Below are 72,089 nucleotides of genomic sequence, written 5' to 3' on the forward strand. Positions count from 1 at the left end.
TGGAAAGCAGCTAACTTAAACTTAATGTCAAGGAGAAAACTTCCTAAAAATTTTTTGTTGCACGTTCAGTCATTTCAGTAGTGTCCAATTCTTTCTGATTCCATATGGAGTTTTCTTGGCAAAGACACTGGAACGGTTTGCCATTTCCTTCTGCGGCTCATTTTATAGATGAGGAAACTGAGGCAAGTAGGGTGAAGTGACTTGCCCGGAATTACACAGTTAGTAAGCATCTTGAGGTCAGATTTTAACTCAAGATGAGTTTTCCTGACCACAGGTCCAGCACTCTATGCATCGTGGCGCCACCTAGCTGCCCTCCCAATAATTAGAGCAGTCCAAAAATGGAATGAGGTGCCCCTAGAGGTGGTACAGTTCCTCCTCTTTGGAGGCCTTCAGGGAGAGCTGGTGATCATTGAGGGACCTTCCAATTCAAATTCTGTTAAATGTGGGCGCTGGACTAATGATCTGCAAGATCTCTCAGGGATCGCCTGACTTGGGAAACGGGGATGTGCTTGATTTCTAAAGTTCTATTTGCCTCTTCAGAAACAGAGTTTGCAGATCCTCGGGTCAGTGGGTCACCCAGGGTGAGATTCTGTTCCTCTGCCAAGGAAGACATGCATACAATCCCGTTTGGGCCCCTCCTACTTGAAGCATCGCTTCTGGGAGGAGGCGGGGGAGGCGGGGGTGGGGGGGGTGGGGGGGCTGGGGGGGCTGGGGATCCTTCCTCTTCTCCAATTTCTGAAGGCAGAAGCAGGACTGCAAAGTGTGCACCCCAGCAAGGATGGGCTCACTTCCTGAGCATCTGAGCCTGTAGTCAGGGCTGTTGTTGGGCTTGGTGGGTGGAAACCTCCCAGCTTCATTTCTGTGTGGCAGACTGAAGGGCAGAGGTGCCCGGAGCCCTGCAGGATGGAGGGAGAAGGAGACAACTTGGTGAAGGTGTTTAACTTACTGACTGTGTTTGAAGACAGCAGGTATGACTTTGGGGAGGTTACATGTGAAGAGACTGGGCTGGATGTAGATGGTGGGGGTAAGACCACTGGTGTAGGGGATAATTGGACACCTTTTTGGTACCTTTAGAGTTAAGAGGATAATCCTATCATAGATTTAGATCTAGAAAGGACCTCAGAGGCCACCTAGTCTAACCCTAGATGGATGAAGAAACTGAAGCCCAGAGAAAGGAAATGACTTTGCCTAAGATCCCAACAGGTTAGTGTCAGAGACAGAATTTGAACCCAGGTCCCCTGACTCCAGAACCAGAGCTTTTTCCACTGTATCATGTTGCCCCTGTCCTGGGCCCTTTCACCCTGTTCCTCTCATCCCTTAGGAACCTTAGGCTACAACTAGATATCAAATCTATCCAAATGCCAAATGCCAAAAAAAAAGGTGTTCATTAACTTCTGACTTTATGCTCACTTCTCCCCCTACTTGGTGCCTCACTCTGTCTCATAGTCCCCAGCAAACATGTCCCATCCTGGCCCAGTGTAGCATAGAATCCTAGAGGTTCAGGAAAATGGACTTAGGGAATAATAGTACTTATGCAAGAAAGAGACTGTGTGTGTATATGTTTAACCTGAATATGTAATTGTATAAAAGTGATACAAAGAGGCAGCTATGTGGTACAGTGGATAGAGCACTGGACTTGGAATCAGGAAGAATCATCTTCCTGAGTTCAAATCCAGCCTCAGACACTTATGAGCTGTATGACCCTGGGCAAGTCATTTAACTCTCTTGTCATTTGTCTCTTGTCTGGGCAAGTCACTTGACTCAGTTTCTTCATCTGTCAAATAAGCTGGAGAAGGAAATGGCAAATGATCCTACTACCTTTGCCAAGAAAACCCCAAAATGGGGTCATGGAAAGTTGGATATGACTGAAACGACTTAACAATAACAATAACAACGATGTATGATACATGTGCACGTGTGCCTCATGGTGTATAAATATATGGGAGGATTATATGTATAAATGTATATTATACATGAGTGTTTGTGTGCTATGTATATGCTCACTCAAATGGAAACTGCTTAAGTCAGAGTCTGGTCAGTGAAACGTGTGCATGGGGTTGTATAACTCTCCCTAACTGAGCTATAAGCTCATCTCTTAGCCCCTTGATTCCTTCTTCCTGTTCCCTTGCCTCTCCGATCTTGTTCCCTTCTGTCCCCCAAATCACTGCCTGGCTCCTAACTCATCTCCCTTTTCCTCTGCCCACATTCCCGCTTATTCAGTTGGCATCATGATTAGTCATAACCTCTTCCTCCCATGTGTTCTAATCTTGTCATTCTTTTTTTTTTTTGGTGAGGCAATTGGGGTTAAGTGACTTGCCTAGGGTCACACAGCTAGTAAGTGTTAAGTGTCTGAGGTCAGATTTGAACTCAGGTCCTCCTGACTCCAGGGCCAGTGCTCTATCCACTATGCCACCTAGCTGCCCCTCATCTTATTCTTGATCCTTCATCTTTTTTGTTTTTGTTTTTGCTTGTTTTGTTTTGGTTTTTTTAGTAAGGCAATTGGGGTTAAGTGACTTGCCCAGGGTCACACAGCTAGTAAGTGTTAAGTGTCTGAGGCCAGATTTGAACTCAGGTACTCTTGAATCCAGGGCCGGTGCTCTATCCACTGCGCCATTTAGCTGCCCCAATCCTTCATCTTTGAGTGGGTGGGGTGGGGTGAGATAGTGCACAGGGATTGGCCCAGCAGACAGATAAGATGGGGCACCACGTGACAACTCCTAGAGATATGCCATTGTATACTTCATATATTTTGGGATGATAGTGGGATTTTTTTTTTAGTGAGGCAATTGGGGTTAAGTGACGTGCCCAGGGTCACACAGCTAGTAAGTGTTAAGTGTCTGAGGCCAGATTTGAACTCAGGTCCTCCTGACTCCAGGGCTGGTGCTCTATCCACTGTGCCACCTAGCTTGAACTTCTGGCTTCTGACAGTATGAATGAATGAGTAAACAAAAAGACATTTATCAGGAACCAGCTATGTACCAAGCACTCTGATCTAGACAGGGCATAGAGACAGAAGAGCAAGACATCCTCTTCTCTGAAGGAGCTCACATTCTAATGGGGGGGGGGACCTATACAGGAAGGTTCAGCTATAGGATAGATGGAAAGGCCCGTTAGTCCCTAAGGTTCAGCAGCAAGGTGGATGGCAAGACCAGTGGTTCCTCAGGGTACTTCAGCAGGGCAGATGGTAAGGGCTTGAAGTCCAGAGGGTGCAGTAGCAAGACAGATGGTAAGGGCTGGCAGTATGGAGGACGTAGCAAGAGTGTAGATGGATCCACATTCCCCAGCTTGGGAATTTTATCCTGTCTCAGCAGCTGCAGTGTCCATCACCCATCCTGGGAACTTAGGAAGGTTTACCTTAAGACAAAGTGGCTTTCACGTTCTAATTGTATATCCTATGTGAATGACATTCATTCTTTTCAGTTATTCAAAAAAATTTTTTTGCTGGGTACCTACTATATGTCCAGCATTATTTTAGATGCTATGAAGAATACAGAAATGAATAATACACCATCCCTGTCCACAAGGAGCCTGTAACCTAGTGAAAAAGATAATAGAACATGTACCCAAATAGCTATAACATAAGGCAGTATAAGTGTGAAATGAATGAGGATTGAAAAAGATCTTGACAGGCCAAAATTAATCAGATGAATTTTGACAAAGATGCAAGTCTTGCACTTGATTTCTTTTTTTCACAAAAAAAGAGATAATTTTATCACATAAAATTAAAAAGTTTTACATGAATAAAATCAATACAGATAAAAGAAAAAAGGGAGAAATGCCATCAAATGAAAATACTCAAATGAATTTGTAATCTCATCAACTTTGAATATTCCTCCAATTAGCATATCACAGTCATCCACAATTTCCCATCAGGTGCAGCTCTTGTCAATGTGAATTTTTGCACTTGATTTCAAAAAATCATTGCCACAATGACATGACAGGGGAGTTGTGTTAGACAACTCTGTGTGTGTGTGTGTGTGTGTGTGTGTGTGTGTGTGTGTGTGTGTAAAAAGATCTGGAAATTTTAGTGACATACAAACTTAATTTAGGTCAATGATGTAACAGCCATCGAGAAAGCTAAAGCTATATTAGGATGCATAAGGAGAAAATGAGATATTCAGAATAAATGACTGCTTTCTGCTCTTGTCAGGCCATATCTGGAGCATTACATTTGGCTTTGACTATCATATTTTAGGAAGGACATTGACAAATTGGAGAGTGTGCAGAAGAGGGTCCCCAGGATGGTCAGAGTCCAAGGAGTAATGAGAGGAATTGGGTATCTTTGGCAAGGGGAACACAATGGCTATTTTTTTTTCTTGTTTTTTTTTTGGGGGGGGTTTGTGGGGCAATGAGGGTTAAGTAACTTGTCTAGGGTCACACAGATGGTAAGTGTCAAGTGTCTGAGGACAGATTTGAACTCAGGTCCTCCTGAATCCAGGGCTAGTGCTTTATCCACTTCACCACCAAGCTGCCCCCCACAATGGCTGTTTTCAAGTGTTTCAAGGGCTGTCTCATGAAAGGGGGCTTCAGTTTGTCTTTCTTGGCTCCAGAAGGCAGAACTAGCAGCCGTGGTGTGGAAACCGCTGACGGCAGATTTAGGTTAGATAAAAGGGAAAACTTCCTAAAATTAATGCTGCACAGAAGGAAAGTAGACTTCCTCAGTGGCTTCCCCTTAACTATGGGTTTGGGGTTTTCCCCCCCCTTAACTAGAGGTCTTTGAGCACGAGAATTGAATAAGCAGTTTGTCAGATATATTTTAGAGGGTATTCCTGTTTGAGGTACACATTTCAGGAGGAAATTGATATATTCATTCATTAATTTATCGATTAATTAATAAAGAAGAATGTATTAAGAGCCAAGCACTGTGCTCTTGGCACTTTATAAACGCCTCATTTGATCTTCACAACAACCTTGGGAGGTAGGTTCTAAAATCCCCATTTTATATTAAGGAAGCTGAGGCAGACAAAGTGTGTGTGACCAGAGTCACACAAGTGGCGAATGACTGAGGCTGGATTTGAACCTGTCTTCCTGACTCTAGGCCTAGCACTCTATCCACTGAGGTGCCTAGCTGTTCTTCCTTCATAGAATCATGTCCTCATAAATTTCAAGGTGGAGGGGGCAGCTAGGTGGTGCAGTAGATAAACCACTGGCCCTGGATCCAGGAGGACCTGAATTCAAATCCGGCCTCAGACACTTGACACTAGCTGTGTGACCCTGGGCAAGTCACTTAACCCTCATTGCCCCACCAAAATAAATAAATAGATAAAAAATAATAAATTAAACCCTCAAGGTATAAATGGACTTTAAAGGAAACAGCAAGCCACTTCAGTATCTTTGCCAAGAAAACCCCCAAAAGGGGTCACAAAGAGTAGGACACGACTGAAAATGACTGAATGATGATGGCCACAATTGAGATTCCAACCCATTCATTTTATAGACGAGGTCCTAGAGAGCCAAAGTGGATTGCCAAGGCCACAGACACAGTGAGTGGCAGGGTCAGGATTTGCACCTGGGTCCTCTGACTCCAAATCCATTTATCTTTCTGCTGTCTCAACTCTAAGGGATTTCCAACTCTACAGAATGTCTGCTCGGGGACAGGGACCCTGCTTCCAGCTGAGGTCGTAGATTTAGAACTGAACAGAACCTTCGAGGTCATGGGGTCCAATCCTTTTGCTTTACAAATGAGGAAACTGAGGTGCTCTATCCACTGGTGAATCAAATTCTAATGGGTGTACTTCTTCTTCAGGGGTTGGACTAGATGACGTCTAAGGTCCCTCTTAGTTCCAAATCTAAGCTCTCATAACAGTTCTCATAATCCCTGACCCTCTCCAGTTCTCTTTGGGAATTTAGGCTCTGTGGTTATTCAGTCCTTACTGCATCATCATCCTACTCTTTTATTTTTTCTTTTTTTGTGGGGCAATGAGGGTTAAGTGACTTGCCCAGGGTCACACAGCTAGTAAGTGTCAAGTGTCTGAGGCCAGATTTGAACTCGGGACCTCCTGAATCCAGGGCTGGTGCTTTATCCACTGCACCACCTAGCTGCCCCCATTATCCTACTCTTAATAAGCCCCCATCTCTGGGTGCCCAGGAACCAAATCTGTGTCTTTTCTCACAAAAGTGTTAGAATTGGAATCTTCCATCAGGATAACCCCTGCAGGCAGAACTAACCCCTTGAAATGTGGGGGTGGGGAGGGGGTTGGAGAAGCTTCCTGACTCTATTTGGTGGGAAGGGTAGTACTTCCTTAGAAGATCTGCATGCCTTTGTGCTCCATAGCTCTTAGTTTCTTGGGGGAAGGGATGGAGACAGGAGGAAACAGAAGCTCGATTGGGGTTTTTTGGGGGGAGAAATGCAGAAGCAGAAACTGAGACAAAATATAGAACAGAAAACGGTCACAGTGTGTATAGACACAGCCAACAGAGAGCCCGTATCTTGCTGGAAGAGCTGTGATTCTGATAGCCAAGAAAGCTGGATCACAACTCTAGAGTTAAAAAGTACACAAGAGGTCATCCAGTCCAACTCCTTTATCTTACATACGAGGAAACCACCAAAGCCCAGAGAGGCCTTGCCCTAAATCACATAAGTGGTAAATGGCAGAGGTGGGATTTGAACTCAAGTCCTCAGGCTCTAAATCCAGGGCTTAGGTCATCAAGGAGTTTGGGGTAGTGGAAAGATCATATGACTAAGAGACAAGAGAACCAAGAGACAGTAGAGAGAACATTGGACTGGGGTCAGAGGACTTTGGCTCTAATCTCAGCTCTGTCACTAACTTGCTAATATCTATATTTTACAGCTGAGGAAACTGAGGCAGACAAAAGTTAAGTGACCTGTCCAGGGTCACACATCTAAGCGAGTGTCTGAAACCAGATTTGTACTCAGCTCTTCCTGACTCCAGGACCAGTGCTCTTTCCACTGAGCCATCTAGCTAATTCTTCCAAACCCATAGTCTATTATACAGAAGGGAAAGGGATACTTTTTTTTTTTTAGTGAGGCAATTGGGGTTAAGTGACTTGCCCAGGGTCACACAGCTAGTAAGTGTTAAGTGTCTGAGGCCGGATTTGAACTCAGGTACTCCTGACTCCAGGGCTGGTGCTTTATCCACTGCGCCACCTAGCCGCCCCAAGGGATACATTTTAAAAAATTTTTTATAATAAATGTAGCAAACATCAACCAACATGAACTTTTCAATGCACAAAGAAAAACAGAAAATAAGAATTGTATGTGGAACTCTGAACTTCTATTATGTAATCTGGGTTGCTTTTTAAAAATGTGTCATGTTTAACTCCACAGTAACAAAATTGCCTGACTTGCCTGGTCCCTTTCTGGACTTGCTTTCATTCTCTTTCATGTATTTGAAAACAAACCATTTCATTGACACTGTTTTCTTTCTTTTGGTCTTTTGGTCTTTTTGTATCACAATTACCCCCACCCACAACCACACTCCCCCCTTCATACTTCCTCTTCTCCCCGCTCCCTGACAAAGTAAAAGCCTTCTTTTGTAACAAACAAACACAGTCAATACAACCAACAGACACATTGGCCATATTGAAAAATGTGTATCTCTGGTCCTTCACAAGGTACATTTTGTCATTTCTGCTGCCAACCATGATCATTCGAATTACAGTGCAGTGCCCCAGTGCATTTTTGTAGTTGTTATTGTTATTTCCATTTACATGATGTTATAGTCATTGTGTGTGATGTGCCTATGGTCCTATTTATTTCATTTTTCATCAGTTCACCTAAGTCTTCATGGGATGCCTTGAGAGGGGTTGGGATACCCCTTCTTGGAGATAATCAGAGACAGGATAACCACTTATTATAGCATGAATTTCTTTTCCCATATGTGTTTGTAAGGTACAGGGGTATGTTGATAACTGTTTAACAACTGGTTCTTTGAAAAATACAAATATGAGTCATTGAAAATTTAACAATTCGCTACAGCACACTCCCTGGGCACACACACACACATATATGTATACCCCAACGACATATATGTACATGCTGGCTGGTATAAATATATACATACATACACACATACATATGCATATCATCTCAACATTTACATATTTAGATTATAGCATCCTATCTATCCATGATCCTTCCAGGTTATATCTATCCATGCCACCTGTGAACTGCTTCCATATATAAATCTATCTATGTATGTATATATATATAATTATATACAAATTATAAATACATTTATACTATAATATATAAAATATTTAAATGTTTATTATACATGCTATGTACTATATCATTCTTTATTATCTATAATATACAAAATATAGAAGTATATTTATATGGATAGACTTGGCCTATCTTTGTAGGAAGTGGGAGGACATTGTTCACACTGACAGTCAGTTAGCTGGGAGGAAGGTATAGGCAAAGTTCAGGACTACTAAGACTGGGAAATCTCTCCTCTAGTCTCCAAGAAAGGTATACAGTTAGAATTATATCTATGCACCAGCTATCAAATATTTCTGATCCAGAGGGAGGATGGATTCAGGACAAAAGCAAAACAAAAAACAATTTTTTTTAGGTTATCTCCTCCATTCACATAGGAACTTCTTGAGGACAAGGACTATTTATTTGCCTAGCTTAACACAGTGCCTGGTGCATAGTAAATCTTTAATAAATGCTTGTAGATTGATGGACCAATTAATTGCAAGTCATATGCAGTCATCCATCCAACTATGTCATAAGTTGTACCATAGGCATTCTTCATCCACTTGGTTTTTCCTGGTTGGATAGTTAGGTCAAATTTTTGAATGATTCCAGATCTTATTTAGGAAGCTCTGCAATATTCCAGTTCTCTTGGTCACCTTCTTAAAAATAACAATAGAGTCCAATAACTTTTTCTAGGACTTGATACCCTCTCATCTTTCAGCTACCTTGACAATCAGTCCCTGAACTTTCTTGTGTGAGAAAATTATTACCAGGGGCCACCCCTGCTGAGAGAGCCTGGCTGACCTTTCTAAGGTCAGCCCAGCATCAGGAAGTTACCTCACAAAGCCTTATTCTGAACTCTGACCTCAGCACGGTCTATTCATGAACCACCTTCAAGTCATGTCAATCAATGAACTTGAATGCTACCAGCCAATTAGCTTGGAGCAGTGTGTAGGGACTGCTGTCTTCTGACCCGCAGGGAGTTTCCACTCTCACCGGCAGAGGGACTTCCTTTTGGTGTCCTGTGACTCGTGGGTGAAGGTGGCTTTTTCTCCTCTCTCTCCTGTAGATCTTAGCTAGGATTTCTTATCTTTCAGAGACACGTGTTCTCTCTTTACTAACATCTAATATACTTTAATAAATGTTTAATGCCCAAAAACTGGTGCTAAAGCTTCTAATTTTAAGTAAACCCTAGATAGTTTTCCCTACACTTGGTGGGGTTTTTTGTTTGTTTGTTTTGCAGGGCAATGAGGGTTAAGTAACTTGCCCAGGGTCACACAGCTAGTAAGTGTCAAGTGTCTGATTCCAGATTTGAACTCAGGTCCTACTGAATCCAGGGCATGTGCTTTATTCACTGCGCCACCTAGCCCCTTTCCCTACCCTTGGGACAGAAAATAGACCACCACACATTTAGTTTACCTTGTCACACTTGTCTTATCTCCAATAAAGGCCATTTCCAAAGGACACATAGTCTAGTCTAGTTGCTTTTCCCATCTTTGTTAAGTCCTTAATAAGTATGTGTTGAATTGGATTTAACCCAGATCTTCCAACTCTTAAGTCTAGGACTCTTTCCATACAGCACCACATTGCCTTCATTTTAAGCACAAAAATGTACCCAAGTCCATTGAGAATGATATGTAGTCACCCAGGTTTGGATACAACTTTCTTGCCTGAGAGCCCAGCAGGAATAGGCCCCTTGAGTCAGAAAGACTCTGGCTCCCCTGGCCAGTGCCCCCCTTTAATTCAATTCAGTTTCAAATGTAATGAGTCACTTTATTAAATGGTCATGGTATGTGCTCTGCTAAACAAACACTAGTAGGAGACTAGCTTGGCACAAGTTCCCAGATAGACTTGATAAGCTTTCAAGGTGGTAAGCCTTGGTTTAGGACTTTGATTGTATCTTATTTTGGAGGGAATGGACATGCCCAAAGACATCTCCATCTCTCTCTCTCTCTCTCTCTCTCTCTCTCTCTCTCTCTCTCTCTCTCTCTTTTTCCCTCTCTCTCCCTCATCTCTGTCTCTGTCTCTCTCAAACAGAGGAAAGAAAGGAACATAAGTGAAAGGAAAGACAAAAAGAGAAAGAAAGAGAAAAGAGAGACAAAGAGAAAGAATGAGAGGGGGAGAGTGAGAAAAAGAGAAGAGAGAGGGGGAGAAAGAAAAAGGAGAGTGAGAGGAGAGAAAGAAAGGGGGGAAAGAGGGGGAGAGGGAGAAAGTAAAAGAAGAGAGACAGATACAGAGACAGAGTACAGACTGGAGCTGTCTGAGCCAAGGGCATATATGGGAGTTGACCCTATCATGTTCATTGTTCTCTGTGGCTGGCAATTATTTTGTTTTGTTTTGTTGTTTTTGGTGAGGCAATTGGGGTTAAGTGACTTGCCTAGGGTCACACAGCTAGTAAGTGTTAAGTGTCTGAGGCCAGATTTGAACTCAGGTCCTCCTGACTCCAGGGTCGGTGCTCTATGCACTGCGCCACCTAGCTGCCCCTTGTGTCTGGCAATTCTAAAGACTGATGAGAGATGATTTCCATCCCACCCCCAAATAATTCTCTCTCCTATTTTGAGCTGAGATCTCTCTGCCAGCTGGAGAGATTATTACTCTGGGATATTTCTATCTGCATGCATGCATGTGTGTCTATGTGCATTTTAATCTATGGAATCTGTGTTTGGTAAATTATTTTAATCTCTAATCACCATTTGTGGTGGTCTTTAGCGTAACCAGTATTTGGTGGTAAGAAGCCAAGTTGGTGAATGTAAACTAAGGGCTACCTCCCTTCCTTCAGAGTGACCAGAGAAAAAGAGGAGTGTTAAAAAAAAGTTTAACACTATTTAATGGTTCTGAAATTAATGGTTTCTGTTGTAAATATGCTAGAATGTGGAATTGTATATAGAGCTGGTTTAGTAACTCAGCACTTTTAAATGAAGGACAAACTGAGACTGCTAATCTTAGCCTACTGTCTTACTGATTTACTTGCCCAAGGTCACACAGCTATTAAGTGTGAGGTCACATTTGAACTCAGAACCTTAGGCAAGTCACTTCATCCTGTTTGCCTCAGTTTCCTCATCTGTCAAATGAGCTGGAGAAGGAAATGGCAAACCACCACTCCAGTATCTCTGCCAAGAAAACCCCAAATGGGGTCATGGAGAGTCAGACACGACTGAAACAATGCAACAAATACCCAAAGGGTCATGGGAGGTGCATGGCGGGTATAAGTAAGGCTGCAAGACATTTCCAATGAAGAATTCTGCTTTAATAGTGATGTGTAGGACATCATCAAAGAACTGGGTGACCAGAATATAGTGTGGTCTGGTCACAGAGAGAGAATGAGGATGGACTGTATCCTCTACCAGAATTCACTCAGGACATCTCCAGCAAGAGCCTCCAGAACACCAGGTAGGTCTTTCATCCTGGAGAAGATCCTTTTACAGGATGGCACAGAGAAGATTCACACTGAATGAGCAGGCATCATAGATAGGTTATGATCTGCATTGTGGAAAAGCCCACGTAGATGAGATCACAGTTCCATTAAAATATCAAAGATACTATGGGTTGGGTTTACAAAGACAAAAATAAAATCATCCCAGCCCCCAAGAAGCTCATTTTCCACTGGGGAAATCCAACATGTAAAAATTAAAAGGGGCAGCTAAGTGGCACAGTGGATAAAACATTGGCCCTCGATTCAGGAGGACCTGAGTTCAAATTCAACTTCAGACACTTGACACTTATTAGCTGTATGACCCTGGGCAAGTCACTTAACCCTCATTGTCCCACTATACACACACACATACATATATATATATATAAAGATAATTTGAGGGAGGAGGAAGCATCAACAGCTAGAGACTTCAGGAAAGGCTCTCTACTGGAAGTAACACCTCCTTGAAGGTTTCATTCTAATAGAGAATAGAAATTGAAAACTAAATTGAAAAATTAAATTGAAAACCTGGAAAGATAGACTGCAGCCAAATCAAAAAGGGCTTTAAATGCCTTTTAGAGATGTTGATATTTTGTTTGTTTGTTTTTTGTGGGGCAATGGGGGTTAAGTGACTTGTTAAATGCCTTTTACAAGGTAAGGAGCTTGGATTTTGTTCTAGAGACAATAGGGAGTCACTAAAGATTCTTGAGCAGGAGAGTAACATTTAGAGAGGGGGGATGCTGGAAGCAGGGAGACCAATTAGGAAGCTATTGCAATAGTCCAAGTGAGAGGTGAGGAGGGCCTGAACTGGGGTGGTAGCCACATAAATGGGGACAAAGGGACAAAAGTGTGAGATATTGATACCAAATTGGCAAGCCTTTGCTGCTGTCACTAAGCAGCCTCACTGACCTTGAGGACATCCCTTATATATGTTTTTGTTTTTGTTTTTTTTGTTTTTTTAATTTTTTTAATGAGGCAATTGGGGTTAAGTGACTTGCCCAGGGTCACACAGCTAGTAAGGGTTAAGTGTCTGAGGCCGGATTTGAACTCAGGTACTCCTGACTCCAGGGCCGGTGCTCTATCCACTGCGCCATCTAGCTGCCCCCATCCCTTATATATGAGTGTATAAGAGGCAACATGATGTGGTGCTCTTGTGACTGAGTCCTGGAGCCAGGTGAGAGCTGGGTTCAAATACTGACTGACATTTTATTAGTCACATGATCATTACTTTCCTCCTCTGTAACAATGATACCTCAGAAAGCTGTGGCTAGGAAAGTACTAGGTAAATTGTAAAGGACTATCAAAATGTGACCTGGCACTATTATTATATCTAGATAGGGCTTGTTTAATTTCCTGATAATTTAAAAATATTGCAAGCCAAGAAACAAAGTCACACTATGTAGATCAATTTCAGGAGAAGAAGGGAAGCTGAACAGCTTCTCCATCCCATCCCTCCCTCTTTCTCCATTTATTCCCCCTCTAGGTTGGGAATGAAACATCTCTCAGATGTAAATCACTAGCCTCAGCAGAAGAGTTCTCTCTCCCTCTCCCTCTCTCTTTCCACTCTCAGTCTTTCTTCTCTATCCACTCTCTGTCTCTCTTTCCCTGTCTCCCTCTCTTTTTCTCCTTTCTCATTCTCTCTTTCACACTGTTTCTCTCATTCTCTCTCTTTCTCATTCTCTTATTCTTGATCTTTTTTGTCTTATTTTCTTCCCCATATTCTCCTCTCTTCCTCTTCTCTTCCTTCTCCTCTCTGTCATTCTCTTTAGCATTGTTCTTTCTCATTTTCTCATTCTCTTTTTTCTCAGTCTCTTCCCCCCTCTCAGTCTCTCTTATTCTCTTTCTCTATCTCCTCCTCTCTCCTTTTCTCTTTCACATTGTTCTCTCTCATTCTCTCTCTTCCAATCTTTTTCTCATTCTCTCACTCACATTGTTCTCTCTCTGGGTCTAATTGATCACTGGGCATTTAAAAGGCCTCTCCCTTTAAATTGAAAGGATTGAAGCCATTGAGTCCACAAGCATTTATTAAACACCTATTAGGGTGGGCAACTAGGTGACGCAGTGGATAAAACATTGGCCCTGGATTCAGGAGGACCTGAGTTCAAATCCGACCTCAGACATTTGACACTTACTAGCTGTGTGACCCTGAGCAAGTCACTTAACCCTCATTGCCCCACAAAAAACACAAAAAAACCCACCTATTAGAGGTTGAACACGAAGAGCAATCCTTTCCTTATTCATTATCCATAGTCTTTTATATGGGCCCAAGAGGTGGATGTGGTGGGAATTCATAGGCTAGTTGAGAAATCTCTATGGCTACCTGTTGAGGACACTTGTGTCCACACGTGCATGTGAAGATGTGAACAACTTGTTTTTTGTTTGGTTGGTTTTTTGTTATGTGAACAAGTTTTACAACCACGTGAATGTGCACAAGATTTTGCTTCTGAGTGTGCAAAGACCTAGATGTGTTTGCAAAGACTATATAAGATTCTGTGTGAGTGCACAAGTCCTTCTGTATAAGTGTGAGTTTAAATAAGGAAGTAGGTTGTTCCTTCCTCAAAGAAAAGAATCACAAAGTCCATTTTGACTCATGTTCAAAAGCTGAAGTTGAGAAAGAGCGACCTGGGGACAGGAGCGGCACGTGTGTTGGAGGTAGTAGAACACTTGTTTTCACTTCTGCCTTATCATAAATGGGACGGCTGCATTCAATGGCTTCTGAGGTCTCTTCTCAGTTCTAAACCTCTGAAACTGTTAGCTCCTTCCTTTATTCTCTCTCTCCCTAGACTGGGAGCTGGAAACTCAAAGAAGGGTGAGAATGGCAGTCAAATCTTGGAATGGGTCTGTGGAGGTGGGAAGGGGAGTATGTGGGCCCTTTACTCCAACCTTCAGCTCACCACCAGCTGCTTAACTGGTCCTTCCCATGTGAATACACCTGTTTACTTCCTTAAAACACAGGGATCTGAAACAATTTAGTTAGGAAGGGCTTTGGAAACCATCTAGTCTAAAATGTAAAAGCAACATTTTGTGGTTGTGTGTCTTATAACCAGCACCTCCAAAAAGCAGCAAGCCAAGGAGAGACCTTCCAAAAGCTGCCCTGCCTCCACCAGGGTGGGCCAGTTCACACCATTCTCTCCAGGCCTCCTTGGGACCCCAGGTGCTGAGACCAAAGACCCCGACTCTGAGCAAGAGCAGCACAGCCCCATGTCCAAGAAACTCCAGACTCTTATGGAGCCCTTGTTTGATATGACTTCGGAGCCCTGGGAAGGTGAGAGCCTGGAAGACAGATGGGGACCTCGCCACAGGCCAGTCAGCACCAGATTACTGAGTTCCCTGAAGAATAAGATCTCTGGAGGAGGCTGGAGGAAATCATGCGAAGCTACAGTAAACACCAGGAAGCAGGTTCGTAACTGCTGATGCTGGGGAAAGGGAGGTGACTTTGCAGTCCATCACCCCTTACCCACTTGTTATCACACCTTTAAAGAGTGTGAACAGCTGGGGTCTGGACTCATGGGGAAGTGAGCAGCCCTCTAAGAGAGAGTTGTCTGATCATCAAAGGTAGCATTTGGGCAGTTAGAATGCTGAGGTTCTTTCCTGAGTTTCTCCCCATCTCCTTCTGTGAACTGGGATCCCTCCACATGTGGAGACTCTGTTTCCTGTTTCTTCCTTTCCAAGGAGGCAATATGATGATACAGTGGAAAATGCCTTCAATTGGGAGGTAGGAGGACTGGGTTCTAGCTCTGACTTTTCCATTGACTAAGATGACCCTGGGTAAATAATTTTATTTACCTGGGATTCAGTGTCCCTACCTATAAAATGGGCATAACACTGGTCTCATAAGGATGTCTAAAGTTCAGATGAGATAATATATGTATGTAAAAGTACATTGGCAAAAACCAAACCAAACCAAACCAAAGTGGGGGGGGGGGGCAGCTATGTGACATAGTAGATATAGCACCAGCCCTGGATTCAGGAGGACCTGAGTTCAAATCTGACTTCAGACACTTGACACTTACTAGCTGTGTGACCCTGGGCAAGTCACTTAACCCTCATTACCCTGCAAAAACAAAACAAAACAAAAGTACTTTGGAAAGTATAATATGTTTCAAATATGAAACATTTTTATTAGTAACATTATTACTTATCATGATGAATTAGTATTAGTATATTACCAGTATAATAATGTGAAAATTATGAGTAAGGAATTTATTAGTGATAATAACAAAAATTGTTGGCAGAGTGAGGGGGTGACAATAAAAGCCCAGGCTGAACCGAAGTTGGCTGCCTCAATAACATTCAATAACATTAATTAGCATTTATATAGCACCTTAAGGGTTACAAAGTGCTACATTATGAATGTTATCTCATTTGGTCCTCACAACACCTAGGGAGGTAGGTGCTATTATTATTCCCATTTTTCAGATGAGGAAACTGAGGTAGAGAAACGTTAAGTGACTTGCCCAATTTGTATCTGAGACAGGATTTGAACTCAAGTCTTCCTGACTACTAGGTAGTGTACCTAGTTCTCTCAACAAATATATGATAAGTGCCTACTTATGTAAAGCCATGGGGAGACAAGACAAAAACTAAAAACAATTCTTGCCCTCAGGGGGTTTACATTCTACTGGGAGGTGCAACACGTGAACAAAGAAGTAAATACAATATCATTTGAAGAAGGAGGGAGGACCAATATCTAGCAGGGAATGGGAAGGGCTTTCTGAAGGTGGCAGCAGCTGACGCGAGCCCGGAAGGAATTTAAGGAATTCTGGCAACCAGAGATGAGGAAACAACATTCCAGGCCCAGGGACCAGAGCAAGCCAGGATGCTGAGGATGGGAAGGAGACTGATGGGAAATAAATCTGGAAAGGTAGACTGGAGACAGATTAGGAAGGCCTTTCAATGTTTTTTGTTTTGGGGGGTTTTTTTTGGTGAGGCAATTGGGGTTAAGTGGCTTGCCCAGGGTCACACAATTAGTAAATGTTAAGTGTCTGAGGTCAGATTTGAACTCAGATCCTCCTGAATCCAGGGCAGGTGCTCTATCCACTGTGCCACCTAGCTGCCCCCAAGGTCTTTCAATGTTAAACAGAGGTGTTTGCTTCCTACTGCCTCCTGCCCTGTACCTGGGACCTGTTGGGGTGGAGGGGCGGGAAATGTTCTTGTTTCCATTTCCTAACCCCCAACCTGCTTCCCCAGCTGCAGGAGCCAGAAGAGAATAAAATTGTCAGGGAACTCTTGGAGACAGAGCAGACCTATGTGTCCCGCCTCCACCTGCTGGATCAGGTAAGTGGTTGCCATGACCCACGCCCAACTCCACCTTCAGGGCGCCTCTCATTCCATATTTAAATGCCTTCTGTGTTTAGAGAGCACAATCCTGGGCACTTGGGGGGATGGGAAGGAGGGGGTGTGTGGGAATCAGCATGACTACAGTGGAAAAGTGTACTGGGCTTGAAGTTGGGAGCATGAGTTCAAATCCCCACTCAGCCACTTCCTCCTTAGTAAGTAGGAATAATAATAAACTCATTTTATATAGCACCTATTATGTGCTGAGTGCTTCACAAATATGATCTTATTTGATCCTTCTAACAACCTTGAGAGGTAGGTGCTATTATGATCTCCATTTGACAGATTTACAGGAAATTGAGGCAAACAAAGTAAGTGACTTGCCCAAGGCCAAATAGCTGGTAATAACAATGGTAATAATAACTAACTTTTATGTAGCAACTACTGTGTACCAGGCACTGTGCTAAGCACTTTACAAATAGGATCTCGTTTAATTTTTTGTGTGTGTGAGGCAATTGGGGGTAAGTAACTTGCCCAGGGTCACACAGCTAGTAAGTGTCAAGTGTCTGAGGCTGGATCTGAACTCTGGTCCTCCTGACTCCAGGGCTGGTGCTCTATCCACTGCACCACCTAGCTGCCCTGACCTCATTGAATCTTCACAACAACCCTGTGAAGTAGGTACTACTATTATCTCCATTTTACAGATGAGGAAACTGAGACAAACAGTGGTTAAATGACTTGCCCAAGACTACACAGCAGCTGCTACTGATGATAACAGCTAACATTTAAATAGTACCTACTATGCACCTGGGCAGGTAGGTGGCCCAGTGGATAGAGTGCTGGGCCCAGAATCAGGAAGATTTATCTTCATGAGTTTAAATCTGACCTCACTCAGATGGTTACTAGCTGGGTGACCCTGGGCAAGTCACTTTACCCTGTTTGCCTCAGTGTCCTCATCTGTTAAATGAGCTGGAGAAGGAAATGGCAAACCATTCTAGTGTCTGCCAAGAAAACCCCAAAGTGGGGGTCACAAAGAGTCAGACACAACTGAAAAACAACACAAACTCTATACCTATAGCATATAAGCTCTTTGCAAATATCATCTCACATGATTTTACAGAGGAGGAAACTGCCAACCTGTGTTAGCCTCAGTTTCCTCATCTGTAAAATGGGAATAGACCTCTTGCCCAGGGCTACATAGCTAGTAAGTGTCTGAGGCTGGATTCAAGCTCAGGTCTTCCTGACCTCAGGGCCAGGTACTATCCATCATACACGTAGCTGCCTAGTAAACGATATATAAATGCTAGCTTTTATTTAGGTGGCCTCGGGCAAGTCCTCTCTGGGCCTCAGTTTCCTCAAGTGTAAAATGAGGGGGGTGGACTAAATACTGCTCAGGTTCCTTCCAGTTCTGAATTAATAATCTCACCCTAAGAGAAGGTTTCTATTCCTTTATGGAGTTGATGATTTCGTACAGGAGTCAGAAAGCTATGGCCAGTGAATTTGGCCTCAGCTTGTTTTTGAACAGCCTATGAGTTAAGAATAGTTTTTATGTTTCTTTTTGTTTTTAGTGATGCAATTGGGGTTAAGTGACTTGCCCAGGGTCACACAGCTAGTAAGTGTTAAGTGTCTGAAGTCCGATTTGAACTCAGGTACTCCTGACTCCAGGGCCGGTGCTCTATCCACTGCGCCACCTAGCTGCCCCTAGTTTTTATGTTTTAAAATAGTCAGAGGTAGTTCACCAACCCCTGAATTCTGGTAGGAAAATGAATATAAATATGTTATGTTATGTTGTATTGTATTGTGTTATACTATATTATATTACATTAGACATTATATTATAACATGTTATTAATATCACATATATGTTATTATATTATAACATTAAAAAGTAAAGACCTCAGGTCTTTGTCAGTATAAAACCTTATATTGCATCAGAAGTGCCCATCAGATATTGGCTGTGTGACCTTGGGCAAATCACCAGCTCTCTGACACTCAGCATTCCCCATCTCTTAGTGTTGCTCTCTGAGCCAGATGCGTCTATCCTAGGACGGCCCCCCTGAGCCACTTGGACCACTCCCCCACCCATCTGAATGAATTCTGCCTTCAGGTTTTCTTCGAAGAGCTGCTGAAGGAGGCTCGCAGCAGCAAGGCTTTTTCTGAAGATGTCGTCAAACTCATCTTTTCCAACATCTCCTCCATTCACCAATTCCACTCCCAGTTCTTCCTCCCAGAGCTTCAGAGGCGTGTGGATGAATGGTGAGTTGGGATGGCTGGGGAAGCTCCCGGAAGGCAGTTCCTGCAGGGAGAAGGCAATGGGGTGCTTTGTACATAGTGAGTATTTCACAGGTATTTGTTAAATTGAATTGAGTTGACATAGTGGACTAGATATCAGGAGAACCAACTTGAGCACTGTGGGATCATTGGAAAGTAATTCCCCTTGCCAGGTCTCATTTTTCTCTTCTGCTCAGCAAGGGTCAAATCTGGCCTGACATCAGTTTTTGTGCAGCCCAAGAGTTAAATACAATTTATTTTAAAATGTTGGGGGCAGCTAGGTGGCACAGTGGATAAAGCACCGGCCCTGGATTCAGGAGGACCTGAGTTCAAATCCGGCCTTAGACACTTGACACTTACTAGCTGTGTGACCCTGAGCAAGTCACTTAACCCTCATTGCCCCCCCCCAAAAAAAAGTCAGCACTATTTTTTGCTCATGGGCCATACCAAAACAAGTGACAGGGGGCAGCTAGGTGGCACAGTAGATAAAGTATTGGACCTGGATTCAGGACCTGAGTTCAAATTTGACCTCAGACACTTGACACTTACTAGCTGTCTGACCCTGGACAAGTCACTTAACCCTCATTGTCTCACAAAGAAGGAGAAGGAGAAGACAAGTGATAGGACTCATTTGGCCCTCCGGCCATAGTGTATCGACCCTTATATAGTGGATAGAGGACTCGACTTGGAGTCAGAAAAACTTGGGATCAGCATCTAGTTCTGATATATACTAGTTTTCTGACCATGGGCAAGTAAATTAAAACAAATGAGATCTTATATGAAAAGCACTCTGCAAATCTTAAGGATCAAGATCAATGATTACATTATTACTATTATTTGGGGGCAACTATGCAATATAGTGGCTAGAATGCCAGGCTTAGAGTCAGAAAGATCTGAATTCGAATCTTTTTCAGCTGCTCACTAGCTAGATGACCCTGGGCAAGCTTCTTTACCGCTCTCAGACTCAGTTTCCTTATCTGTAAAATGAGGGTAATAACATCTACCTCCCAGGGTTGTTGTGAGGTTTAAATGAGATACCATATGTAAAATCCTTTCCAACTTTAAAGCACTATTATATAAGCATTACACATTACTAGTGTTAACATTACTTAACCTCTCTGAGACCCAGGCAACTTTCAAAGACCAAGTTACAGCTGGGGAAGTGTCTGTATATGAATTACCCAGACACAGGTGAAGTTACAGGTTCAGATCCCTGCCCTCCCTACCCCCAAGCCTGCACACACACACACACACACACACACACACAGAGGTTGGGGATTAGAACTGATGATCATTCAGCTCTAATATTATATCATTTTATCTCTTTGGGAAGAATCAAAGACCAAGGCGAGATTCTGGGGCTAGTCCTGCAGACTAAGCTATATACTCTGATGAGTAAAGATTGAGAGCTCACTATGTGGTCAGCTCTGTGCTAAAAGGCAGTCACAGAAATGGAAGGTGTGGTCCCCACTTTCAAGGAGTTTGTTGTTCATAAGGGAAGTCTAACTGCTAGGAAACAGACAACAGTTATATATTGTGTGTCTGTGAATCCTGCCAAGCCCATTCCCAGTTCTACTCAGGAGCTGCCTCCTCCAGAAAGCCCTTCCAGATTTCTCTAGCTGGAAGTTTGGTCTCAGTTTCCTCATCTATAAAATAAGCTGCAAAAAGAAATGGCAAGCCACTAGGGACTGTGCTGATATCCCCAGTATCTGGGACAGGGAGAAACAGATTAACCAAGGAATTTCTCCTTAATTTATTCAGTCATAAATCCTCAATACTTCCCTGAGTATAGTAAGGGAGGGAATTTTGAGGTCATTAAATCCAATCCCCTCAATTTACAGATTGGGAAACTGAGACACAGATAGGTTAAAGTGATTCGCCTACAGTCACTCTGGTAGTAAGTGACATAGAACAAATCTTTTGACTCCAAATTCAGCATGCTGTCTACTGGAATACACCATAGTGTTAACAGTGTGTCATCAGAGTTACTTCTTCCTGGAAGACATTAGGGATGGCCTGATCTAGTAGGATTATTGGTAACCCTTGCCCTATCTAGATTTTAGGAGAATAGATTTAGAATTAGAAGAGGCCTTAAAAGGCCAATGAGACTAATTCTATTATTTTACATGTGAGGAAACTGAGACCCAGAAAAATTAAGTGACATAGTCATAAAGCAAGTAAGTATTAAGGGTAGGATTTGAACTCGAGCCTTCTTTTTTCTTTCTTTCTTTTGGCGGGCAATGAGGGTTAAGTGACTTGCCCAGGATCACACAGCTAGTATGTGTCAAGTGACTGAGGCCAGATTTGAAATCAGGTCCTCCTGAATCCAGGGCCAATGCTTTATCCACTGCTTCACCTAGCTGCCCCCCAAACTCAAGTTTTCTTGACTCCAAGTCCAATCAATGCCTTACCCATTGCACCACAAAGCCTAGATATCACTGGTCCAAAGGCCTGAGGATAAGGGATAAGGGCCTTGGAATGAGCATAAGACTGAGTGATGGTGCCCACAGGGCTGCTGTCCCTCGCATAGGTGATGTGATCCAGAAACTGGCACCCTTTCTGAAGATGTACAGCGAATATGTGAAGAACTTTGAGCGCGCAGCAGAGCTGCTGGCCATCTGGACTGAGAAGTGCCCGCCCTTCCAAGAGGTCATCACTCGAATCCAGGTGGAGAGCCTGAAGCTCTAGATGCCAGAGCAGGGGTGGGAGGAGGTACAAAATGGGCACAGGGACGGGAAGGGAAAGACAGAGAGGCCCCTCCACCCATGAGGAAAGAACAAACTCTCATGCTGCCCACATCATCATTTGAACAACTGAGGCTCCTTAGCCCCTTCACACACATGCAGACCAAGAGTCACCATCTGGTCATCCGGGTGGCCAGCCTGTCCTTGTTCTGTTCCCTTTCAAGTGAATGGGGACAGCACGGGCTGGCCTGTCAGAGCGCCACTCCACTCCTGTCACTACCCTCCCAGACTGTGGCTCTCTCCAGCCACATTCGTAGAATCCTAGAGCTGGATCGTGTGGTCCGATTCCTTCCTTCACACAGAAGGAAACTGACATGCAGAGAGGGCAAGGTCACATGGAAAGTTCGTGGCAGAGCTGAGGCTAAGGATCTGGGTCTTCTGAATCTCCCCCCTACCCCTGTCCTGTTTCTATCCCCTCTGGATCCTTCCCCAGGTCTAGAAAATCTGGATTCTGCCCCATCTAGGCTGAGTAGCAGTCTAACCCTCCCTCCACTCCCCACCCCCCTGCCCCCGCCTCGCTTCCCTTCTTGCCCCCAAGAACAGCGAGGTCTCTTGCAACCTCACCCTGCAACATCACATGCTGGAACCGGTGCAAAGGATCCCTCGCTATGAGCTGCTGCTGAAGGAGTATGTACAGAAGCTGCCCCCCGATGCCCCGGACCAGGCAGATGCCCAGAGTAAGGTCTTAGCCCTGGGGACGTGGGAGATATAGATTAGACTGGGAGCTATGAGCCATTTCTTCGTTTATTCAGTTATTGAATGCCCAGATGACCTCACGTCCTGTCCTGAGCCCCCATCAGTAGCATTTTACTTTTATGCCTCTTTTAGGATTCTTTCACATCCCAACTTGTGCACCTTATATTATATGCATATATTCTTATTTTATTCCCCTACGTGGGCTATAAGTTCCATGTCTTATTTATTTCAATTTTCTGTTAATATTTGTCAAATGGCATCAAGCACCTACTATGCACAACAGAGACAGGTGCTAGGAAGGAAGAAAAACACATAAGGCCTAGTTCCTCCCCTCAAAAAGCTTATAGTCTTTATACTGTGGAGGGAGGAAATTCAGGAATTGTCCTAAACTGCCTAGCATGGGCTGTGCACGTAATAGGTGCTTAATAAATGATTATTAAATCGAATGGCTTTTCCCCACCACTATGAACCCTTGTTAATATCCACTCTGTATAAACCTCCTCAGCCCTCTTGCCCAGGGCTTTGTCTCTACTAGGAGTCATGTGGGAAAAAAGACAGGTGTCCTTCCTGACATCAGTTTCACAGCTTAGGAACCAGCTCTAAATGGTCCTTGTTTGGGGCAGCTAGGTGGCACAGTGGATAAATCACTGGCCCTGGATTGAGGAGTACCTGAGTTCAAATCTAGTCTCAGACACTTGACACTTACTAGCTGTGTGACCCTGGGCAAGTCACTTAAGCCCCATTGCCCCACAAAAACAAAACAAAATAGTTCTTGTTTTCCCCCAACAACTCATTCTGGACTTGCCTTGGATTGGTTCTCAAGAGCCTCTCTTTCAGAATTCAGAAATCTCCCTCCTCTTCTCAGCCTTAGTATCCCAGAATTCAGAAAGCAAATCCTTTCCTCCATTCATCCTTTTTGTGACTTTGCTCTCTTTCAGAAGCTCTGGACATGATCTTCTCTGCTGCTCAGCATTCTAATGCAGCCATCACTGAGATGGTGAGTGGGGCCCCCCTCCGCTCTCAGCAGGGTGGGAGCAGTTGTCCCTGGGGCCTCAGATCCTAACATCTCTAATTCCTTCTGGTCCTCCCACTAGGATCACTTGCTCCTCAAAGCCCCCAACATCCCTGTTTTGAGGCTGCCCCCTCATTCCTGGACTTCCTCATCCCTGATTTACTCTGGGTCCATCACGACCACTTGCCCCAGAAGCTGCTGTGTCCCTTGGATCCCATCATCCACTAACACACCCTCATTCCCTCATCCCTATTACTCAACCCATAACCGTGTGTTTGTTAAGCCCCTACTATGGGCCAGAGACTGTACAAGATGCTGGGATTCCCAAAGCAAAAGCAAGACACTACCTGCCCTAGGGGGCAGCTAGGTGGCACAGTAAATAAAGCACCAGCCCTGGATTCAGGAGGACCTGAGTTCAAATGTGGCCTCAGACACTTACTAGCTGTGTGACCCTGGGCAAATCACTTAACCCTCATTGCCTCACCCCCCCAAAAAAAGACAGTATCTGCCCTCAGGGAGTTTATATTCTATCAGAGCAAACAACTTGAAAACACATGAGTAAATACAAAGTAGTTTCTAGTTGGGAACACTAGTAGTTGATGGGATCAGGAAAGACCTCTCCAGACCAGAGATGAATGAGGCTGTTGACTTCCTGCCAGAGAGGTGATGGACTCAGGATGAAGAATGATTCATATATTTTGTGGACATGGCCATGTGGGAATGTTCTGCTTGACTATGTATATTGGTTATGATTATGGAAAAGGTATTCTCTCGTAACCTCTTTTTTTTTTTTTTGGTGGGGCAATGGGGGTTAAGTGACTTGCCCAGGGTCACACAGCTACTAAGTGTCAAGTGTCTGAGGTCAGATTTGAATTCAGGTCCTCCTGCATCCAGGGCCAGTGCTTTATCCACTGTGCCACCTAGCTTCTCATATCCTCTTCTGATATATGCTACCTCCCTTCAGGGAGAGCTTCCCAAGCTAGATCTACATCCTCTTGGTATACACATATTTTTCAGACAGAATGGCTTACCCAGCTCCCTTGTTTGCACGTTTCAGGGCTTCCCAACCCTAAAAGTGAGGGAGTTTCTGGACCTCTGGACCAGGTTCTCCCTAAGAACCAAGAGCTATAAAATGAGCAGGATGTACTCCATGTCCTGTATGAGGTTTTCTTCTCTCTCTCCCTGCTCAGGAGTGTCTGCAGAAACTGTGGGATGTGTACCAGCGTCTGGGCCTTGAGGAGGATATGGTGGATCCCTCCAATGAACTGCTCCACGAAGGCCCCATCCGGAAGATCTCCTTCAGACATAGCAGCACTATGGAGCGCTACTTGTTCCTGGTAGGGAAGCAGGGCTCAGAGGAGTAAGGCTGATTGTAACTGGGATGTGGGTCTGTGAAACTCTGACTCCAAGTCCAGCCACTATACCATGATATCTTTGCTCAAGTACAGGTTAGACAAAATCAGGGGATGCGGGTGAATGTTAACAACCAGCACTATGAGAAAAGTATCAAAGACACAATCTATGTCTTTAATATTTTCTCTACCATTTTTTCTTTTTTTGGTGAGGCAATTGGGGTTAAGTGACTTGCCCAGGATCACACAGCTAGTAAGTGTTAAGTGTCTGAGGCAGGATTTGAACTCAGGTCCTCCTGACTCCAGGGCTGGTGTTCTATCCACTATGCCACCTAGCTGCCCCTCCACCATTTTCTTAAATCCAAGATTTTTTAAGGTTCTGTGGATTAAACTTTCTTAAGTCCTATGGATTAAATAGAATAATAAATCAAGCCCTGATTTGTACCTTTGTTGATTTCAGCAAATGTAAATGCTTATGGAAAATTTAACAATCAGCTCTTAGGAACCTAATCTGATCCAATGCCAATATCACCCTCCCACCCCCAGACTAAGCGAACTCTGAAGTTCTTCACAGTTCTGTTACTCTGTAGAACAGGAAAAACCCATCATCTGTCTGGGCTGGACTCATTACGTTCCTGCCAGAAGGCAGGGGGAAATTGAGGAGAGCTCTAGTGAGTACTTCTGCTCTGGGTCCCTTTGATTTTATATCATCCGTGAGAATGTCAGAGTAGGTCTCCCGACACTGTGTCTGTATCTAGGACTGGTCATCGACCCTCTAATGCCCTCGGGAGGAAAGAATTAACACAGGTAGACCTCTTCCTTTAGCCAAAGCTCACTGGTGCTTCGTCACAGTCTGCCCTGCCTTCTGGATGCCAGTCTGTCTACTTCTCAACCCCGGGGCCCTACTGAGTGTGGTCTTGGATCACGAAGTTCAAAGACTCCTTTAATTGTTATGGTTGGAAATCCTGGGACAAGGAGATGGCATTTGGGTAGATGCCATCCCCATCATCATGTAAACTACAGGAGACATTCCAGTCTCCCCGTGGTCCTTTGATGAGAACATGAGCCCTGGTAGACCAAGGGGTGAATCGATTGGACTCCAAGGGAGAAGCTTTGGAAAAGATGCAATCTACAGAGAGCGAGCACTGAGCTGAGAATTTGAACATATCCTGGGCGTGAGTCCTTGGCTCTGTCGCTTACTGGGTGGCTAAGTGATAAAGCAGATTGAGTGGGAAGACCTAGAGTCAGGGAGACCTGAGTTTGAATCCTGCCTCAGATACCAACTGTGTGACTCGGGGCAAATCACTTAACGACCTCCTTGCCTCAGTTTCCTCATCTGTAAAATGGAATTGATAAAAATAATAACACCTCTCTCCCATGGTTGTGGTGAGGGTCATGTGAGAAAATATGTAAAACACTTTGTAAACTTTAAAGTACCATATAAATGCCAGTTATTATGATTACTGCTACTCAGCATGAGCTCTTGGATAAGTCACTTAAATTCATCTGTATAAGGATGAGTAAATTGAATCATTTTCAGTTGTGTCTGACTCTTTGTGACCCCATTTAGGGTTTTCTTGGCAAAGATACTGGAGCAGTTTGCTATTTCCTTCTCCAGTTCATTTTGCTGAAGCAAACAGAGTTAAACAGAGTGCCTTGTAAGTGTCTGAGGCTAGATTTGAACTCAGGTCCTCCTAACTCCAGGGCTGGGGTGCCACCTAGCTGCCCCCTCATCTGTAGGGGGGAATTATTAATACCTGCAATGAGACACAGTGTACTTTAGTGGATAGATAGCTGACTTTGGAGTCAGGAATGCCTGGGTTCAAGTCTCATTTCTGACACATACTGACAGCATGACCCTGAGCAAATAGCTTAACTTCCCATCCTCTAACCCCCAAGTCTTTAAAACTATAAATTACAAAGCATTTGCATGATCTGCATTTGGAGAAGGGGTTTCTGTACTGGAAGTTTCCTGCACTAGTGAAATTACAGATCCAGATTTTTAATGTATATATACCTCCATTACCCATGTTATTGATCTGTTGTGAGGCTCAAATGAGAGAACATATGTGAACCTTTAAAGCATTATATTCATGTTGGTCATTATTATTTTAATGGTGATCATATGTCCTTTCTTCCATCAGTTCAACAATATGCTGCTCTACTGTGTGCCTAAAGTGATTCAGGTTGGGGCTCAATTCCAAGTGAGGACGCGAATAGATGTGGCTGGGATGAAGGTGAGGTTCTCTCTGGCCCATCCCCTTTATTTCTTGCATTGATATCTGTTTTTTATGTCATCTACCCCCCACCCCGCAATATGTCCTTCCCTTTTCCCCTATCTAGTAAACCATACCTTGTAATAAATATAAGATACATGGAAGTGTGTATGACTAAATATGTAGAGGTGGCTTGTGGGTAGCATGGATAGGTATGATCTGAAATCTGATCTAAGCCCACCTGGTCTCCAGGGGAAATGACTGCCTTTCCTCTTTTGTGGGGAGAAAGGTTGTCCTGGCCCTTTCATCAGCTGAAATTGGGGAGAGGCAGGTGAGCTGGCAAGGTCCAGGACCTCCAAAGCTGGGCAATCTGTCCTTCAGTCTCCAGAGAGGTATCAGATGAGACAAATCTATCTGCCACCTGTCATCATTATTTGTCCTTCATTCTTTGTTTTTGTTTTTGTTTGTTTGTTGTTTTGGTTTTTTTTGGTGGGGCTATGGGGGTTAAGTGACTTGCCCAGGGTCACACAGCTAGTAAGTGTCAAGTGTCTGAGGCCGGATTTGAACTCAGGTCCTCCTGAATCCAGGGCTGGTACTTTATCCACTGCACCACCTAGCTGCCCATTTGTCCTTCATTCTTGAAGAGGACCATTACATTGGTGTGATGTCATGACTTGCACTAAACTGGATTTAAGTGAGGGAAGGCTGTGCAAGGTCACCAACCTCAGTCACGCCTTCAGAATCATCTGGGTCCAGTGGTGAGAAATAAATCAGGCCCTGGATGTTTGAGGCAATTGGGGTTAAGTGACTTGCCCAGGGTCACACAGCTAGTAAGTGTCATCATATCTCTAGTCTAGGAGGTACAATAGGTTCAAAACAAAAGCTGCTCCCTTGATCATGCTTAAGTGGGGAGGGCAGCCTCTAGCTTATACTTGCTAGTTTAGACCCTTCCCATCAAACAATGGTGATACAAAGGACCATCATAAATAGAAATAATAAGTCCATTTATCTAAGCAAAACAGTAAGTAGAAGACATTCAGAGACTTTCGACAGATTGGAATATATCAGAGTATATATGAAAGTGAGTGAAATGAGATTGAGATGAGAGTTCAGCTCAAACCAGGAGAAAGATGATATCACCAAGGAGGGGTCCATTCCTCATAGTCTCTCTGGAAGTTAAGGAACATGATGGAATCAATTCCAATCCATGCCTTGGATCAGAGTTCCAGTCTACCTTTCAACTGTGTGTGTGTGTGTTTCTCTGCCTCTTTCTGGCTCTGTTTCTGTCTCTCTGTCTCTGTCTCTATCTCACACATACATTTCTCAATTGGGGAATGATTTGTATTCTTATATATTTGATTCAGTTCTCTATAAATTTTGGATACGAGGCCTTTATCTGAAACACTGTAAAAATTGTTTCCCAGCTTTTTGCTTTCTTTCTAATCTTTTTTGATTTGGTTTTGTTTCTGCAAAAACTTTTTAATTTAATGTAGTCAAAATGATCCACTCTGCATTTCATAATGTTCTTTATCTCATCTTTGGTCATAAATTCTTCCCCTTCTCCACAGTTCTGATGAGTAAACTATTTCCTTCCTTTTCTAATTTACCTATGGTATCACCCTTTATGTCTAGATCTTGTACACATTTTGACTTTACTTCAGTCTATGCCTAGTTTCTGCCATGCTATTTTCCAGTTTTCCCAGCAGTTTTTGTCAAATAGTGAGTTCTTATCCTGGAGGCTCACCCAATTTATTGATAAAAATGTTGATTAGTACAGGGCCAAGGGCAGAACCCTGCAATACTCTGCTACAGAGTACTGTTCTGACATTTTTTGTTGTGTTTGACTCTTTGTAACCCCATTTGGGGTTCTTTTGCAAAGGTACTGGAGTGGTTTGCCATTTCCTTCTCCAGCTCATTTTCCAGATGAGAAGACTGAAGCAAACAGGGTAAAGTGACTTGCCCAGGGGCACACAGCTAGTAAGTGTCTGAGGTCAGATTTGAACTCAGGAAAATGAGTCTTCCTGACTCCAGGCCCAGCATCCTATCCACTCTGGCACCACCTAGCTGACCCTATAGGAATACTAACCTAGGTTCAATATAGTCAGTGGATCTGTCTACTTAAAGCTAAACCCTATCTGGTTTAATCCTCTGTCAGTAGACACAATTGGCTCAAACCAAACGCCATTACTGAGAAGGCACAGTGAGAACAAGCAGCTGGGTAGCTCAGTGGATACAACACTAGGCCTGGAATCGGGGAGACTTATCTTCCAGAATTCACATCTGGCCTCAGACACTTACTGTGTGACCCTGGGCAAGTCACCTAAACCTGTTTGCCTCAGTTCCTCATCTGTAAAATGAGCTGGAGAAGGAAATGGCCAACCATTCCAGTATCTTTGCCAAGAGAATCCCAAACAGGGTCATGAAGAAGTCAGGGACAGCTGAACAAACAAACAAAAAATAGTGAGAGCAGTAGTAGCAAAACATTCCTCCCTCCCCATATACCTAGGGTATACTCTCAATACAGATCAATGAGAACAGTTGTATACAAAGCTAGTACTAGTGTATACACTAGCAGAGTGTTACATATTTAGCGATCATAGCTTCACTTCTTAAGTTCTCAGAAACCACTTTAAAAATGAGTTCTAGGGGGCAGCTAGGTGGTGCAGTGGATAAAGCACCAGCCTTGGATTCAGGAGAACCTGAGTTCAAATGTGGCCTCAGACACTTGACAATTTCTATCTGTGTGACCCTGGGCAAGTCATAAACCTCATTGCCCTACAAAAAGAAAAAAAACAAGAGTTCTAGAATTCTTCAAGTCAAGCTCACTAGTCCTCAATTTGAAGAATCTATCTTTTCTTCCCCCTTCCTTGATAATCCGGACAATATTTTTTTTCTCTCTTGTCCTGTGTAAAAAGAGAATTTGAAAACCAAGGTAAGTGAGGCCAAGACAAGCAAGTACCTAACTCCTCTCAATGAGTTTGAGTCCATAGTCTCAAACAAACTACATTCCTCTGTACTGAGATAATTTGTAGATCTGACTGCCAAACCACTATCAGTGAGATCTGAAGAGACCTCAGGGTGCCACAGAGTCAGTCACAACTAAAATGACTGAACAAAACCCTTTTATTGCCTTTATCGTGTATCACAAGCATCAACTTGTTATGAGCTTAACCCCTAACCCTATTCTTCCAGGACCACTCCATTTTTTGGCAATTTATTGTTGTTCACCTATTTTTCAGTCATGTCTGATTCTTCGTGACCCCATTTGGGTCTTTGAGGGGGTTTCTGGTTGTTTGATTTTTTTTCAATTAAAAAAATCCACTTTTTTCCCTCCCAAATGTTCTCATTAAAAAAGAAAAAAACAAAACCCTTGTAACAAATATACATGGTCAAACAAAACAATTTCCCATATTAGTGATGTCCAAGAAAGATATATTTCATTTGGGGTTTTCTCAGCAAAGATACTGGAGTGGTTTGCCATTTCCTTCTCCAGATCATTTTTTTTTTAAGTGAGGCAATTGGAGTTAAGTGACTTGCCCAGGGTAACACAGCTAGTAAGTGTTAAATGTCTGAGGCTGGATTTGAACTCAGGTACTCCTGACTTCAGGGCCGGTGCTCTATCCACTGTGCCACCTAGCTGCCCCCAGATCATTTTACAGATGAGAAAACTGAGGCAAACAGGGTGAAGTGGCTTGCACAGGGTCATACAGCTAGAAAGTATTTGAGGCCAGATTTGAACTCAGGAAGATTAGTCTTCCTGACTCCAGGCCTGGCACTCTATCCACTGCACCACCCAGCTGTCCTTTTTTTGGTGATAGTCAGGTGCTATTAACCTGTCCTTACTCCCATCTTCTGTCCATGTCTTTATAAAGTCTAATTTATCTCCATCAGTATCTTTAGAAAGTTCCTTCTTTTCTTCCTTATCAGAATAATTTATCTAGTTAGAATTTCATTGTTGAGAGCATCCTATCAACATTCCCTATAGAATCTTTTTTTTTTTAAGTGAGGCAATTGGGGTTAAGTGACTTGTCCAGGGTCACACAGCTAGCAAGTGTTAAGTGTCTGAGGCTGGATTTGAACTCAGGTACTTCTGACTTCAGGGCCGGTGCTCTATTCTCCCTATAGAATCTTAAACCATGAGATCCCACTTATCTATTTTTCCTAGCACTCCAACTTATCTTTTCTCCTAACTCTCAAACTCTCCCCAAATTTAGGGGAGTTCACATATGATTCTCAGATGGGGTGATCGCTTCCTTCCAAGGTTTTGGTTCTTTCTATTTCTGCCAATAATTCTTCCTTATTCAACAGAATCAAGTTCAGAATAGCAGTTCCCCTCATCACTTCCTCAACCTTTTGAAGTGAGAGAGTTCTGGCACATAGAAAAGCAGTAGCTTCAGCTACCTTATCTCTTTATCATGTGCCCTGGACCTGCATGCTCCTATTTCTTGTTTGTTTACATATTTCTGATCTTAAGTGAATGAGCGTCTAGAAACCAAGTCATGATCTTGTGGGCTTCAAAAGTTTGGAAGAGGGGCAGCTAGGTGGCGCAGTGGATAAAGCACTGGCCCTGTATTCAGGAGGACCTGAGTTCAAATCCGGCCTTAGACACTTGACACTTACTAGCTGTGTGACCCTGGGCAAGTCACTTAACCCCCATGACCCTGGAAGAAAAAAAAAAAGTTTGGAAGAGCTATAAGAGATCCCCTCAGCAGCTGCAGTGGTAACAGAGACAAAATTATCTGTTATCAGCAGTAGCTGACTTTGGTGAAAACCTAGACTTGAAAAGCAATCTGTATGACTCAGCCCAATGGTGAGTGAGACAGAAGCTGTGGTGGCAAGTCCTACAATTACAGCTTCCAAGTATCCCCTGGCTGATTTTCCCCCCAGGGTTCTGAAAAATTTCTGGCCCTAGGGAGGTGCTAGCACTGCTTTTGATGTACAGCCATCTCGGAATCTACCAGAAATGGATGTCCTGTAACAGGTACACCTGGGAGAATGTGGTGTCACCTTACAGATTGTTGTTCGTACTTCATTCTTGAAGATGATCAATGACATCAGGCACTCTCCTCCAGCGTCATTCGGAGACCACTGGCAAGACAAAGGTCAGGACTGTCATCACCTATGAACAAGCCTCTCACCCAGCTGGGCTAGCTCCTTTCAGGTTGCAATGTCTCAGCAGCCAGGACAATCTTCTACTGAGATAGGTCAAGAAGATCACATATCAAGGCTGATTCCTCCTCAGATCCAGTTACCAATGCCATCAGCTATGGTGCTCTCTGCTGCCCACTTCAGTTGCTGAGGAGACTTCTCACCCTTCCCACCTTTTGAAGCTCACATGGTCATAATACAACTATTCCATCTCTGAATATTCATTCACCTAAGATCAGAAAAGCAGTAAACACAGGAGAGATGGGAACCACGGGCTCAGGGACACGTTGTTATCCAGGTGAGGAGTTAAAGCAACTGAATCCACTGCCCTTTCTTCCACCTGGGGGCTCATAGTAATCCTCCTTACTGGTTTCAATTTAATACATGTAACACCAAGGAAGGAAGAAAAGGAAGGAAACAAGTATCTAATATTATAGAAACCACCAGGGAAGAGAAAAAAATGTTAAAAGATCCAAAGGAGAAACACAACAATTCTTTTTTTTTTTTTTTTTGGCAGGGCAATGGGGATTAAGTGACTTGCCCAGGGTCACACAGCTAGTAAGTGTCAAGTGTCTGAGGCCAGATTTGAACTCAGGTCCTCCTGAATCCAGGGCCGGTGCTCTATCCACTGCGCCATCTAGCTTCCCCCACAGCAATTCTTTTTAAACAAACTAAGTTCTTGCTCTTTCATCAGTCCTTCTCACTCCAAAGCCCACCAGAAAATCCATTGTCACCATATAACATTAGCCTCTCAGTCCCTCGTGGCTAAAAGAAGGCAACTAGGATGCACAGTGGATAGAGCATGAGGGCTAGAGTCAGGACAACCTGAGTTCAAATCCTTTCTCAGATACTTTCTATATGTATGGCCCTGGGCAAGTCACTTTACTGCTTCCTGCTTCCATTTCTCCAAATGGAGATAATAATAGCACCTACCTCTCCAGGTTATTGTGAAGATCAAATGAGACAGTATTTGTGAAGTGCTTAGTATAGTTCTTGGTACATTGTCAGTAATTAATAAAGCCTTGTTTCTTTCCTTTTCTTCCTTCCCTAATGTTTTTTGTACTGGATTGAAATTGAACAGAGATTATTGTACACACTTTGTATAACCCACCAGGAAAGGCAAATTCACACATGCCCCCATTTTACCACTTTGCTTTGAAACTTTTAATTTGTTTCATTTATTGTTTTTTGGTTTTTTTCAGGGCAATGAGGGTTAAGAGACTTGCCTAGGGTCACATAGCTAGTAAGTGTCAAGAGTCTGAGGTCAGATTTGAACTCAGGTCCTCCTGAATCCAGGGCCAGTGCTTTATCCACTGCGCCACGTAGCTGCCCCCTGATCCTCAATTCTTTCTTAAACTCTCAGTGACAAACCACTTGTTTCCCATGCCTGTTCACAATTTAGGGGTGTTTGTCTGAATTCCTAAATAAGAATTATATAGCTTTTCCATCTTTTTCTTAGGACTTTCCTCCTTCCTTCTGCTATCCCCACTCACTGATTTTCCATTCTCAGATTATAATAATAATAGTTCTACCTTAAAGAATAACTAGCCTCAGCATTTATCTTGGCAATCTTCTACAGATTTCTAACTTCTGGCCAATTTTTGCCTTTCCCTTTCTCTCCTCTCAGTGGTCAATGAAAAATCAAAAGGAAGCAATGTGAAGTATTGGATATTGTACTGGTCTTAAGAATCAAGAAGGTCAGGGGCAGCTAGATGGCGCAGTAGATAGAGCACCGGCCCTGGAGTCAGGAGTACCTGAGTTCAAATCTGACCTCAGACACTTAACACTTACTAGCTGTGTGACCCTGGGCAAGTCACTTAACCCCAATTACCTCACTTAAAAAAAAAAAAAGAATCAAGAAGGAAAAAAAAAAAAGAATCAGGAAGACTTGGGTTTGAATCCTGCCTCAGGGATTGTGTGACCCTCAGCAAGTCACTCAACTACTCAGAGCCCAAGTTTTCTCATTTGTAAAAGTGGGAGAATAGCATCATTGGATTGTTACCAGGACCAAATGAGGTGATGTGGCTCTCAAAGGGTGTATGAGAGAAGAGGTCACATCAGTCAATCAACAAACATTTATTAAGCACCTACTATTCGCCAGGCATTGTGCTAAGTGCTGAGGATACAAAGAAAGGGAAAAGATGTCCAGCTCTCAAGGAGCTCACCACAATCTAAAAGGGAAGACAACATGCAAACAGCTATATAAAAACAAGTTGTAGACAGGATAAATTGGAGATAATTAACAGAGGGAGGACATTAGAATGGAGAATTGGGAAGGACCTCCTTTAAAAGAAGGTGGGATTTTAGCCAGGACTTGAAGGAAGTCAGGAGGTAGAGATGAAGAGAGAGAGAGCATTCCAAGCATGGTGGGGGGGAAAGGTAGGGAGACACAGCCAATGAAAATGTCCAGTGTTCTGTGAATTGTAGGGAGCCTAGACTTGCAGTCTCATATGAATATAGCAGTATCCTGGGAAATGGGAAATTCTATGCTAAATCTCCCAAACTCTGTTCTTCCTCACAGTAAAAATAATACCTTGATATAAACAAAAATTTTGAGAAACACTGTAGTAATATATGCAAAAGCACTTTGCAAACTTTCAAAATGCTATAAATATGTGAGTTATTATTTATGCCCTGCCTGTCTCACCACCTCCTGTCATAATAAAACCATGTGCATTTATAAAAAAAGAATTTTAAAAGCTGCCTTGTTGCATTGTAGGCAGCTGCCAACTTTCTTACCCCAGGCCTGGCACTTTACCTAACCCCCTGAACTACCCTTCTGTGCCAGACCCAACACACAGTGAGCCCCAATCAAACCATGTTGACTCTTAATCAGATGGAGAGTGTCAGGAACAGGACCTGCTGGCTACTGTTGGGAGCCTGTAGCTGGCACCAAAAGGGCATCTCAGACTGGCATTTTCTGGGCATCACTCTGCCTGCCTATTCTTGGAGAGGCTGTAAATGATTATCTGGAAGCTTATCTGCCCTCTGTTTGGCTCAGGTTTTTCTTCCTGAAGTCAGCCCTCAGCCTTCTGGGGGAATGAAACATTACTTCTTTCAGTGAACACAGACTCACTACCCAAGGCCTATGCTCTTAGACATGCCCAGGAGTGCATACAAGATCATATTGTGCAGGTGAGCATATATATCATATGTAAATATATGGTATATATCATATAGGATATGTGGGGCAGCTAGGTGGCGCAGTGGATAGAGCACTGGCCCTGGATTCAGGAGGACCTGAGTTCAAATCCGGCCTCAGACACTTTACACACTAGCTGTGTGACCCTGGGCAAGTCACTTAACCCCAGTTGCCTCACACACACACACACACACACACACACAAAAAGATAAAATATTGCCCTGAGGAAATGTGCTGTAGAAAATATATGTTGTGTCATATAAAAATATGTTATTATCTATATACACACCATATGTATATCTATACACACATACATATATATATGCATGTACACAGACATAGACACATATACATGTATACACACACTATTTATATATGTATGCATATACATACACGTACACATATACATACACATACACATACACATATACATGCACACATACATATACATACACATATACATATACATGAGAGAGCACTCATTCCCTTGATGGGGTCCTCACACTTCTCCCCACAGTGGTCCAGAGACTATCAGCTCTGTGTCTTAGATGACTTTGCTGGTCCTCTACCAACCAAAGCCTCAACAGAGGGCAGAGGACAAGGTAGACCTCTGGAAAGGAAGTGGCAGCAGTGTCCTAGGCCAGTGGAGGTCAGGGAATAGGGAGAGAGATACAGTGTGAGGCTTCACCAAAGGTCTGACTGTCTCTCCTAGGGGCTGACTCCGATCCCACCTCTCATCTATTCCCTCCCCCAATCCATTCAATGGAATCTATCCCAGGTGCTGGACTTCCTGATTCAAATCTGGTCATGGTGTATGTGATTGGTGTATGTAAGCCTGCCTTTCTGTCAGTGTCCAGACTTCTATGTGCCTCTGGGCCTGTCTCTGAACGTCTGTCTAAGGAGGGATGTCCATGAAAATGCTGTGCATGTGTCCCTGAATATTCCTCCCTGCATGTGGGTCTCTGTGCATGTCCCCGAGTCCATTGCTTCCACTATACCTATATGCCTATGTATAATCTATGGGTGGCTGTATGTGTATGTGCAAATATGTTATCCTTCCCTGCAGAGGATACCATTTGTCAGGCAGAAGGGAAGGGGATAATCCTGATGTCTGCTATTCATCTGAGAAGAAGTGTCTTGTAGAATATCAGAATTAGGAGGGGCCTCAGAACACAGACTATCAGGGCATTGAACAGGATGGAAGATGGGAGGGACCTTGAAAACCATAGATTCCAATGCCCTCCTTTATCTTCACTGACTCAAGAGCTTGTGCCTGTGGTTTGAAGCCAGGCTGGCCTAAAGGCAAAACAATGAAGTCATCCAAGGAGATGTGGCCTCCTCCTCCCCCAGGCTTCACCACCCTGGTCCCTGATCCCTGCCTCCCCCTTCTCTTCCTGAGGGAAGCATCATGTGTGGTCTTGTTGTCTGCACTGTAATTTCCAAGGGCAGCATTTCTTAAACTAATTTGGCCACAAAAAATTCTTGGACTGGAAAAATATTGATGGAATCCATAAGTGCTGGTTGGGAGGGGCTGGGAAAATGGAATACCCAGGAATAAAGAGAAGCTAGAGAAATGTTGGAACAAAATAAACGAAATTTAAGCCTATTTTCATGCCCCAAAATGCTCCCACACATAATAAATATATTTGATCCATGTATAATTTGTTCTAGGAGAAGATTTCGATGCTAGCGATATTTTCCCTTCTAGAGAGGATATCATGGTAGCCTAGTATTGTCCTTGGAGTCAGGAAGACCTGAGTTCAAACCCTACCTCAGATATGTATTAGCTGCGTGACCCCAAATAAGTCACTTAACCCCTGTTGGCCTCAGTTTCCTCTTCTATAAAATGGGCATAATAATAGGACCAACTTCCTAGGGCTGATATGAGGATCAAATGAAATAAGATGTAAAGCACTTGGCAAACCTTCAGGTGTTATATAAATGCTAGCTGTTATTATATATCCAAAAGGGAAAATATCACTAGCTTTAAAATTTTCTCACAAGTCCACGACTCACATTGCCCCAAATACCAAGGGTATTCTCTTACAACAACAACTCTGGGAGGTAGGTGCTATTATTATCCTCAGTTTACAGTTGAAGAAACTGAGGCAAACAGTGGTTAAGTGACTTGCCCAGGGTCACAGAGTAAGCGTCTGAGGCTAAATTTGAACTCAGGAAGATGAGTCTTCCTGACTCCACTGTCCTGTACTCTATGCACTATGGTACCACCTAGCTGCCCTACTTCTCATGAGTATAGCTGTCCAAAAGTAGAAGGGGCTGCCTCTCACTGGAGGTCTCCCAGCAGAGCCTGGATGCCCACAATCAGGTGGATTGTAGGAGAGATTCTATTTTGTATACGAGGTAGGATGACACAGTCCCTTCCAATTCAGAAAGTTTGTGTTTCTGCTGAGAGCGGGCTTCTAGGATGCTACCCAACCCGAAGATCTGTTATATGTACATTTATCTGGCAGGGGACTGGATAGCAGTGACCGCCTCTTCTCCATGTTGCACGTTGCCGACCTCTTCCTCTTTTGTGAACATGCCCGGCCAAACTCACTATGACCCAGTGCAACCAGGGAGTTCCCTTGCTGCTGCTGCTATTGATGCATAATTATTCTTACTCTCCAGGTCCGGGAACTGAATGACGTGGTATTTCCTCACTCTTTCTTGGTGTCAGGGAAACAGAGGACTCTGGAACTGCAAGCCCAGTAAGGCATCTTGATATATCCTACAAGTCACAGGGGCAGGGAGCAGACAGGATACCTGTGGGGTCGGGTGAGGGTGGAGATGGGAAGATGGAGCCTAACTTCCCTTAATGGATATGTCCTATTTTGGGGCAGGTCTGAGGAAGAGATGAACACCTGGATCCAGGTAACCTCACCCTCACCCAGCCTGGGAGTTGGGGAGTGGGGAAGAGAAGGCAGTTTCTGCAGAGAGACCCTCCCCATTCCAGCTTTTCTATCCTGCTGTCCCCAGCTCAAAAACATCCCCACCGATCACCTTCCTGGGATCTTTCTCTCCCTCTGCCAAGCAAATTGAGTCTAAGTCTCTGGCTGTGCTTGTCCTCCGGGTCACCCACCCAGGAACAACCAGCTGAGTGGGGGAGATGGGCCTTTCAGTCACTCAATCAATGAGTAGCCCCTTCAGCTGAAAGGGATCTCTCCTTTACCCATTATATTCTGCCTCTGCTATTATATTCTTTATTTATGCACACTTTGTTTCTCCAGCTAGATTGTGATTCCCTTTAGGGTAGAGACAATGTCACTTCCATCTCTGTATCCACTATGCTTAGCACATGGTAGGTGTTTAATAAATGCTTGCTGATTCATTGATGCCATTGTCACTATCAACACCATAGAATGGTAAATTCCTTGAGGGCAGAAGCAGTGTCGTTTTTTTCTTTGCTTACCCAGTTTGGGGCATATGGTAGACTTCATAAATGCTTGTTGAATTGCATGTGTTGAGAGCCTACCATGCACCACTGTCAGGTATTGAGGAAGAAAGAAAAATATGAGACACAGTCCTTGCTTTCAAGGGACTTAATGTTTAACTAAGAAGATACAGCAAAGGCACATCAACTTATCAAAAAGCATTTATTAAGCCCCTACTGTGTGCCAGGTAGTATGTTAGGCACTAGCACTAAAAACATAAAGAATAATAAAGTCGGGGGCAGCGAGGTGTCGCAGTGGATAGAGCACCGGCCCTGGAGTCAGGAGTACCTGAGTTAAAATCCGACCTCAGACACTTAACACTTACTAGCTGTATGACCCTTGGCAAGTCACTTAACCCCAATTGCCTCACACACACACACAAAAAAGAATAATAAAGTCCCTCCCCTCAAGGAGCATACACTCCATCAGGAAGGATAACAACAGTGTGAGTACTAACTAGGGAGACATGGCACAGATATATCAATCTGTTGGTAATAATTTATTAAGCCCACACTGTGTGCCAGCTAGGAAGTGCAGTAGATAGAGTGCTAGGCTTAGAGTCAGGAAGATTCATTTTCCTGAGTCCAAATCTAGCCTCGGACACTTACTAGCTGTGTGACCCTGGGCAAGTCACTTTAACCTAGCTGTTTGCCTCAGTTTCCTCATCTGTAAAATGAAGTAGAGAAGGAAAAGGCAAACCGCTTCAGTATCTTTGCTAAGAAAATTCCAAATGGGATAATGAAAAGTTGGACATGACTGAAAAACGACTGAACAACCACATTGTGTGCCAGATACTGTACTAGTCACTGTGGATACAAATACAAAGAATTATAAAGTCCCTGCCCTCAAGGAGCATGCATTCTGTCAGAATAAATAGATCACAATAAATGCCCAGTGGCTGGTGCAGGACATAAGCACTATGGGGTGATCAAGGAAGACTTCATGGAGGAGGTGACTTGAGATGGACCTTGAATGACAGGGTAAATTTAGATAGACTAAAAGAAATGGGAGGAGCCTTTGAGGCTTCCTTTATCTCCTCTCTGGAAAGTGTTTCTTCCTCTCTCTGATTGTCCCAGCCCTGCTTTGGGGGGATGAGCATAAATAGACAAGTCAGGCTGACCTTCCCACTTAGAGGTGTTTATGCTCAGCCCCTGCCCCAGGCCCTGGGTAGAATCTACCTGGTGTACTCATCTTGTTTCAGGCCACTGGGATTTCCCAAATTATTGTGTGGCTCTAAAAGAGGTGATAAATGAGGAGGGAAGGAAGAGAAATAGGATCCTTGGTTATAGAGAACTGGTCACTACAACCAACATGTTATATTCTTCCTCCACCCAGGCTTGCCAACAGGCCATCAACCAAGTTGGGAAGCGGCATGAAACCTTCAAAGCTGCTGTCCAGGGTTTAGAGGGAGACACCGAAGAGCACCAGGTACATGCTCTGAAACCGACTCCTCCCCCTCAAAGAACACCCCTTGTTCCTCTGCTCTTGCCGGGCCTACCTCACACACAACAAAGTCTACACTCCCACTTCCTCCCCTTGCCCCCTCATATCTTCCCTGCATCTGAAATTTCATGTTTCCCATTTATTTTTTTTTTAGGATCTTCTCCCTGCAAATAAGTCCTGAGTGAGAGAGTCCATTGCAGTGAGGGTTAGTGACAGAGCAGAGCTAGGCAGGATAACGGTGGGGAAAGCACTGAACTAGGTGGCTGGGGAGTGCAGTAGTTAGAGATAACATTGCACCATCTAGCTGCTCCTTTTGGGAAGGTAATCGGGGTTAAGAACTTAAGGAAGTTCTAGTCCCCACACTTAGGATCACTTTTAAGTCTGTATCCCTCTGCTCAGCTGAAGTCTGAAGAGTTGGGCATCCGAGCTCCCCAGTGGGTCCGTGACAAGATGGTGACCATGTGCATGCGCTGTAAGACGCCCTTCAATGCCCTCACCCGGAGACGACACCACTGTAGGGCATGTGGCTATGTGAGCAGCACCTCTCCTCCTTCCTCCCTTTCCTTATCACCTTCTTCTTTCCCTCACCTATCCCTCCCCTTTCTCAATCATCTGTCTCTTTCCGTCAATCAACAAACATTTACTGAAAGCTTATTTACCATATGTTCAGCACTGAAAGGAATACGCAAAGTCATAACTAGGGTAGGGCTATCAGATTTTTGTCCCAAGTCACTGAAATTTTGTGGGGCACAAAAATTGAACAAATGTAGTTCAACAGCTAGAAATGGCTATAGTCACTAGTCCCACCCTACCATTTAACCAAATATAGCCTAATTACTTATATTATTTTTAAATCGTGAATTACAAAATCGACTTTTATAATGTTTTGTGCTACTTTCCTTGGGCAAGGGGACATTTCTTTGTGCTTCTTGCCTGGCACATACTAAGTTCTTAATAAACACTTATTGATTTGCCTTAGTTTCTAGTCCCAAGGGCCAAAATTGTTACTTACAGCTCTGGGGTATATCAAAGTAGTAGACGTGGTCCTAGTCCTATTTCTTCCCTTTACTTTTCTTTTATTCTTTCTTTCCTTTGCTGGCTTCTTTTCTCCTCATTATCCTTGACTATTTCTCTCCTGGGACTCAGTCTCCAGGCTCCTGATCTTCTTTCTCTGCACTAACTCTTTGGGGACTTCATTCACTTTATGGCTTCAATTATTCCTAGAGGTTGTAACCACAATGGCACATTTGTCAATATTGCCCCCTTTTTTGGGAGAGGGGACCCAGACCTCAGCTGGAAATAACTTACATATCCATGTGCTTTACCATAATAGAAAGGAAGCAATGCCCTATCTGTCCCATTCCTGGGCTAGGAAGTTGTGTCACCACAGATGCTGGCATCTTGGGCAGAGCCCCAACTGCCCTCCCCTAATTTCAGCTCTGTACTTTGAAGAGGAGGAGGAGCACAGTAAATGTTATTGATTGATAGCCACATTTTTTTGTTTCCCTCTGCCTCTTCTTCTTCTTCTCCTTGTCCCTTTCTTTCACCTTGAACTACCCCCCAATTCATAGACACATGTGTGTATATACTTCTCTAGTCTCAAGCCAAGCCAGTGCTTGTATTACTCCATTTCTCCTGCAGGTGGTGTGTGCTAAGTGCTCTGATTACAAAGCCAGGTTGAAATATGATGACAATCGACTCAACCGGGTCTGTCTCGAGTGTTATGTCTTCCTCACTGGAAACCTATTGCCGGAGGACAAGGATGATAAGAAGAAAGGGATCCTAGAGGTGAGGACTCCCTCCAGTGCTATGCTGTACATTTCTCCCCTCCATTGCACCCCGGCTCTTTCCTCTGGCACATCTTCCACCTATCTGTTGACGCCCACCCCTCCACTTCCCTCTCCCTGTCCTAGCCACAACAGACACCACTTTCAGAACAAATAAACATTTTCACCATGGGAAATGATCTTTGGATCCTGTTCCCTCTTCCTGCTCTTGGTCTTGGAGTCAGGCTGTACCTACTCTATCTCTGAGCAGCTAGGTGGCACACTGGCTAAAGCGCCAGGTCTGGAGTCAGGAAGACCTGAGTTCAAATCTGACCTCAGACGCTTACTAGCTGTGTGACCCTGGGCAAATCACTTAACTCTGTTTGCCTCAGTTTCCTCAACTGTAAAATGAGCTGGAGAAGGAAATGGCAAACCAGTCCAGTATCTTTGCCAAGAAGAATCAGACCCAACTGAACAACAACATTCTATCACCATCCTCAAGGAATACTGGGCTTCGCTATGCTGGACTTCCTTTGTCTCATTCTTCAAAACTCCAACCCAGGGGGCAGCTAGGTGGCGCAGTGGATAGAGCACCAGCCCTGGATTCAGGAGGACCTGAGTTCAAATCTGGCCTCAGACACTTAACACTTACTAGCTGTGTGACCCTGGGCAAGTCACTTAACCCTCACTGCCCCACAAAAACAAAACTCCAACCCAGCCCTGTGGCCCCCAGACTAGCCCTAGTTTAGAGTCTACTCCAAAGTCTAGAGTATATCCACCATCAGAGAATTTTTGAGTTGTAAGTGGCCTTACAGGTCAATTCATCCAGCTCCCTGGTCTTATAGATAAGGAAACCAGGGCCCGTGTTTTCAGATAATCTGGAACAAAATAGAGTTTTAGTTTCCATTTGGCTGTACTCTTGATTTTGACTTAGAATAAAAGAGGAAAGGGGGCACCCCACCCCAATGCACCCACGCCAGTAAACTTGCAAAGACATAACTGATACATACTTGCCCACATTAGGAGGAACTGAATAAACCAAACCAAACCTGATTTCTTAGGCTCCTCAGACTTCCCTGACTTCCCGCATGGAAAGATAACATCCGTGATCCTCTATTAGTTCAGCCTGCACCTTGAGCTGTTGACCTAGGAGTAAGTTATTCACAGAGCTGAAACTAGGGTAGGGCTTGTGGCGCTTTGCCCAAAGTACCAACATCTGTTAATCTAGTTAGCCTAGGTTTGGAATGATCTATCCATACTCTGATATGGTCCCCCTTTGAGACTTGATAGACTTCTGATAGACAGATTGTTGGGGTGGCAATATGTGACCAATATTTTACTGACCTCAGGTCCTCAGCCATGCTAATATTATGTTTGACCAATGGAGCTGACCAGTCACAAGCCCTATTTGTGGTGTTTATGCTTAAAACCTGGAATTTCATTTCTAGAAAACCCAAAAATGTCAGAGCTAGAGGAGACCTCAGAGGTTATCTAATCTACCCCCGCCATTTTATAACTGTGGCAACTAAGGCCCAGAGAGAGCCAAGGTGATTTGCCCAGGGTCACATAGTAAGTCAGGGAAAGAGCCAGACACAGGACAGCCCAACACCATACTACACCATAGTATCCCTCTTAGCCTATTCTTATCTAGGCTGGCTCATCCCAGATCTATCAACCTTTTCTCTATAAGGCCTATCCCCCAGTTTCCAATGACAACAAGAATCTGTTGAGTGCCTACTGAGTTCCAAACAATAGTCTCATTAACCCAGTGTTAACTGAGTTTATCAGCCATAGATATCCAGTATATAAAAGGGACATCATGAAATAGCAGTTTCCCTTTAAGAACTTGTGGTGTCACATGAAGTTCACTAGATTTGGAATGAGAGCCTGAGTTCAAATGCTGTTTTTTCTGATATGACTTTGGGCAAGTCACTTCCCACTCTGGGTGAGCCTTAGTTCTCTCATCTATAGAATGAATAAGTTAATTTCTATGGTGTCTAAGAACCCTTCCATTCTATATCCAATAATAAGCTTAAACATAGAAGGACCCACAGGAATGAGTAAGTCATTCAACCATTAGCAGGTTCCCCCATCCAGCTTTGGGTGGTATTCTGATATATTTTGGTGTAGAGACTCATGATTTAATTGATATAGGAAATTCACAGTGAGGAAACTCCCTCTATCAATGCAGGTGGGCAATTGTTGTATATCCTAGAGTCTTAGAGAATTACTGGGGCCTTGAGAGGTTAAGTTTCTTGCTGGTATGTGTCAGAGGCAGGATTTGAACTCAAGTCTTCCTGATTCCAAGGCCATTATTTGAGTCACTATATCATGCTGCATCCCTTGTATATGTTGGAATATATATTTTTAAAAATCCTGACCTATGGTTTCAGGGTAGGGAATTCCCAGCATGGAAATTCCTTCCATTAATACATAGTAGTAGTAGTAGTAGTAGTAGTAGTACTGGTAATAGTAGTAGTAGTAGTAGTAGTCATAGTAGCTATAGTAGTAGTAGTAACTGACATTTGTAGTTGCCTAAGAGTTTGCAAAAGGCTTCATTTACATTATCTTATTCAGTCCTCAAAATGACCCTATGAAAGGGGTATTAAAGGTATTAATGACTCCATTTTGCAGATGAGGAAATTGAGGCTCAGGGAGGTAACTTATGATCTTAGACTTAAGGGGCCATTCAAGGCCCTAAGACATTAAGTGACTTACCCTGGGCCAAACAGCTAGTGTGTGTCAAAGGCAGGTCTTTCTGACTCTGAAGCTGACCCTCTACCTATTTTGCCTCCTTGCCTCTCATTATAATACTATCTGACATTTGCATAGGACTTGCCAGCCCACAAATCATTTTATATAACATTAACTTGTCTGATCCTTACAATAGCCCTAAATGGCAGGTACTATAGGTATTACTTTCCCTATTTTAAAGATGAAGAAATTGAGGCTCAGAGGTGGCTAAGTGGTACTGATAGAGCACTGAGCCTGGAGTCAGGAAGACCTTAGTTCAAATCCTGTTTCAGACACTTTCTACCTGTGGGACCCTTAGCAAGTCATTTAACCTCTTTCTGTCTCAGTTTCCTCACCTGCAAAATGGGCAGAATAATAGCCTGTACCTCCCAGAGTTGTGGTAAAAATCAAATAAGATAATACTTGTAAAGTGCTTAGCACAGTGCCTGGCACATAGTAGTAGCTTAATACCCGTTTCCTTCCTTTCTCTCCCTTCCTTCCTCCCTCCCTTCCTTCTTCCCTCCCTCCCTCCCTTCCTTTCTTCCTTTCTTCCTTCCTTTTTTCCTTCCTTCCTTCCTGCCTTCCTCCCTCCCTTCCTTCCTTCCTTCCTTCCTTCCTTCCTTCCTTCCTTCCTTCCTTCCTTCTTTCTATCTTTTTTTTTTTTTTTTTTTTTTTAGGCAATGGGGGTTAAGTGACTTGCCCAGAGTCACACAGCTAGTAAGTGTCAAGTGTCTGAGGCCGGATTTGAACTCAGGTACTCCTGAATCCAGGGCCAGTGCTTTAACCACTGCGCCATCTAGCTGCCCCCTTTCTATCTTTTCTTCCAAAAGAGTAAACAATTTCCCCAGAGTTGCTCATAGTGTCAGAGAAAAGATTCAAACCCAAGTCTCTCCTGACTCTGGATCCAACCAATGCCCCATACTACCATGCTGTGATCTCCATCCCACTCCCTGCCTGTTTTCTTCTTCCACCTGACCCTTGTGAGCCTTGATGTTCCAGTTTGCTGATTTTTCTGCTTTGCACCCTAACCTTGGCCTGGGGTCTTCTGTCACTTGCTTCCAGTATCTCATCATCTCTACCCAACCCCATGCAATTTCAGGGCTGCCCTAATGTAGGTATCCCAGGAATGATGATAAAGTTGGTACACATGTATACACATTACAATGCAATTCCATGTTTATTGTGTTTCCTGTGTTCCTAAGGTGATGTGCTAGCCACTTAGGGAGAGACAGAGATAGAAAATCACCTAATTCAAGAAGTTTACAGTCTAACTGGGGGCAGGGAGCTACAACATAAACAAGTATGTGGTGAGGTTGAATGTGAAGGGAGTAAAATAGTGATCCAAAATGTTCTAATCCTTCCTGATGTGCCTTCCAGCCCCCAAACCTCCCTCTTCAAGACTCCCCTGTTCCACGGGAACAGAGAAGGCTGAAGGCACATGGTCTAGATCTGTCCCTTCTGCTATTCTCAGCTCCCCATAATGCTAATGGCAAAATATTCTCCCGAACTCCAGGGATGGGAATTGTGGTCAAATGTGGTAAATAAGTATCCATTTGGGAGTTAGGAAGATCTGGGTTTGAATGCTGACAAATATTGGTTTATGATTCTGTAACTCTAGGCAAATCAGTCAGACTCCCAGTGACCCTACTCCTACCTTATCCCCTCTGGAAAGTCTCTAAAGCTATAAGTTTCAGAGCAGTAGCTTATCTGTCAGTCAGTCAGTTATCATTTATGAAACATGTACTATGTGTCAAGCACTATACTAAGTGCTAGGAATACCTAGACCAAAAAATACCTGGTTTTTTGTTTCATAAATGTTTTATTTCATAAATGATAGCTGGTCTCAAGGAGCTCACAGTCTGATGAACTTGTGTGGGTGTGTCCACCAAGAATAGGGGACCCCCTAACTAAACTGAAAACTCAGATCTTCACCCAGAACTCCTCCAGAGCCCAGGAGCAGCTAAGATCATGGGAAGTGTTCTACAGGTCTTCTCCCTCTCCTCCACCAGGGGGTGCAGTAAGGGAACAATGAGAACACTGCTCAGGACAGCCCTACATTGTTAATGTAGTGAGTGGTAACAGTAACCCAGAGACTATGGAATCTTCTCTGGGACACAGGGTGCCCTAGGTTTTCTCCTGCCACAAGTACATGCCCAATGGCACATCCACATATCCACACCCACATACTTGAATGCCAGCTTGGAATGCCTTTGCCTCTCTTTTCTACCACTCTAAATCCTGACTCTATTGCAAAGTTCACCTCCTCCATGAAGCTTTCCCTGATTGCTCCTGCCTACATAGATCTCTCCCTTATCCCAACTCACACCATCACAGATGGAAGGCACCCTGGAGATTATCTGGTTCAAGCCCTGCCTTTTACAGGGAATGAAACTGAAGATATGGCAATTGGTTTCCAATTCCTACTAGCTCTTTTGTGGGGGGGGGGGTTGTTCCACACAAACTGATAGATGCCTCTGTACATTTCCCAGAAAGAGTCTTCGAAGGTATCAGAACAGAGCCTGATGTGCAGCTTCCTGCAGCTCCTGGGAGAAAAGTGGGGGAAGGGCAGCAGCCGAGGCTGGTGTGTCATTCCCAGAGATGACCCCCTGGTGCTTTACATCTATGCTGCCCCACAGGTAATCACCACCATTAGTTCTCACATCCCAGTAGCCCTTTCCACCTCTCCCAGCACCTACCTTCACATCTCCATCCATTACAAGAGAAGTAAGCCATAGAGCTATCATCTCTTTTTATAGCAGAAGTGTGGGCTGTGGGGGTGGGTAGGAGATGAGGTGACTTGCCTAAGGTCACAGAGCAAGTTAACAGTGCAACCACAACTGGAACCCAAGTCTCCTGACTTGTAGTCCTGTGCTCATGCTTCCGTTAGTGATTACTTTTCCCTAAGAGCTATGAAAAATTCCTTGATAGCTGCCCCCATGCCTCTTGCCTGATTCCTGTCCCTCTGTAAGGTGGATGGGTACTTCTAAAGAGGATAAAATGAACCGTTATCCATTTTCCCTTCCTTCTTTCCTTCTCTCCTTTCCCTCTTTCCTTTTCTTCTTCATTTCTCCTTTCTTCCCTCCTTCTTACCTGACATTCTACTTTCTTGATTTCCCAGGATATGAAAGCTCACACCTCCATTCCCCTGCTGGGGTATCAGGTGACCAATGGCCCCCTGGCTGATCCCCGGGTGTTCCAGCTACAGCAGTCTAGTCTGGTCTACTCATTCAGGGCTGAATCTGAGGAGCTCAAAGGGCAATGGATGAAGGCCATAGATCGGGCAGCCAGAGGTCAGAGCTTCATTGGACCCGAGGGTGAATTGTCAGACTGAGCTGGGAATGAGGGGAGCTGTATCTCTTCCACCTCCAGGCACACACATGTGAATACACACACACACACACACACACACACACACACACACACACCACACAAGTCTTCTGATCAGCTACTCCCTCCTTTCATGCAGAATTATTTTCATCATCTCCTATTAATTCTCATCTTCCCCAGATGAGACCCCAGAAATGAAACCATGCGTCTAGTCACTATAAATAAGGAAGCTCCTGTGTCCTTCTTGCTAGCGTCTATGGGAAATGAGATACTGAGGGAAGACCCCTTGCTGAAGGGCACCCAGAATGAGGGAGACCTCAAGGCTGGAAATCCAAACAGAAAAAAAGAAATGGCAAAGTGGAGGGAGGAGCCCCTAGGGTGCAGTGGAAAGGGTTCAACTTGAAGTTGCTGAAGCTGCCTGAAATGGCAGGATCTGTCTTCAAATCTGGGTGTCCCACTTACTACCTGTGTGACCTTGGGCAAGTTATTTGATTTCTCTGGGACTAGCTTTCCTCAATTGTAAACATGAGGCAGTTGGACTAGGTGCCTCTAAGGTCCTTTCTAGCTCTAAATCTCTGATCCAAAGGCAGAAAGGAAGGGAGGAAAGAATAAGGAAGGAGAAAGAGAAGAGGAGACAATGGAGAGAAAAGAAGTTAGGGCTAGGGCTGAGAGAAGAAGGGAATAAAGGAAAGCCTGAAAGAGGTGGAGAGTTGAATTGAGCCCAACGTCCCTGGAGGACGGACTCTTCTAGTCAACGTGGCATGCTACTGGTTTGGGGACAAAGGTGACTGCCGGCGGGTGGCAGTATGCCAGGAGCTTTTGTTTCCATCTGATGGCCCCTCGGTTCCTCAGGATGGACTAGGGGCATGTCGCAGGAAGGCAATGACCCAGGAAGTCAAAGGTGATGTGACAGACACCTTTCAGTGTGGCACGGTGGGTCGTGGTGGAGAGAGAGGGCTCGGTGCTTGAAAATAGAAGGGGTGAGTCCAAGAAAGAGGTGTGACCCCCCTCCCCTCACTGCTTCACATTCTGCCCCATCACCCCACCCTCCCACCTCCACTCCGCTCCTCCCCAGCCCCAGCACATCCATATTCAATTCTCCAAGCCTGCCCCAGAGCAGGCAGCGGAGATATCCAACCCAAGAGCCCCTGGACAACTGGAGCCTGCGTGGGGCCCTTGGAGGAGGGGGAGGGGAAGCACCGATTACTGAGCTCAGATCATGCCCTGAAATGGAACTCCCCACGGGACTCCCTCCTTCTCCCTCTCCCAGAAACAGAGGGAGGGGCCCCAAGGGGAGAACACTTGGAAAGGACCGGCCAGGTGACTGCTAAAACACACCATCTCCACAAGGGGGCGGGCCACCACCGCGGAGCACACCCCGGACTTTGCAGATTCCAGGGGTCACTGCACACCTCCCTTTGCCTTCGAGTTAAGTCCGGGAAGGAACCAAGGAGAACATCTAGTCCTGCCCCTTCTTCATCTTAGAGATGGGAAACCACTAAGTGAGATGAATAGACCCTCTCCAGCGAATAATATGAATAGATGACATTTAATAGGGTTTTTACAGGGGATCCTCCTCATAATTCTGCTGTTATTAGCACACACACATCCCTTCTACAGATTAGGAAACTGAGGCTGAGAGCGGTTAAGTGACTTGCCCCGGTTGATATAGCTAATAAATTTCTGAAACAGGATTTGAACTCAGGTCTTCCTATACACACTCATATATGTATGTGTATATGCATGTGGATACCCACTTGCATATACATACATACACATGTATATTGCATTTTATATAGGTGCACATACCTATGCCTGTGTATGTATGCTTGTGTGTGAATGCACCTATGTTCATCTATGTGTTTACATTTACAAACATATATACATAGGTGTATTGCTTATATATGTGTGTATGCATATATATCCCTCTCCCAACCCGGAAAACACCCCCCATTTATATACAAAGAGTGGACACCAACAGAACATAATCGCAATAAGGCACGTGACTTGCAGCTGCGGATCTGCCAGGCCTGATGTCTTTTTTCCAATGGGCATGGCACCCTGCTCATCAGCTGGGCTTGCTCCTCACAGGCCATGATGTCTCTGCTACCTGAATCAACCCCATCACCTACTTGGGCTGACTTCTCAATGGGCAGCAGTGGAGTTTGGGGAATGACTGAGACCAATGGGGAGATGGGTCAATGGGAAAGACGGTCACTGTCCTCTCCTACCTCCTAGACCCACCCCAGAACCACACCCCCAAGGTGTAGGAGTGTTAGGAGTGAGGAATTCCTGGGGGAATAGTTGGGGGGATGCAGAGAAGGATCCAACGCGTGGTATTTCCGTAGTAGGCCTTATATTGTTCATTAAGAAATGTAGAAAAGGGGGGCAGCTAGATGGCACAGTGTATAGAGCTCTGGTCTTGGAGTCAGGAGGACCTGAGTTCAAATCCAGCCTCAGACACTTAACACTTACTGGCTGTGTGACTCTGGGCAAGTCACTTAACCCCAACTGCCTCACCAAAAAACCCCCCAAAAAACAAAGAAATGTAGAAAAGTCTAATAAATAGAAGGCCTGCCTTGGAGTCAGGAAGAAACCTGGATTCCAGGCCCACCTCTAGCACATTCTGATTTCATGACTCTGGTTGAACCCCTTGTCCTCATAAACAGCCTGGGTTGGACCAGTCACGTCAGCTGCTCCCCATATTACCAAAAAATTTTTCCTAATTCCAGGAAGGAGCAATGGGAATGTAGTGGATAAGGAGTCAGGAAGAACTGACGCAAATGAGCTGGGTGCCTCTGGCCAGCCGCCCCTTCTCTGTGCCTCCGAGCAACCCTCTGAGACTAGAAAGCCAAGAGCAGGCGCCAACCTGTACCACTTCCTCATGGGGAGTTCCTTACACCAATGGACTCACAAGTGTGGACAAAAGAAAAGGGTGAACTATCTGTTTGTGTAAATGGGCTGCCATAAGCAGGCAGGTATAAGTACAGACCTCAGGTTGAATAATCGGGGTCTTTATTCACCTCTATGTCTCCCTCAGAGCCCCGCATGAGGTTCTGTAGGTTTTTAAGTCATTCAACAAACACATACTCTACTATGCACAGGGTACTTGGCTGCAAAGATTAAAAAACAAACATGAGGGTTCCTGCCCTCAAAGAGCTTACTCTCTACTTGAGGAGGGATATGAGATGTGTTAAAGACCAAGGAGAGAGGCAAAGCGCTATAAGAAAATTAGAAGAGTCTGTCCCTTTTATCTGGAAGGAATCAGGGTGTTTTCAGGGGAAAAGAGGGCCCTTGAGCTGGGAGATGGGTTTATTTTATTCAGTGCCCAGCACATGGTAGGCTCTCAACAAATGAGTGAATGAATGAACCAACCAGCGGAGCGGCTGACTGCGGTAGGGCAGTGTTCTGAGAAATATCCTCCCAGAGGCTCCCCTTTTACTCAGGGTGCCTGGTCACTTCCGCCTTCATCTCTTTCCCCCTCCTGCAGCCTCGGCCTCAGGGATCCCTTCACAGCTGCCGGTCTTCCTCCTCCCTCCTTCCTCCCCTTATGCGGCATGCTGCCACTTCTTCCTGCCCTCCCAGCACATTCTCTCCCCACCACTTTCAAACCTCCCTTTACCCTCATTCCCCTCATGGCCCTGTGCCTGGGCCAGCTGCCCGATGGGTCTGTGCCAACAGAAACAGCTGAGAGTCACCTTTCCCTCCGTGGGAAGCTGGGAGCTGCCTGGGCCCCTCCTGCTGTGCTGTGTCATGGTTCTCACCAGGCCCTGTGAGCAGGAGAAGAGGCTGATAAACATTTAAGCACTGCTCCCCTCCACCCTTTCTCCAATCTCTCCCTCCTCTCTCTCTCCCTCCCTTTCCTTCCCTCTCTCCCTCTCTTCATTTTCTCTTTTTCTCCATTCTCTCCCCCTCTCACCCACAATACTTTCTCTCTCTCCATTCTCTCTCCTGCCAGCGTAGCTCTATACCCACTCCTTCCCAGCTGTCTCTGCACAGAGTAGACAATGCATCTTTGTCAACTTGAATTGAATTTCAGCTCTTCTTTCACTGCTTTAAGACAGCATGGGGGGGGGGGGGAGCTGGGTGGTGCAGTGGATAGAGCACCGGCCCTGGATTCAGGAGTGCCTGGGTTCAGGTCCGGCCTCAGACACTTGACACGTGCTGGCTGTGTGACCCTGGGCAAGTCGCTTGACCCCCATTGCCCCAAAGGAAAAAAAAAAAAAGACAGCATGACACAGTGGCTAGAGAGCTGACTTCAAAGCTCCGAAGACTCGGGTTCAAGTCTGGACTCTGTGTGACCCTGGGCTCAGTGTTCTAGGTGACTCTCTAAGAGGATAAATTTCAGAGAAGGTGCAGCTGACCTGTATTGGTAGAGGAAGTTTCCTCCCCTGGGGGTTCTCTATATCAGTGAAATCCCAGTTTTAGTCTCTATTCCCCTAGGGGGTGCTCTAGCTAGGCCCAGAATCAGGAAGACCTAAATTCAAATATGACCTCAGACAATTACTAGCTGTGTGACCCTGGGCAAGTCACTTTACTCTGCCTCAGTTTCCTCATCTGTAAAATGACTAGAGAAGGAAATGGCAAACCACTCTAGTATCTTTGTCAAGAAAACCCCAGGGGCAGCTAGGTGGCACAGTGGATAGAGCACTGGCCCTGGAGTCAGGAGTACCTGAGTTCAAATCCAGCCTCAGACACTTAACACTTACTAGCTGTGTCACCCTGGGCAAGTCACTTAACCCCAATTGCCTCACTAAAAAAAAAACAAAAACCCAAATGGGGTCCCAAAGAGTGGGACCTGACTGGAATGACTGAACAATAACCAAAACAGCCTCAAGGAGAGTGGAAGATGGCAGGCTTCTTCTGTCCAGTGCTCTAGAGCCTATACTTAGAAGAGTTCTTGCATTTCCTTTTTCCCTAGCAGCCTAGCAGGACCAGCAACAGAAGGGAGAAGACATCCATCTCAGAAATTGTCATGGAAAGCAATGGGAAAATGTATCTCATTTCTGGAAATCTTGTCTTGCGATATTTTTCAGCAACCTTCCTATTCTAGGAATCGAGATTCATCCTTATAAGTGGATCATAACCTAAAAAGTTGACATTGGAGAGACCCAGACTCAAATCTCACTTCTGACACCCACAGGCTATGTGACCCTGGGCAATTAACATCCCAGAGCCCCCAGACAATTTCAGCATGGTAAACTGCAGAACATACAGTAAATGGTGGTCTATCAGTCAGTCAACAAGCATTTATTAATAGCTAATAGTTTAACAATAGGCATGGCTAGATGGTGCAGTTCAGGATAGAGTACTGGTCCAGGAGAACCAGGAAGACCTGAATTCAAATGTGGCTTCAGGGGGCAGCTAGGTGGCGCAGTGGATAGAGCACCAGCCCTGGATTCAGGAGGACCTGAGTTCAGATCCGGCCTTAGACACTTAACACTTACTAGCTATGTGACCCTGGGCAAGTCACTTAACCCCAATTGCCTCACAAAAAAAAAAAAAAAAGAATGGTTTCAAATGTGGCTTCAGATACTTCCTAGCTGTGTGACCCTGGACAAGTCACTAACCCCCTTTTTCCTCATGGATTTCTGCATCATCAGTAGCTGACAAAAATGGTGATCCACTGGAGAAGGAAATGGCAAATGCCTCCAGTATCTTTGCCAAGAAAACCCCACAGACAGCTGGTTCATGGGGTTAAGAAGAATAGAACGACAAATTGTTAACAATTATATAGCTCCTACCGTGTAATAGGCAATGTGCTAAGTGCTTTGCAATTATTATCTCATTTCATTCTCATAACCACTCTGAAAAGTAGGTTCTATTATTCTCCCCATCTTACAGATGAGTAAACTGAGGCTGAGATTAAGTGATTTATCTAGAGTTAAACATTTATTTACAGTAAGGTCAGATTTTAATTCAGGTCTTCCAAGACCAGGTCCCACCCTCCAGCCACAGCGCCACCTATAGGCCTTTCAGCCTCTAGAAAGACAAAGAGAGAGGACTCAAAGGACAGTGGTTTCTTGAGCTGATTGGTTCTAGAGCCAAGGTTGTGAAGGGGTTAAGTGACTTGCTCAGGGTTACACACCTAGGAAGTGTCTGAGGCTACATTTGAACTCAGGTCTTCCTGACTTTGGGCCCTGCACTGCACCATCCAACTGCCCATGCAAATGCTTACTATGTGCCACCTACTGTGTGTACAAAGAATGACAATCTGGGAGCTCTCCACATTAATGAAATCACAGGGCTGGTTCTTTAAAAAGCCTTGGTCAGACTTCATTTTTCTGCTGTGTCTGGAATAATCTTTGGCTCTTAGAAGATTGATATACAATCAGAACCAGAGCTATGGATTCACGTGAAGTCAGATTCAAACTTGAAGGTTTATCAATAATTCATACTCTACGTGGAATATTTCCTGACCCAGAAAGTCCCAATAAAGCAATTTGTTGTTCAGTCGTGTCTGTCTCTTCGTAACCCCATTTGGAGTTTTCTTGGCAAAGATATTGGAGTGGTTTGACATTTCCTTCTCCAGCTCATTTGATAGATGAAGAAACTGAGGCCAACAGGGTGAAGTGACTAGCCCAGGGTCACAGAGCTAGTAAGTTTCCGAGATTTGAACTCAGGAAAATGAGTCTTCTGGACTTCAGGCCTGGCATTCAATCCATGGTGCTACCTAGCTGTCCATTGCAAATAGTTAACTTGCTGGCAAATAGTAAGGGCTTAATAAATGCTAATTGATTGATTGAGAAGATGGCGGTGCCCTCCACAGAAACAGGCAGTTTGGATGAGGGGCAGATTTAGAGGGGTAGAGTGGGGAACATGGAACTGTATACTTTGCAAAGTGCTTCCATATTCACCATCTCATCCAGTCTTCACAACAACCCAATGGGAGAGGTAGGGCAGATTGTATTCCCTCCTGAAAGATGAGGACATTGAGGCATAGATTCTCTAATTCTCCTAATTCTCTAAGTCACCGCTCTCTGTACATGCCTAAAGTCTCATGGCAAATCAGTGACAGAACCCACAATAGAACTCAGTTCTTTGTCAAGGGTTCTTTTTTCCTGTAATTAACACCAGGATTCAGAATGACTTCTTTAAATAGCACCTTCCCTGTTCAATTTAAAATGCCATTATATTTTAATCACACATAAATGCTCAATAACATTTGTTGAATGACAGAATGAATGAAAAGAATTAGCTTAAATTTTACAATAGGGATAGTTATTGAGTGATTGAGTGAGGAGGGATCCCCCCCCCCCATATTCCCATCTTGGACTTGTATTTGAAGTGTGTCTCAAGTTTTGGGAATTCTCAACATTTCAAATCAAAATACCCAAAACATACAGGGATGATGCTCAGAAGCTGTTCCAGTCTGTTCCCTGTTTGGGGCTAGTCTTGGGCAGGAGAATTTGTTTTGTTTTGTTTTGTTTTGGGGGTTTTTTTTGTGGGGCAATGGGGGTTAAGTGACTTGCCCAGAGTCACACAGCTAGTAAGTGTCAAGTGTCTAAGGCTGGATTTGAACTCAGGTACTCCTGAATCCAGGGCCGGTGCTTTATCCACTGAGCCACCTAGCAGCCCCAGAATTTTTTTTTTTATGAGATATTTTATTTTTTCCGTTACATGTAAAAGCCCCAGAATTTTTTAGGTGGAAGCCCAGCATGTCTGTCCATAAGAAGAGAGCCCTGTCTATCCAAGCTTGCTTTCTGACTAACTCTCACCTTCCCTGAGGACCTGCAGAGTCATTAAGTGTTTTGATTTAAATGGCCTTTCCCAGTAAGTCATACCAGGATGCAGGACTGATGGAGCTGGAGAAGGTCCTTCCCCACCATCCAGTACAACCCCCTCATTAGAGAGAGGAGCAAAGGGAGGCCCCAGGAACGGAAGTGACTTGCCCAGGGAGCAGTGGGGGGAGTTCATGGCAGGGCCAGGATGAGAAGCAAAAGCTAAGTGTAGGACTCAGGCCCTGGGTTTCCTGATTTTCAAGATTGCTAAACAGGACATCTGTCACTGACAATGAATGTAATGATCTTGACTGTGGACAAGCTGTTTCCTTGCTGTTTTCACCATGAGTGCACCTTCCCTCCCCCTCTTTTCCTCCTGCCTGGAGGTGGTTGTATGTTGGTTCCAGGGACTTTGTCTCTCTGTTCCATCCATCATCCTAAATCCATAGACTTTGGGTCTGGAAGTGACCTTAGAGATCATCCCATCCTGCTTTTCTATAAAGGTGGAAACTGAAACCCAAGGAAAGTGACTTTCCCAAGGTCATACAGATGGTAGGGAGCAGAGTTGGAATTCAAATCTAGGTCCTCTATCATCAGTGCTCTTTCTACCAAACCATATCTCCCCCACCTCCTAAAGGCCAGTCTCCATCCCTGGGCTGCTAGGTGGCGCCATAGTGAATAGAACGTCAGGCTTGGAGTCAGGACTACTCATTTTCCTGAGTTCAAAACTGGCCTCAGACACTTATTAGCTGTGTGACCTTGGGCAAGTCACTTCATCCTGTTTGCCTCAGTTTCCTCATCTGTAAAATGAACTGGAGAAGGAACTGGCAAACCACTCCAATATCTTTGCCAAGAAAACTCCAAATGGGGTCACCAAGAGTCAGATAGGACTGAACAACAAATCCTCCATCTTACTACCCTCCCAACATCTCTCTTACTCTCGTTAGTTTTCTTGGGCCACTGATAACCTAGAAACTAAAAGGTACTGCAAGAGATAGCCTCAGACAGTGGGAAAACAACAACAAACAACAACAACAGTTTTGGATATAAATGGATATAAAGCATTTATTAAACATATCCTGCATGCCAGACACTGAGTTAAGTAAGTGTGAGGAATATGAATATAAGAAAACAAGTGAGTCTCTATCCTCAAGGACCTTACATTCAAATAGGAGGAGACACAACATAAAAGCAAGCTAGAAAGTAGGAAGGGATACCTGAGTCTGAATCCTGGCTCTCCTACTTAATGTCCTATGACTTGTCAAATCACTTACAGCTGCTGGGCCTCAGTTTCCTCATTTGTAAAATGAGGAAGGGATAGACTAGATCAAAGCTTCTTAAACTGTGGGTTACCACCCCATATGGGGTCGTGTAACTGAATGTGGGGGTTGAGAAAAATTTGGCAATAGTATAAGGTTATGTAGACCTATTTTACATACCTATAAACTCCAAGTCATAGAAACATTTCTTGGACAAAAAGGGGTCGTGAGTAGAACAAATTTAAGAAGCCCTGAACTAGATAATCTCTAAGGTATTTTCCCAATCTGAATGATGGGATCATAGATTTAGAGCTGGTTAGGGCTTTAGAAACTATTTAGTCAAACTCAGTAATTTGACAGATAGGTAACACTGAAATTTGTATAGTGTTTTGCCTTTTAGTTCATTTGATTTTCAAAAGAACCCTGAACAATCCTGGGTTCTTATCATCCCCATTTCACAGATGAGGAAATGAGTTGAGAGAGGACCCTTGTCCAGTAAGTTTCTGAGACAAGATTTGAATTTGAGTCTCCCACTCTGCTGGTAACTCCCTAGAGGAGGGACTCACTCTCAGAAGTACTACAGTTACAGGAATAGTAAGTAGGAGAGCCAGGATTCAAACCCAGGCCCTTTAGACTCCAATTCCAATGCTTCTATACTGTGTTGGCCTCCGAGCAGTACAGGTATTCAAAAAGAAGCATGGTCACATTAGGGAATCTCCTCACCCCTTCATAAGCATACGGGCAAGTCTGCATGCACCCAAAGGACCATCCTTGATGTTTGCAAAGACCAATAATCTCAGCCGTGTGAGTCCTCTATCATAGATACAGAGGTAAGATATACATGCCTTGATAGATGGTCTTCTTCATCACAGTGACCTTACAGGCCAATATTCTGCTGTTGAACCTCTCTGCATTTAGCTAGGCTGCTGGTGACAGCACTCTACTCATTGACACACCGTTTTGCAACAGGGTCCAGACTCAAAGTCTTTCCAGTTTGTGGTCCACTGGGGCCCCCAGAACATCACAGTGAACTTCTGGGCCAATTAGCTGCTGAGTCTCTCTGAATTTAGCTAGGCTGCTGGTGGCAACACTCCATTGACTGACACACAATTTGACTCAAAAGTCTTTCCAGGCTGGGGTCCTCAAGTATGTGACATGGCCTTGGAAAATCAAGGATTCCCTCTGTGATCAGCATGGCAGCAGTAGTGGGAAGATTGCTGGATATAATTTTTTTCTTATTTCCTCCTTTTTTTGTTTTTGTTTTTTTTTTCTTCAAAATATGGCTAATGAGGAAATTTGTTTTGCATGACTTCATATTTGTAGTGGGTTTTGTTATTTCTTGCCTTTTCAATGGGTGGAGGAAAAGACTGGGAAAGGAAAGAATCTGGAACTGAAAACAAAAGAAAATTGAATCTTTAAAAAATAGTCATCTTAATGGTATTTCCTGAAGAAAAGTAATTATAATAATAATTATAATCTAAATAATAATAATAATCTAGTCATATAGTTACATTTTAAGTGATAACAATATTATGATTTACTTTCTTCATTTCAGAATAAAACAATGCTACGACCTCCCCCCAAAATGTTTATAAATTTAAAAATTGGGGGGGGGAGATTGCTAGATTTGAAGAGAGAAGATCTGAGTTCAAATTTAAGCCCTGCCATTTACTGCCTATGTGACCTTAGGCAAAGTACTTTACCTCAGTTTCCTCATCTGTAAAATTAAGGGATTAGGGTTAGATGATCCTTAAGGTCCTTTTCACTTTTAAATTTATGATCCTATAGATCAATGAGTCATCAAAACATATCAGTCAGTCAATCAATAAGCATTTATTAAACACCTACAATGTTCCAGGCACTGTATCATCCACACATCTAGATTTTTCTGACAGGCCTAATTTCAAAAAAAGAGAGTGCTTTTTTGCAATTATGTCTGCAAATGTTTTCCAAAACTAGTTTTTTGGGGTTTTTTTTTGGTTCAGTAGGTATGGTCACCATGACTTATGATGAGTAGGGCTGCAGAGAGCAAAGGTCCTGCTGTCTTGCTACAAATTAAATGTTTGTTAGCATCCATTGGCCCACAGGATGATAAAAGACATCCCTCCATCTTCTGAAAAGTTAGGTCCCTATCAGTGTGATTATCAAATGAATTTCTGTAGATTGAACCTCAAAACCAGGTCTAGGCATAAAGACAATCAATCAACATTTATTGTTGTTCAGTTGTCTGGCTCTTGGTGACCCCAATTTGGGTTTTCTTGGCAAAGATACTGGAGTGGTTTGCCATTTCCTTCTCCAGCTCATTTTACAGTTGAGGAACAGAAGCAAACAGGGTTAAGTGACTTGCCCAGGGTCACACAGCTAGTAAGTGTCTGAGGCCAGATTTGGACTCAGGAAGATGAGTCTTCTTGGCTCCAGATCTGGTACTATCCACTTTGCCACCTAGCTGCCCCTATTAAGCACCTACTATGTGCCAAGAACTTTGCTAAGGTAGGTGGCTACAAAGGGTTGCATCTGCTTTTTTACTTTCCTTTTTATAAATGTACATGTAAGGGAGGGGTACCAACCCATACAGGATTTGTGGGGAATGGGTCTAAGCCCTGGACCTTTCTGACAGGTCACCTGGAAATGAAACACAAAACAGAAGAGGTATCCAGGGACTTGAAGCCCAACCTTAAGCTTTCCTCATGTACCAGAGCTTCTGCTGGGAAGAGGTAAAGGAGAGAAATTCCCTCCCTTGATGACTGAAAGTCCAAAGGAGAGCTAGTAGGATGTGAAGGGGCACTCTCTAAAGAGACAAGTGGGGTCTTTGGCCTTTTCTTTTAAACCTTTTTGAGTGGATGCCTCTTCCTGAATCAGCTGTCAATCTTCTTCACCACAACCCTCAGCAATGTGAATACAACACATGGAGACCAGCCAGAGAGCCCTGATCCCCTTTGTCCTTTTAGCAAGGAGCTAGAGGGCAGGTGACCCACCAGAAGGGTGCAGGCTGCAGGCTCATCCCCATGCACATCCTATAGGATGGTCCCTGCCATAGATATCATTTTTGTTCCAGGAAATATCATTTGTAGCTATCTACTTCGTGTGTTTTCTAGGGACAGTAAGATACCCAGAATAAAAATTTCCAATGTTGTTTAGCAGCCACAAATGCCTCATTCTGGTTCTAATTAATCAATCATTCAATCATTTGATCAATAAGCATTTATTAAAGTACTATGAGCTATTTATGGACTGTATTAGGTACTCTAATTGAATCCTATTGTTCAAGGTGTCTGTTTTTTTCTGGTTCCTTTATGAGTCAAGAATATGGAAAGGTGGTATAGTAGAACTTGGAGTCAGGAAAAGTTGGTTCTTGTCTGGCCCCTGTTATGTGGCATTGGAATAATTTCCTGTGTGACCTTGGACAAATAACTTCCTCTCTCTGGGCCTCAATTTCCTCATCTCTAAGATCCTTTTCAGTTCTAACATCCTGTGGTTCTGTGGTGTGTGTGTTGATGCACGCACATGTGCATGTGTAAATATTCATGAAGCACCCATATATAATTCACTGTGCTAAGCACCAAGGGAGGTACAAAAAAAATTTTTATTTTATTTTATTTTTTATTATGAAATCAAACATTAACAAACATGGACATTTCAATAGACAATTTTATTGTTCAGTTGTTTTCGGTCATGTCTGACTATGGCCCATTTCAGGTCTTCTTGGCAAAGATACTGGAGTGGTTTGCTCATTTTACAGATAAGGAAACTGAGGTGAAGAAGGTTAAATGATTTACCCAGGGTCACACAACTAGTAAGTGTCTGAGGTTGGATATGAACTTAGGTCTTCCCTACTCTAGGCCCAATGCAAAGTTTAGATAAATAAAGCACAGTACCTACCTTCAGTGAGCTAACCATCTAGTAAGGGTCTTGCCTTACTAGACAGGCACAAGTAACCATAACATTACATAATACATGATAAGTTCACCAGAAAGGCACAAAGTAAAAAGTGAAATATGAGAAGAAAATTATTCCAAATGGAAGTCATGACTTCATGGGGAGGTAGGAATAACAGAAATTGGCCACTAATTAGATGTAAAAATATAGGGAGGGGGGAGCTAGGTGGCACAGTGGATAGAGTGCCAGCCCTGGAGTCAGGAGAACCTGAGTTCAAATCCAGCCTCAGAAACTTAACACTTACTAGCTGTGTGACCCTGGGCAAGTCACTTAACCCCAATTGCTTCACCCCCCCCCAAAAAAAATCTCGGGAGAGGGAAGAGATAGTGACAAGAACAATGACTCTCAGTCTTTGGAGTTGAATTATTGCAAGGGATTGTTTTTTCTCAATGAATACCTATCATACAACTATTATAATCTAAGAGTCTGAACATTTTTTTTCACTACTAAAGGGATCCTCAAACTTGAAAAAGTTGAGAACCACTAGTCTCAGACATGATTTCTAGAAGGCCTTTCAATCCAAGAAGCATTTATTAATTGTCTACCATGTTTAAGGCCCTGTGCTAGACATTGGGGATACAAAACCAAAAAACTGAAACAGACCAATGTAAAGAATTATGACGGGTGATGCAGAGGATTATGGGGGAGGGATGAGTTGAGGTATGGGGAAACATTTTGTTCACACAAATTGCCCTCAGACCATAACATGTAAATCTCTCTTAGAGACGACCATATAGATTTTCCTCTCTTGACTTTTCACAACTTTCTGAGTTTTTTACAAGCTGACTCTATCCCACCTTTGAAGGCTTATTATACATTATTCCTCTTCACCCACTTCACCCATTCCATGGGCCTCTCATTGTTCATCCCATGTAACATTCTATTTTCTATCTCTGTGCCTTAGCAGAGGCTGTGCCTGGATTGCTCCCCATCCTCACCTTTGCCTCTTAAAAATCTATCTATGGGTAGCTAGGTGGCGCCATGGCGCATAACGTGCCGGGCCTGTAGTCAGGAAGACTCATCTTCCTGAGTTCAAATCTGACCTCAGACACTTACTAGCTGTGTGACCCTGGGTACTTAACCCTGTTTGCTCCAGTTCCTCATCTGTAAAATGAGCTGGAGAAGGAAATGGTAAACCACTCCAGTGTTTTTGCCAAGAAAATCCCAAATAGGGTCACGAAGCGTTAGACATGACTAAAACAACCAAACAACATAGGGCACACATGTATATATGTGCACATATACACACATCCTCACATGTGATGTATACACAGATATTATATATTATGCACACGTATACATATATAGGTAGCCATTATAATCCCATTTTTAAAATTATATACTTTTTGTTGTTATTTCAGCTATAGGTTATAATTTTTAAAAAACAATTTAAACTTTTATTTTATATATAATTATATTTTATACACATATCAAATATAGATATAATATACACAATGACACATATATGACATATATAATGTAAATTTTCTACATTATTACATTTAGATATACCTAGATATATTCTAATACATATAACTTAGTATTTTAAATCCTTAAATAACTGTTTTATAAATAATAAATATGTATCAATTTATATATGACAAATTTGTTTAAATATAATTGCTATATAAATAATACATAAATAACTCACAAATGCACTATATATAGATGTGTGTGTGTACATAAATACCTATATACCTCCTATACCCTTCCCAGCACACCCTTCCCCCACCTTTCCAGATTAAACATTTTTATTTATATTTTTCTACTCCAATCTCTAACCCTCCCTTGCCCCCTCTCCTCACCCTTCCCTGAGGCAGTAAATACGATATGTTATTCTGAAAAAGAGTCCATAGGTTTCACCTGACAGTGGAACCGGTCCATGACACACACAAAAGATTCAGAATCTCTCTAAGTCTAGATGAAATCTTTGCTGAATATTCTGTTGTTTAGGGACCCCTCACACACGCCAAAATTACCTTCAATTTGTTTTGTGTATTATGTGTGTGTAGAATATATATGTATGTATATGCATATATACCCACATAATATATAAACTCCAATGTTTCCATATTGTTTCCCTCTGATGCAACACTGCAGTCCTTGAGGTCAGTACTGCTGTGTGTATGTCTTCATAACCCTAGCACAATGCTTACCTAGCATATAAAGAAGACAAAGAATAAATGCTTGTGGATTGATTAGCTTTGATTCTCATTCTCATTTCCTGGTTCTCCCTTATTAGACAATCTGACCTGGTAGAATGCTTCCTCCAATGAAACAGCTTCCCCGATAGAACCAAAAACAAGTTGGTTCCTGTGTTGGGATACATGTACCCCCAAGGGTTACAAGAAGCTTGTTAAAGAGTACATGAGGGGGGCAGCTGGGTGGTGCAGTGGATAGAACACCGGCCCTGGAGTCAGGAGTACCTGAGTTCAAATCCGGCCTCAGACACTTAACACTTACTAGCTGTGTGACTCTGGGCAAGTCACTTAACTCCAATTGCCTCACTAAAAACAAAAAAACAAAAAAACCAAACCAAACCAAACCAAACAAAACAAAAAAAAAAAGAGTGCATGAGGTAAGCAGTTATCCTTTCTACATCGCGACTTTTCCCATCATGGTTTCGATATATTGTGGGTTGGCATAAGAAATTAAAAAGAGATTTTGGAAGTTTTGTAGAAGCCACAGATGACATGCGAAGGCCAGCGGATGACACAGAAAAAAGTTTAGAAACTTAGAAATGCATAAAATACATGTATAGTATTATATAATATCAACATATTTTATCTTTTAATACCATAATAATTCAGACTTCTTCTCTGGTACAAAGGGAGAACCAAAACATTTAACGCGGTTTCCAGATTGGGGGTTGCTGCGCCCCTAATGTCCCTCCCACAATGTGGAAGGGATAACTGTAATTGATTTCGATGTTTTTTGGAGAGATCATGTCATGAGTTCGAGAGCTCACTGCCTTTCCTTCGCCATCTTGGCTCCGCCCCGGGAAGTACCCGTCTGTAATTGGTTATTAGCTATTACAGCTAATTACTTTATTTTCTTTCTCACATGTATATGCATATAAGGAAATTATAGATATATTTCCTTTCATATTGAATAGAGAGTGCAGGAAGGTTGGATAAAAGGCAAGGTGTAGGGGCAGCTAGATGGCGCAGTGGATAGAACACCAGCCCTGGAGTCAGGAGTACCTGAGTTCAAATCTGGCCTCAGACACTTAACACTTACTAGCTGTGTGACCCTGGGCAAGTCACTTAACCCCAATTGCCTCACTAAAAAAAAAAAAAAAAGGCAAGGTGTACAAGGCCAGAAAAAGGTCAGGAACTCCTGCTCTGCATTTTCTAGAAACCAATTTTTTGTTAAGCTGCCTATGGTCTTCATGATGTCCCACAATGGTCTTACTGCAAACCCAATGAACCTCAGTGACCTCAGTCATGTCTGACTCTTCGTGACTTCTACTCTCTTTAAAATTTACCTGAAATGAGAAGTCTATTAAGCCAGTATCACCCATCAGTACTTTAGTATGAATTACTTTATAGGTCATGTAACAAAGCCCCAAGTAAATGGACACAGATCAGATGAATGTTTGTGGTTTGGCCGCGGGAGGGGGAGGGGCAAAAGGAGGCTTGAGAAGAAAGCAGAAAATGGAGGGGAAGGGGAAAGGCCTGGTATACAGGATAATGATTTTGTATAATGTTCTAGTGACATGAAATACTTTCACATCCATGATTTCATCTGTTCCCAGGTAGAAGAGGTGTCATTAACCTCCTTTTGCAGATGTGGAAACTCTGGCTTAGAGCAGTAGAGTGAATAGCTCCTATTGACAGAGTCAGGGCTGGAATTTCTGCCTCCTAGGCCAACCCTCCTTCCATGACACAGTGCTGGGATGCCACTGGAGAGCCAAGCCGAGGTGGACTCTTTACCCTGCTGTTCTGCAGAATCATCATTTTCATTCTATCTACTGTTCTCTGTCTTACTCCCTCTTTTCTTCTCACTCTTTCTTATCATAGCAGCTTCCATAGGTTCAGCTATTTCTTTTTTTCTTTTTTTAAGTGAGGCAGTTGGGGTTAAGTGACTCGCCCAGGGTCACACAGCTAGTAAGTGTTAAGTGTCTGAGGCCGGATTTGAACTCAGGTCCTCCTGACTCCAGGGACTTACCCAGAGTCACACAGTTAGTTAGTGTCAAGTGTCTGAGGCCAGATTTGAACTCAGGTACTCCTGAATCCAAAACCGGTGCTTAATCCACTGCGCCACCTAGCTGACCCCCTGGATTACTATTTTTTTTGGTGAGGCAATTAGGGTTAAGTGACTTGCCTAGGGTCACACAGCTAGTAAGTGTTAAGTGTCTGAGGCCGGATTTGAACTCAGGTCCTCCTGACTTCAGGGCCGGTGCTCTATCCACTGCACCACCTAGCTGCCCCTTGGATTACTTTTTAAGGGGATAATGGACACAGAATGTTATCTATGCTGTCAGACTCAGTTTACAGGACTTTTTTTTCCCCTTCTTTCTCCCTTTTTATTCTTTGTTACAGGGGATGGCACTGTGCGTAGGCAAGGGATATATTTGAAAATGAAGATGATGAGAAAAATGAAATATATAAATAATATTTCACATTTTAATTTCACTTAAAAAGTGAATTTAAAAAATGGAATGTAAGCTCTTTAAGGTCAGGGACCAAATTTGGTTTTGCTTCCCCACAGCCTTGTACAATGCCTGGTACATAGTAGTCACTTAACAAATTCTTAAATTAAATTGGCAACTAGGGATGGGGGTGCCTAGGGCAGCCAGAAACAAACATCAGGGTCCCAGCCCTCTTGTGTAGTGGAAATAGCATTGCTTGTAGTCAGGAGTCAGGAAGACCAGAGTTCAAATCCTGGCTCAGACACTTCCTAGCTGTGTGACCTTGCCCAAGTCACTTAATTGCTCTGGGCCTCAGTTTTCTCATCTGTCAAAAGAAGTCAGAACTAAGATGGTCTCTAAAGGCCCTTCCAAGTCCGACAATTCTCTGAATAGAGAAGTGGGAGAAGGGGGTGGGGGAGAGGTAAGGAGGGAGGGTGGAGGCGGGAGGCCTGGAGCCCAGTGGGTGGGACTCCCATAGCTTCTTAGAAAGAAACTGAAAACCCCTAAGGAGAAACTCAGCAACTTCCTGTTCTTCGGTAAGAGGAACTTGGAGCTGCCCCTGACAAGAAAGTCTTGACCATCCCTTTCTCGGAAACTGCCTCACAGAGACCGCAGGTGGGGGAGGGAGGGGGGAAGGGGGAAAAAGGGGACGGACAAGCAGTGACCACTGAGCCCTAAGCTTTCTAGGCTAAGGCAAAATTAATAATAACAACAACAATAATAATAGCATTATATTGGTTTTTTAAGGTGTGCCAAGTGCTCATTTGAACCTCACAACCAACCAAGAGGTAGGTGCTCTTAAAATCATGATACTTTCAATGTCAAAACCTTTCTGTGCTATTTGTCAATCAATCAATAAGCATTTATTAAACTCCTACTCTATACCAGGAACTATGCTAGGCAATGGGACTACAAGTAAATGCAACACTCACAAGTTCATTTTCTACATGGTGTCATTAACCTCCTTTTGCAGATGTGGGAACTCTGCCTTAGAGCAGTAGAGTGAAGAGCTCCTGTTGACAGAAGCAAGGGCTGGAATTTCTGACTCCTAGGCCAGCCCTCCTTCCATGACACAGTGATACAGTATATTTATAAATCTATTCACTTGAGGGGATCAGGGAGGACTTCATGGAGAAGGTAATACTTGAGTCTCCTCTTAGAGGAAGAGAGAGGCTGGGGGTTGGGGGGTGGCCAGTTCTGGACCAAGGGGTATATACTGGATTTTGCAGGGCAGGGGTGGTCATGGATCCCTTCAGCAATGTGGTAATGCCTTTGGGCCCTTTCTCAGAATGTTTTTATTTTTTATTTATTTTTTATTTTTTAATTTAAAATTTTTTAAGTGAGGCAATTGGGGTTAAGCGACTTGCCCAGGCTCACACAGCTAGTAAGTGTTAAGTGTCTGAGGCCGGATTTGAACTCAGGTACTCCTGAATCCAGGACCGGTGCTCAGAATGTTTTTAAATGCTTAAAACAAAATGCAAGAGTTTACCCTCCAAAATGATATTTAAATATAGTTATCAAAATGTTTTAAAAAAACAAGTTCACAAACCCCAAGTTAAGAACCTTTGTCAACTCTTTTTTTTTTCAAGTGAGGCAATTGGGATTAAGTGACTTGCCCAGGGTCACACAGCTAGTAAGTGTCAAGTGTCTGAGGCCAGATTTGAACTCAGGTCCTCCTGACTCCAGGGCTGGTGCTCTATCCACTGCACCACCTAGCTGCCCTTTTGTCAGCTCTTTTGCAGTGCTCTCTGGCCTCCCTCTCCTTACTTAGGCCAATCTACTGGGCCATCTCCCAGACTTTTCCCTCCTCCTTCCCTTAGGACCTGGCTCTCAATTGCTATGATCATGGGTACAGCTAGCTAATGTGTTACCTACCCAAGTTATGGGGTGGTGCCAATCAACCAATCACCCAAACAAAGAGCTGGGCTGAGTCCCTGCTCCCCTATTTTCCTAGTCAAGTAACATCAATTACTTCACTGAATGACCTTCGGCCTTGCCTCTAGTTGGCTGAACTGGATGGCTTCATCTTTCTAAATCATGATTTCCTCATCTTTAAAATGGAGATGATAACACTTCACCTACTTTCCATCAAGTCAAATCAACAAGTATTTATAAAGTGCCTACTACTATTGGGCACAGCTCTAAGTCCTGTGGATACAATGTAAGGCAAAAACCATGATGCCTGCCCTCAGGGAGTTCACAGTTTAATGGGGGAGAAACAAGCAAGCAACTATGTACAAAAAATTATACCTACAGCAATAACTGAAGATAATCTCAGAGGGGAGGCCTTATGGTTCTTAAGGGGACCGGGAAAAGCTTCCTATAGAAAGCAGGGTTTTAGATGAGACGTGAAGGAAGCCACAGAAACCAGGAGGTAGAGAAGAGCAGGGAGGGGAATTCTAAACATGGGGGACAGCCAAGTGAAAATACACAAAGTGAAGCGATGGGGTGTCATCTTGGAAGAAGCTTGAGGAGGCCACTGTCACTAGATCATAATGTAGGGGAAAGGGGTTGTCACTGGAGGAAGGCCTTTGTAAACCTTAAAACCTATAGGAATAGGGGCAGCTAGGTGGTGCAGTGGATACGGCACTGGCCCTGGATTCAGGAGGACCTGAGTTCAAATCCAGCCTCAGACACTTAACACTTACTAGCTGTGTGACCCTGGGTAAGTCACTTAACCCCAATTGCCCCATAAAAAAAGGAAAAAAAAACACTATAGGAATGAATTAATTCATTAAAAAGCATATATTAAGCACCTACTATGTGCATATTGAGTGTTCCCTGTCAGAGAAGTTGCTTTTGGATAGATAGGTGGCACAGAGGAGTCAGGAGCACCTGAGTTCAAATATGCCCTCAGATCCTAGGTAAGTCACTTACCCCTGTTTGCCTCAGCTTCCCCATCTGTAAAATGAGCTGGAGAATGAAATGGCAAACCACCCCAGTATCTCTGCCAAGAAAAGCCCAAATAGGGTCATGAAGAGTCAGACATGACTGAAAAAACTGACAGTTTTCTGTGTCACTTGAGTGGATAACACATTAGCTCATTGCCACCCATGATCACAGTGACCTAGAGCCAGGTCCTAAGGTGATAGGGAGGAAAAATGTGCCAAACGCTGTACTAATTGCTGGATATATAAAGACAGAAATTAGACAGTCCCTGCCTGCCCTCTACGAGCTTATATTCTGAAAGAGGTAAACAACAAAAATAAAGTGATTATTCTTACAAGGGATGTTTGCAAACCAGCACTTCCCTCAAATGAGACAGAATTTTCAGGGGCAGAGACCTCAAGTCATATACTAGCTGAATGATTTGAATCCTGGCTCTACCACATGGGGCAAACCACACCTTTTCTGTGTCTCAGTTTCCTTCCCTATAAAACAAGAGGGATGGATCTCATCATTTTAACGTCTCTTCCTGCTACAAATCCTATCATCTTAGGTCACTTACACTCTTAGGTCTCAGTTTCCTCATCTCTAAAAGGAAGATAATAACCCTTGTCCTGCCTGACAGGGATGTTATGAGGATCAAATGAAATAATGGGCTCAAAGCATAATATAAATTTGTAAGCTATCATTATTATTACGATTATTATTCTGCTCTTCCTGGGAATTAGGCACTGTCTCCAGAGCTCCACCCTAGTCAGGCCCCAGCCCCAGACAGGCTCCGGACACCAGTAACAGACAGTGGGAAGCAATTAATTGAATTCCCAGCCATCTCAAAGCAGTTATCTGGCTAAGAGCAAGTGTGCCTGGATGACTAGCCTATTGGAAGGTGCACCTGTAATCACAAAGCCCCTAGAAGGGCACAAATTCAATTCAACGTGTCTTCATGAAGTTCCCAATGTGCCCAAGGGCATCATACTGGAAGACAGAAAAGACGGATACAAAGATGGATGCAGCGCAGTCCTTGCTTGCAAGGAACTCTAGCCCGGTTCTTTCTTTTATGTTTGATGATCAGGTGATTGACAGCTTTCTGTGTCACCTGAGTGGGTAACACATTAGCTCATTGTCACCCATGATCACAGTGACCTAGAGCCAGGTCCTAAAGTGATAGGGAAGAAAAAGCTTGGGAGATTGCCCACTACTGGTCTGATATAGGCATCAGTCTTGGGATATAAGGATTGCTGACAAAAGTCCTCTCCCACTTGCCGAAATGTCACTGGGCATCGTGCCGGAAGGCAGGAGGCCAGATTGTGTGATCTCTGCCATACACAAGGGCCACAGCCACCAGTTCAGGCCCCCTTCTATCTCCAGCAGGTGGCGCTGCAGGCCCTCCTCTCTGGCTTTCATTCATACATTCACAGGTTCTTTGGGAGGTAGGGCAGGAAAAGACCTCACAGATGGAGGCCAAGTCATCTCTGTTGCACAGCAACAGAGCTCACAATCCCCGGAAGATCTCCACATTCTAAATCCAGCACCCTCTTTGCATTCATGGCTCGTGCATCCATCCATCCATCCATCCAACAACTCTTTATTCCACCATTCAGGTACAATGGGACTCACAGGATTTAGAACTCATCCAGGCCACTGACAGTTTTCCCAAAAAATCCAAGCTATCAACAACCACATGAAAAAATGCTCCTAGTCACTTATAATTTAGAGAAATGCAAATTAAAGCAACTTTGAGGTTCCACTTCCTCCTACCTATCAGATTGACAAAGATGACAACAGGGGAAAATGACAGATGTAGGAGGGCTATAGGAAAAAAGGCACATTAGTGGGCTGTTGGTAGAGCTGTGAATTTAATTAGTCTAGCCTTTCCGGAAAGTAATTGGGAATGATGCCCCCGTAGTTACCGACGTGTGCATAACCTTCGTTCTAGCTACTCTACTACTAAGCCTATGCCCCAAATAGATCAAAGAAAGAGGAAAAAGACTCGAATGTACAAAAATATTTATAGTAACTTTTGGTAATAACCAACTCGTGAAACTACAAGGGTGCCTACCTATGGGGAAATGGCTTGAGAAATTGTGGTATATGAATGTCATGGAATAGTGTTATGCCATAAGAAGTGACAAAATGGAAAGTTTCAGAGAAAATTGAGAAGGCCTCTATGAACTGATGCCAAGCCAAGGGAGAAGAACTAACATAACAACAACATCCTAGAGAAAAAACCACATGCACGCTTAAGATTCTCTCCTTTGTTGTTAAGCAGTTTTCAGTCATGTCGGACTCTTTGTGACCCTATTTGGGGTTTTCTTGGCAAAGATACTGGGGTGGTCTACCATTTCCTTCTGCAGCTCATTTTACAGATGAGGAAACTGAGGCAAACAGGGTGAAGTGACTTACCCAGGGTCACACAGATGGTTACTTCTGCCTTGTTGAAACCCTAGCTTTCTTCAAAGACCAACTCAAGAGCTGCCTTCTATAGGAAGTCTATCCCAATGCCCTCTGTTGTCAGTGCCCTCCTCAAAATTACTTTGTTGTCCAATTTGTAATTAATTTTCTACATACATGCTGCTAGGTGGCACAGTAGATAGAGCACCAGGCCTAGAGGCAGGAAAACCTGAGTTCAAATCCAGACTCACTTCCTAGCTGTGTGACAATAGACAATATTCTACAGACTATGCTGTGTGGTGGAAAGAATGAGGATCTTAGAGCCAAAGGATAGAATCAGGAGGCAACACACCACAGAGCACCCAGATTCAAATCCTGCCATTATTACCCATGTGGCTGTAAACAAATCACTTAACTTCCCTGGGCCTCAGTTTCCTCATCTGTAAAAATGAGAGGTTTTGAACTAGATGGCTTCTGAAGTCCTTTCCATCTGTAATCTATAATCTTGTGACTTGGGAATCCTATCTGCTTGATTCCCCCTCTCTAACCTTAGTTTTCTTATTTAAAACAAAGTGGCTGAGGGGCAGCTAGGTGGTGCAGTGGATAAAGCACCAGCCCTGGATTCAGGAGGACCTGAATTCAAATCCAGCCTCAGATACTTGACACTAGCTGTGTGACCCTGGGCAAGTCACTTAACCCTCAATGCCCCAGAAAAAAAAAAGACATAAAAAACAGTCCCTGTTCTCTAGGAACTCATATTCTATTGGGGATGGGGAATGGCATCAATCAATCAACATTTATCAAGCACCTGTTATGTGCCAGGCACTGTGCTAAATCCTGGGGATACAAAAAGAGGCAAAAGACAGTCCCTGCCCTCAAGGAGCTCACAGTCTAATGGGGAAAACAAGAAGCAAACAAATACCTACAAATAAGCTATAGAAAGGGTTAAATAGGAAATAAATAAAAGAGGAAACTCTGACTGTTAAGTGGATGCTAAAAATCTCAAAAGAAAAATAGGAGAGCCCTGGCTAGAACAGAGAGTAGTTCCAGACTAGGGGAAAGTCCTTTTTTTTTTTTTTTTGGTGGTGGTAGTGGTGGAAACCAAGAAGGAAAGGGAGACTGGTTGTAC

The 72,089-nt window shown here is 43.7% G+C and overlaps 2 protein-coding genes across 2 annotated transcripts; both read left to right on the forward strand.

The window, feature by feature from the left end:
- The first annotated feature begins 871 nt into the window (after positions 1–871).
- On the forward strand, positions 872–21,812 carry LOC122754977 (FYVE, RhoGEF and PH domain-containing protein 2-like). The gene is made up of 5 exons (XM_044003399.1): positions 872–968; positions 14,713–14,975; positions 16,767–16,853; positions 18,961–19,109; positions 21,635–21,812. The coding sequence occupies exons 2-5, from the start codon at positions 14,778–14,780 to the stop codon at positions 21,810–21,812; spliced, it is 612 nt and encodes a 203-aa protein (XP_043859334.1). The 5' UTR covers positions 872–968; positions 14,713–14,777.
- Positions 21,782–48,275, forward strand: FGD2 (FYVE, RhoGEF and PH domain containing 2). The gene is made up of 12 exons (XM_043999535.1): positions 21,782–21,791; positions 22,412–22,545; positions 23,503–23,561; positions 24,767–24,913; positions 27,073–27,165; positions 38,063–38,142; positions 38,275–38,305; positions 40,201–40,293; positions 40,708–40,839; positions 41,950–42,096; positions 47,297–47,443; positions 47,926–48,275. Exons 2-12 carry the CDS (start codon positions 22,446–22,448, stop codon positions 48,136–48,138), a joined length of 1,242 nt encoding a protein of 413 aa, XP_043855470.1. The 5' UTR covers positions 21,782–21,791; positions 22,412–22,445; the 3' UTR covers positions 48,139–48,275.
- Positions 48,276–72,089: the final 23,814 nt, after the last annotated feature.

This window comes from Dromiciops gliroides, chromosome 4 (assembly GCF_019393635.1).
Source record: "Dromiciops gliroides isolate mDroGli1 chromosome 4, mDroGli1.pri, whole genome shotgun sequence".
In the NCBI taxonomy this organism is placed as follows: Eukaryota; Metazoa; Chordata; class Mammalia; order Microbiotheria; family Microbiotheriidae; genus Dromiciops; species Dromiciops gliroides.

Bases quoted from the DNA above. Each gene is read 5' to 3' on its own strand.
- LOC122754977 (XM_044003399.1), top strand. From the start codon at position 14,778: ATGTCCAAGAAACTCCAGACTCTTATGGAGCCCTTGTTTGATATGACT. The intron at 14,976-16,766 runs GTTCGTAACTGC...CTGCTTCCCCAG, and splicing joins CAGTAAACACCAGGAAGCAG to CTGCAGGAGCCAGAAGAGAA. The intron at 16,854-18,960 runs GTAAGTGGTTGC...TTCTGCCTTCAG, and splicing joins GCCTCCACCTGCTGGATCAG to GTTTTCTTCGAAGAGCTGCT.
- FGD2 (XM_043999535.1), top strand. From the start codon at position 22,446: ATGCTGGAACCGGTGCAAAGGATCCCTCGCTATGAGCTGCTGCTGAAG. The intron at 40,294-40,707 runs GTACATGCTCTG...CCCTCTGCTCAG, and splicing joins GAGACACCGAAGAGCACCAG to CTGAAGTCTGAAGAGTTGGG. The intron at 42,097-47,296 runs GTGAGGACTCCC...TACATTTCCCAG, and splicing joins AGAAGAAAGGGATCCTAGAG to AAAGAGTCTTCGAAGGTATC.